Source organism: Puma concolor, chromosome C2, assembly GCF_028749965.1.
Source record: "Puma concolor isolate L17-30 chromosome C2, mPumCon1.1.hap2, whole genome shotgun sequence".
In the NCBI taxonomy this organism is placed as follows: Eukaryota; Metazoa; Chordata; class Mammalia; order Carnivora; family Felidae; genus Puma; species Puma concolor.
The window spans coordinates 136,299,011-136,371,099 of NC_141675.1; positions in this window are offsets into that span (position 1 = coordinate 136,299,011).

The following is a 72,089-nucleotide window of genomic DNA, read 5'->3' on the forward strand; positions in this document are numbered from 1 at the left end:
GATATAATGTAGTAGGAATACTGCTAAAGGGAACATAGGAATACTATAACATGGAATTGAAAATCAATAAATAACAATTCCTTAAAGTTAAATGACTGTTGGGGGAATGTCCCACTGGAAATAGAGCAAGGTAGCCAATCCTAGGTGTTTGGCATGCCTAAACCATTACAAATTGCACAGGTATATCTTTTTCTCAGAGGAAGGTTAGAACAAGTTAGAACTTGGTCCCAGGGTAGAGAGATGACAACATTAGCATCAACAAAAATAACAATGGTGTTAGCAATAAGAAGCTCATTTCCTGTGAGGGAACAAGCACACTCTTGAGTATTTTATCCTTCCTAACTAGAAAAGGTGGTAGGAATTTTTTTTTAACTTGGAGATCACATGAAGTATGTGTGTATGATTTGGGGGTCAAGTGCCCTTTGGTTTAATAGCTCAGTATTTAGGATAAAAAAATCCAATCGATAAGGGCTTTGTAAAAATACCTTTTTTGACAAATAATTTGAAATATACAATAGTAAATGTGGGATATATATCTAAGCCACAAAGCGTTATAGAGAATTGAACACTTACAGAACACAAAACCGAACCAACACTATTAATAACATTGAGGTAATCTCTGTATTTCTTCCATGTCCCTTGTTGTCACTATCCCTAAGACATCCCACACAGAAAACAACTGATACAAATTTTACCAGTTTCTTTCTCCCTAATAATTTTATTGATTTGAGGATCTAGTAAGTAATATATTATTTAGTTTTGCTTATATTTACTCATTATAAAAATGATTCATACTCTATGAAAATTCTAGGGCTGGCTTTTATTTTTCCAGTTAGAATATTCATGAAACCATAGTTCATTTTCTTTTAAATATATTACTCTCCCAGTGGACATATGCAAGAGTTTCCAGGGTATATAGCTATGAAAGTATTTTTTGGACCATGGGATCACTTTCATAATAAAATGATTGGTTTGGACATTTCTCCTCTAAAATTCTTTCTGAAGTTTCTGAAATGCAATACAAACATTTAAACATATTAAGTTATTTAAGAAAAATACTGAATAACATTTTAGGAAGTACGAAAATTCTGCCACAATCAACTAAAATATCTGACTCAAAGGTTCATCCTGATCTAAATAGCAAGAACATCTTGCCTGCCTACTTAGAAATCCATAGGAAGAGTCATTAATTGCTATGTTTTTTTCCTCAATTAATGTATTATTTTCAGAGCTAATTATTTAATGCTTTGATGGAACTCAGAACTATATGTAGTCAAAATAAATGGCAGTCTACCAGATTGATTTTTTTCCTGTTTATTTCATGAAGAAAGATTATTCTAAATTATTGAAATCTGTCTTAAAATCACATCTCTTTATACCTGAAAGGATACAAGAAAATAAAAGTTTATGTTTTTATTCACAGTTCTTTTATAAATGTCCTATTATGCTTAAGAGAAAAGATGTGCATGTGGATAACAATTTCTAAGAAATAGAATTTAGAAAAATCCCCTGTTCATTGGGAATCTAAGGAAACTTTAGCTTTGCTATGGGTATGTAGCCAATCGGCCAGTGTGACTCATACTTATTGATGAGAGCTGTTTTTAAGTACATAGCTATGATGGAAAGTACAACAGTCATCCATCTAGAAATACTTTATCAACAGAAAAGATAAATGGTGATGGTGATTTCTTTTTAGAACGATAGAGCAAGGATGCTTGATAAAACTAAACAAAATGAAGTTTTAAATCATCATAGAAATTCCATTTGCAACTCTATGGACTTCAGAGAACATGTGAATGTTGATTCGTTGCATTATGAATATTGAAAGTGAATTCAAGTAGTTGCTAAAAATCCTTAAAGTGCATTTTTTTAAAAACCCACAACATTTTCAGTAAAGTTGTACTTTCCTGCTAGTTGCTGACCAGACTTTTATGCGCTGTCTGAGGAACTTGAACTCTGATTGAACAGGTTCGAAAACGAGGCTGCCAGTGCTGTCACTGCCTACTCTTTATCTCTGTGAAGAAATCTCCCAGGGCTGCTGTTAATCCGCATTTCTATGTGTTCTGCATCTGCAGCCACTCATTTTTTTCTTTTCAGACCACCTTTTATTGCAGTGGAACATTGTACACAATTTCTGCCTTTTTTCTACGTGGCAAAAGACTCTATGTGCTCTGTGGTGAAGTCCCATTATCTGAGGTCAATAAATACACACAAAAGGCATGCTTTGGGATAGGGATATTTTGGCTGAAGAATTAAGGAGAATTTTCCACACGTCCTTCAAAAAAAAAACATGTCAAGAATCGTATGGGTAAGAAACAGAAAGGAGTTTCTGAAGAACTCTGGACTACTAAAAAATGTGATGGGGTTCAAAAAAATCTAGATCATAGCAGAATTCCTGGGTAGGTGTGACATGAACACAAGTCAAACATTAGCAACTGAAAAAGCTCATCCACATATAGGTAAGTGTATACTTAGAAAAGATAAGAACCACAGCTACAATACCTGTGGTAGCAAAACCACATGAAACCTAAAACAAAGTTGATATATTACCTTAGTACCAAATTATTTCAGTTCATTTCAAAGATAAATTCTTTTAAAAAATATTTTCTTCCCTCATGTATACCTATATCTTTATAATATGCAAGATATGGAATGCATGGAAAATGAGTTTTGAAGAGATGTGAGAGTTACTCTGTGTTTGAATTTTTTATTTTGCAATACTTTCTTATTTATAGAAACTTCCCCAAAATATAACAGAGTTTTCATATACCCTTGACCTAGTTTCTCTTAATAGTAACACATATCTATGGAGTGCGTGTCAGACTGAGAGATTAACACTAGCACCTTACTTTTAACTACACTGAGGTTTTATTTTGGCATCATCAGTTTTTTCACTATATGCATTTTCTGCTCTAGGATCCAATTAAGGTTACCACATTGCATTTAGCTATCTGTGTCTCCTTAGTCTCCCTGGACTATGACAGTCTGTCAGTCTTTCCTTGCCTTTCATGACCTTGACAGTTTTGAAGGGAAACAGTAAGGTTTTTGGATAAGTGCTCTTCAGCTGGGGTGTATCTCATGTCTTCTTCATATTTAGTCTGGGGTGATTGGATTTTAGGCAGAATGCCACAGAGGTGAAATGCCTTTCTCATCCAGTCACATGAAGGGATCCATCAGTGATAGATTGGGGCACATGATGTCAACATGACTCACCACTGCTGGTGTTTAACTTGATCACTTAATTGAGCAATGTTTGTCAGGTCTGTCCATTCTGAAATTTCTATTTTTTCCCTTTCTATACTAAGACTATTCCATACTCAAGATGGGTAGGAGGATTAAAATCCACCTCCTGAAGGGGGCAGTATCTACATATTATACTCTAAGGAAACTGTCTCTCTTCTTATATATTTGTTTGTTTTTAGTCATTTATATCAGTGTGTTCTTATTTTGTAGTTTTGGTTAAGTCCAATACTACATCACTTATTTTGATCAACTTGTTCTAAATCTACTCATCAGGAGCTTTTTCAGATTAGCTCCTGTGTCCCTTTGACATGTGTCCTTCCTTTTGGTTTTTGAACACTTCCTTATTCTCTGATACAAGGCTCATCTTGTACATTCCTGCCCCTGCACCATAATCAGTAATTTCCCCAAGAAGGCATGGTTCGATTTGTTGGAAAATAGTACTTAGAAATTAAGATCTCTTGGAATGTTACCACTTCTAGACCCAATCAGCAACCCCAGTTATAGGAAATGTGTGTTTGTAGCTTAGCCCATGTGTGTCCATGTAGCTATAATTATCTATTTATCCATCTGTCTTTCTGTCCTTTCCTCTGCCTTTCTACCAATCAAACAAGAGTTCAAACTGATGTTGCCAACTCTGGTCCAGTGGTTTATTCTAGCCTCTCTTTGCTTATTTGTAATCTTTTTCTCTGTCCATAAGAAATTTGGCTTCACTTACCTAACATTTATTTACCTTTTATGTTCAACTCTAAAAGCTCTTTCAGAATTTTTCTCTTGTGAGACTCCCAATTTACAGACTATAGTGCAGTTGTCTTATAGTTACCAGTCCAAACACTGTCATCCACAGTTACTTAGGTCATCCCTCTCTCTCTCTCTCTTTTTGCTCAACCCCTTTAATGAGGTTATATCATATATTTATAAGCCAAATTTTTTTAGCACAGTCTACATTCCATTCCAGCCCAAGATTCTCCAACATCCTGACTGGATCGTTGGTTGGTTTGTTTCTGCTTGTATTGAAGTTCGCTCTTTATGATGTACAGTGTTACGAATTTTGACAAGTACGTAAAGTATCTACTACACAGGTGCCATACGGAGCACCTTCTGCTTTTACTGACACAAACTTATAATTTACACATGTTGCTTCCATCTGGAATACTGTCTTTCAGTTCTTTTTGCCAGGTAAATATATGTTCTCCTTCCAAGATTTACCACAGACATTACCTTCTTGTAGAGGCTTCTCTGACTCAGGAAATTTTAGGATCTCCTGCCTCTAGGCTACGTTCAGTTGAATGGTTGTTTGTCTTTATGTTTTCACACTTTGCTTTTCATCTCCACACAACAATGTACAGAGCAGAACCTGGAGGAATTGTAGGTGGTGCCGTCATGCTACTGAAACAAGTTTCCTCCATAGGCAAAAAGCATGACCATGTTTTATTATTTTTCCTCTGGTTTGGCCTTTTTTTGGTTGTTTGGGGTTTCTTTGTTGTTGTTTGTTTGTTTTTTGCACTAGATCCTCTTGTATCCTTCCTTTTTTTTTTTTTTTTTTTTGACACTCGTCACTTGATGATCTTTAATGATACTGCTTAATTCTAGTTTTTCTCCCAGTTTTCAGAACACCCCTTCTCCCGCAGTGTTGACTACTGCTCCTCACACACTTATTGTGTTGATACCCACAGGTATTTTGTCCTTAGTTTTCAGAGAATGTAGTCTCCCAGGAGATTCTCAGTCTTACCTAAAATAACCCTGCCAAGAATAATTGCCAATAAAAATATGTCTCCATCCCAAACTTAACTAGTCACCTGTATATTTTCATTTACCTGTAAATATTCATTTACCTACTAGGAAACTCTCTTACACAAATAACTTAAACTCTTCATTATCCAAAGACAATTCCCTCCAGAGCTGCTCACCCTATGGTATTGATCATACTAATTAATGGCAAAGCCATTTTTTTTTTCAACGTTTATTTATTTTTGGGACAGAGAGAGACAGAGCATGAACAGGGGAGGGGCAGAGAGAGGGAGACACAGAATCGGAAACAGGCTCCAGGCTCCGAGCCATCAGCCCAGAGCCCGACGCGGGGCTCGAACTCCTGGACCGCCAGATCGTGACCTGGCTGAAGTCGGACGCTTAACCGACTGCGCCACCCAGGCGCCCCGGCAAAGCCATTTTTTAATTCTCCTAAGTCAGAAATCTGGGCACTCATTTTCAAGTGCAAATACATATTTTTAGTAATCCCTTTTCAATTACTGTATAGTCCACTTTTCACCAAGAATCATTTACCCCACTGAAATTGTTAATATATTGATTTTATCAACTCTATAGTTTCTTCTTCCCCATTTACCAACATCCACACTTACTGCCTTACCCTGAGAAATTTAATGAGTGAGGATTACCATTTGTCCCTCTCTTTCATCCTGACCCTCCCTTGTCATTTTTTGTGCATTAATTTACTCATTTGGAAGAAAAATAAGCAAACTGTCATTCAGTATAACACAGAATCACACTAACTCCTTAATTTCAGAACTCCTCCCTTAAGTGCTGCTGCTGCTTTTAAAATACCTTCTTCTATAAGCTTATTCTCCCATATGGGATTTATAACTTGTTTTCTGATGAGTACTCATCCAGTATTTCCTTAGAATCACAGATTATCATATTTGCTCATATTTTTCTTTTAAGCTCTTCTTAACTCGTCAAGAAATCATCTTTAATTACCCAAGTTGACTTAAGATGGTATCCTTCCTCTTAATAAATTTTTAAGCATTCATTTATGTGTGTGTGTTTGGTAACTAGGCTCTTTATTACTATGGAAACTTTTTGTATCTCATTTCCATTAGTGGTTTGTAAGACTTCTTTATCCAATTATTATTTGCAGAATTTTCATCTCTGGAGAGGATTGATGACTTATAATCATAGCATGATGTAGTATTTTTACAGATTAAAGATTGTGTCTCAGAAGAATTTTCTTGACAAATTAAGAGAAAAGGGAGACACTACACAATCAAGAAACAGAGATACAAATACTGGGACCTTCCAGTGGAATTAGTTAAGGACATGGCCAATTCCAGGTGGAGTTACATTGAAGCTCAAGGAGAAAGAGAAAATGTGTGCCCTGATATGCATGTTTTCATTAATATTTATTAAACTTCACTCTTAAAAACAGCCTTATATTTACAAAACTTGAGAAGATAGCACAAAATGTTTCCATTTCTACATAACCAGTTTCTACTATTATTAACATTTTACATTAATACGGTATATTTGTTATAATTAATGAGCCAAATTTAATACTTTATTTTTTACTGAAGTCCACAGTTCATTTTGATTTCCTTATTTTTTACCTACTGTCCTTTTTCTGTTCCCAAATCCCATCAAGATTACCATATTACATTTACTTGTTTTGTTTCCTTAGGCTGTTCTTGACTCTGGAAGTTTCTCATTCCTTGGTTTTGTTTTGCTTTGCTTTTTTTATGACTTTGATGTTTCCCTAATTAATTTTTTAAAAGCTATTTAAGTAAATACTTCAAAAAATAACTTATTGTGAAAAAATTCTTTTCATGATTCCTAGAATCTGCTAATATTAAACATGTTTCTAAAAAAATCAGTGCATTTACATGTCAACAGCTTCAGGAGGAAAATAAGACAAAAACTCTAACAATTATATGGTACTACAGAGCAGTGCAGTTTATATCTTCTTTACATGTCCTTAGGCAGTTTTGAAGCAATTTAAAAATCTATGCCCAGTGAGTTCTTCATTTATTGGGTGTACATTCCAGTTCCCTGTTTTTTGTTTTTTTTTAATTTTTTTTGTAAAGCGATGAGTATGTTGGCTCATTGAATATCTTCTCTTTCAAGATCTGCAAATATTTTTTTATTTCTTTCTCCTAAAATCAAACAAATATTTTGAAATAATAGAGACTGTGATACCTAAATTCTACCTGCCTTTTCTTCACACCATTTTCCCATAAGGGATAGTTTAAAATTCCTGATGTTTGGTTTTACAGAGCTACAGCAAATAAGGGCACCTGGGTGGCTCAGTTGATTAAGCTTCTGAGTTCGGCTTAGGTCATGATCTTGCTGTTCCTGAGTTTGACTCAGAATTATTTCTGAGATGCATAGGTCAAGCGTAGTATGTGCTTGCTGAGTAAATACATGAGGTGTAGAAGATGAATAGCCACGTCTCCCCTTCAGGGGATATTTCTGTCCCGTGATTCAGTCATGTGTGTTCCATCCATGCATACAAATCGAGTGCTTACTATATGCTGAAGACTGTGACAGGTTTTAAATATTTTAAGAGTTACTGCCCTCAGGAAGCTTGCGACTGGTAGGACAAAGATTATTTCAGTGTATGCTTTGTACAGAAATATACATTGGGGGCTATAGGAGTATAGTAGGGTAGAGTTAACCTGCTTAACAAGAAAAGTCTAATGGACATTCACACCTAATACTCTGATAGTACTAAAGAAAGACCTTTTCCCTTCAATTTAACACAAGTTAAATCCACCTGCCATTTATGATTTTGTGCCAGAATGTCTCTGAGAATAAAATCAAAGCTGTGTGTATGAATTTTGGCCAAGACGTGATTTTGTATTGCAGACGGCACACCTGTGTAGTAGCCTGGTGTCCCTCTCATTGCCGTCCTGAAAAACGAACACAGAAAGAGTAAATGGAATTTGATTAGCAAGTCTTCTTTTTTAAACAGATGTTGTGCCTGATATAAATTATTCTTTTAGAGTTCCTAACATATGCCAAAGTATTTATCACAGATTAACTGCATGAACTTGCATGCAATTACCAGGATTTCTGAATGTGAAAATGGGTGGATGCATTTTTCACAATTCTGATCAAAAGCTATGTGAGATTATGGAATTGTAATTCAGATAAAAAAACCTATTATTTAAAAACCTAATAAAATGTGGTATGCCAAGAAATGAAACATCTTCTAAATTGTTTTCTTCCCCTATGCAAATGAAGTTAATAATGAAAAATCCTGTTTAGAATTTTTGTACTTTGTGTTACAAATACATCTTAACATTAAACATTTCCTCAGAATTGCTCAAAATATTTATATCTACTCTTCTGTTACTTTTAATTATCCATCTCCTTCAAGAAAAGAGGACTTTAGTCCCAGAAATTACCCATTACATTTTATTTCATTAATCTGTATTATTGGTTTGTTGGAAATTGTCAAATACATACTTCCAATTCAAGCTTGAATTTACTAAGCATCAGCTATTTTGAAACATAGCACTGAAAACAGTGTTTTAAGAATTAACTTATTTGCGTTCAGTATTGTGTCTTTTTTAAGATGTAAGAGATTATATATGGGAAAAATGGGTAATTTCCTTATAGCATGGTTAATATTTTTTTCTGTATTACTAATGAAATTAACTTACATTAATTTACAGTTTCAAAATATAAGCAGTACAAGGTCTGTACCATTGGAGAGAGACGGGGTAGCCATTAACATTAGATACCACTCGTTTTGTTGGTGTGGCATGTGAGATAACCTCTAATTTTTTGGCTTAGGCCACAACAGGCTAATACAAAGAAGAGTTGTATCTTCTCATTAATTTGTTCTTTTGCAGTTTTCTTTATTTTTAAAGAAAATCAAACTGGAAAAAATCAATGTCAGAATTATATTGCTTCCATATAAACTCCAGATTGAGCCTAGTGAAGTTATAGTTGCTATGGTAACAGGAGTGTGCTCTTTAAACAGTTTCTATCCTAACTGTTCTGCTACTTATACTGAGTGATTTCTTCAAAAATAGGACTCGTGGGGGTGTAGTTATGAGAAATTGTCTTCTCTATAAGGATACATATCCATATAATTTGTTGGGAGTAACTCCAGCATATGGAGGTTAATTAGATATAAATGTTGCCAACATGAATTTTAAAACCACAGTGTTCCCCCAGTAAGTAGCCAAGTGTGGGGAAATGTAAAATGAAGTATCCAAAAAAGAGAACTCAGATGACACTGGAACTGATACAGACATCTTGTAGATTTATGAATCAATACAGAAATATCTTTCAGAAAGTGTGAAGACAATAGAGAAATTTGTTTTATATGTTCGATTTTTGCAGGTCATAATGGGTGCAGCATGTTTAGCAAAGTGCTTCAAAAAGACATCAAGCAGTGTTTTTCCTTTTACAGTGTTTCAACATATTGAAGTAAATAAGGTTCAAATCTGTATCATCTTCAAGGTGATCACTTTCACATCATTTCATTACCCTCCAAATTTTTAAGATATTGACAGATTAACTATATTGCAACTTTGCGTTTTGATATTTTTATTTTTCTCTAATGTCAAAGAAAAGTTTCTTTCAGGTGGGTTTTCTCTCACATATGAAAGTGCTATGGTTGGGCCACCTAGATATGACTATTTCCACTTTTGGCATTTTACTGTGCCAGTCGGTAGAATATAAAGCTTTTGAATATGAAAAGGAATGGATTTTGAATCATAAATCCATCACTTACTACCTAGGTGATTTGAGGCAGATCACTCAAACTTTCTGACACTTAATTTCCTTACCTCCAGTATTTATATAACAATAATAGTTAACCACTTTGCTTTATTATTATGCCAAACAAAAATAAATATGACAGTGGTATTAGCCTGGGCTGCTATAACAGGTTTTCATGATGAATGGCTTAAACAACAGAAATTTATGTTCTCTTAGTTCTGGACGCTACAAGTCCAAGATCAAGGTGCTGTCATGCTTTAGTGTCTGGTAAGACCTCTCAGTGTAGCTTGCAAACAGCCACCTTCTGGCTGTGTCCTCACATGTCCTTTCTTCTGTGTGTATATAGAGAGAGATCTCTAGATCTCTTCTGCTTCTTATAAGGATACCAATCTTAAGAGATTAAGACACCATCCCTATGACCTCATTCACCCTTTATTACCTTCTTTTAGGTCCTATTTCCAAATACAGTCATATTTGTGGTGAGGGCATCAGCATACGAATTTGGGAAGAGGCACGATTCAGTCCCTAGCAACAGTGCTTTGCAAACTGTAAATTACAGACTGAATATTGATGACCTATTTCTGTTTGTTTTCTCTTGTTATGGGAGTGTCTCCCTTAGGAAATGACTGACTAGCATTACAGCTTGAGCCAAACTAGTCCACCAACCTAACAAACTATATACAGTATTTGTTTTTACTGCATGTTTAATTAATTGAGCTGACTGGACCACTTTAAACAAACAAAATGGTGAGTCTCACACTAAAAAAGGAAAACATCTCTTTAAGAATAGTGGCTCTTTATCATTTTAGAGTAATGGTGTATTCCAGTTACTGTTTCTTCTCTTCATTATTAGCTCAGATCTATTCAGTGATTTTAACTAGTTGTAGCATCATTAACTCCTTTCCCTCTAGCTTAAGTGATACTCTTATGTTCCATGTTTACTTCACAATTTGCATGCATAACCATTGTTCTTTCTTTTGACCAAGCTTCTGGTACAAGGTGACTCATGAAAGAGAAAATAATTTGCTTTTTGGCATTGGTAGGGAAGATACATGTCAGAGGGAATAAGGAAGCCAAAAGAGATCACCATTAGGTCTGTACTTTGGGGCCAGCACCTCCGCAGTCTGCATCGCTGAAGTATAAAGAACTGTTTGCTGCCAGGGCACTCAAGGTCTGGATGGTTTCTACCACCATCCTGCCCCACGGACATGAACTTGTCATTTGGGGGCATATAAACGGGACTCGGAGTTCTACACTAGGCCAGACACTTTTAAGTATAAAGACTTTATTGTCTCCCCACCCAGCTCTATAAATACGTTTTAAAACAAGCCAGGTCATTTCTATGCATATAGATACATGCTGGGTAGAGTGGCAGTGTTTTAAATATCTGGAGGATAATGTGACCTTGAGAAAATGCATGTCTTGTCATTGAGAAGTCAATCTACGGAGGATACAGCAATTGCTGTGACACGACTAACCTGACACAGGATAGAAACTTGATGACGATAAATGACTATGGAAAAAATTAATTTGGGGGGTAATGAATCATTGTAAGTTTTACATTAGAAGGTGAAGACCATATCCTTATAACTCCCTTGTAAAGTTATGAGTACAAGCTAAACTACACCTGAACTTTTTTGATATTGAGTGGAGAAGCAGCATCAACTAATGAATAAAAAACATGCGACGTAGAGTTTATGCTATAGATTTAAGTCATATGATTAAAGTTTTTCTAGTGAATGTTTACTTAGAAGGAATATATCATCCTAAGGATAAGCCATATTGTTGTTTTTCTTTCTAACTTGATTCTGTTTCATGGTGGTATATTGAAGAATGACCTATTAAAGCGTGATAGAAAGGGGTGAGAAGATATGTATAATTTGTAAATCTGAAAACATTCTTTGAAACCAGACCTACAAGTGTAAGAGCAGGAAGTTCTTTGCCTTTTTGTAGATAGGAACACATCCTTTCTTTCCGTTTGCCTCCTCTTTAGTTGCCCGCAGCGTGCTCTGCTCTCTCCGTGTGCTGTTCCTAATGCTCTGGATGGTTAACCCGTTCTGCGTCTGTCCACAAACCCAGCTTTCTACTAAGACCATTGTTCTTTTATAGCCTTTGGACTATGCATTTTTAAATGTTTTTGGATGTTTCATTGTTTAGTCAGCAGGTTGATAGGAAAATAAAGATGAACCATATGTTCCATAAATTGAGAAAACATTTTGTAAGAGAGCAAAATAGGAAGAAAAAATGTGTATTTTAAATTGTCTCCAAGTTATGATATCTTTTGAAATGAACATTATAAAATCCTCAAAGTAACAAATGCTGTGTTCAAGGTATATTTATATATTAGACGTAGCTGTTAATCACACTTTTGAAAAAATTAATGATTTTTTTGGTACCAACTTTGGTCCCTATATAGTCTTTTACCTCATGGAATAAATATATCAATATATATGTTAAAACATATTTCTAACAATCATTTGTGTAGAAATAGAATATTTTTAAGATTGAAAAATGAGGGGCGCCTGGGTGGCGCAGTCGGTTAAGCGTCCGACTTCAGCCAGGTCACGATCTCGCGGTCCGTGAGTTCGAGCCCCGCGTCGGGCTCTGGGCTGATGGCTCGGAGCCTGGAGCCTGTTTCCGATTCTGTGTCTCCCTCTCTCTCTGCCCCTCGCCCGTTCATGCTCTGTCTCTCTCTGTCCCAAAAATAAATAAACGTTGAAAAAGAAAAAAAAAAAAAAAAAGATTGAAAAATGATTTACATGCAAAACCATTTCAACCCTGAAAAGATAGCATCCATTGACATATTTTGTCTAAAACTATGAAATAATACTAATAAATCACAGGGATTATTTTTGTGCTAAACTTAATATTTAGAATCTAAACTTGAGAAGTACATATAAATATTGCATCCATAATTTAGATTTTAAAAAACTATTTTAAAATATAAATCTAAATACATATGTTAAATTATGGCATGTAATCTACATTTTCTAATCTGGCACTTTAAAAGATATTTATATCTTTTAAAAAGATACTTATATCTTTTAAAAAGATACAAATCTTTTATGTCTTTTAAAAGATATAAGTATCTTTTCAGGCAATGAATGTTCTTTTCTTCCATCTTCAGTATAAGTTTATTATATTCAAATCCCAACATTGAATTTCTTTTGACTAAAATTTGGCAGGATATTAAGGATTTTATTTCCATTAGCCAAAGGATCCTAGAATCAGTTCTACTGTTCACAGTCAACTATAATATTTAGCTATGTCCAAGGCTGACTTTTATGTACTAACCTTATGACTTCACCTTAATACATCTCTGTGGATCCAATACAAAAAATTATATTATCCTAGGGACTTACAAATGAATAATCCAGTTCCCCACCGGGACTGGAAATAGTCCCAGAAATCTACCTCAACTGGGACCCTGACATCATTTTAGAACCTTCTCCCAGAACACACAATTCCCCTTAAAATCAAATTCCTAGGAGTACTGATGCATAGGGGCACTTGTACCCCAATGTTCATAGCAGCACTCTCAACAATAGCCAAATTATGGAAGGAGCCTAAATGTCCATCAACTGATGAATGGATAAAGAAATTGTGGTTTATATACACAATGGAATACTACGTGGCAATGAGAAAAAATGAAATATGGCCTTTTGTAGCAACGTGGATGGAACTGGAGAGTGTGATGCTAAGTGAAATAAGCCATACAGAGAAAGACAGATACCATATGGTTTCACTCTTATGTGGATCCTGAGAAACTTAAGAGAAACCCATGGGGGAGGGGAACAAAAAAAAAAAAAAAAAAAAGAGGTTAGAGTGGGAGAGAGCCAAAGCATAAGAGACTGTTGAGAACTGAGAACAAACTAAGGGTTGATGGGGGGTGGGAGGGAGGAGAGGGTGGGTGATGGGTATTGAGGAGGGCACGTTTTGGGATGAGCACTGGGTGTTGTATGGAAACCAATTTGACAATAAATTTCATATATAAATAAAAAAATAAATAAAATCAAATTCCTCTTAGTCACTGGTTAGGGAAATGCTGCAAATTGCTTGACCATCTTGAAGAGTCAGCCCTAGGGAGAGCACTCCTTACAGACACACCCCTTTATCCTAAGGATGTTGTAATGTAATTAATGTGGGTATCTATTAGTAGGTGGCAGTGTTACAGGTGCATATCCAGTTTTCATATTAGACACTGGAATATGGAAAAGCTAAGACAGCTTATTGAGGTATTCATTCATAAGTTAAAATATAATTAGGTGACTGTTCCCACATCAGACTCATTACCTTAGTGTTAATATCTCTAGTATCTTGGTTACTGGCTAAGATATAATAATAGTTCATTTGAATGATTACAGAAGGTAATAAACAAGATTAGAAAAATAAAATAATTCTTGAAGCAAAATGTGAAGAAACAGAAGTAATGTGGTGATTAATTTTATGTGTCAACTTGACTGGGCTACAAGATGCCCAGCCACTTGGTTGAATCTTATTTCTTTGGGTGTATGTGAGGATGTTTCCAGAAGGGGTTAGCATTAGAATTGGTGAACAGAAGTAAAGAAAGTGGCCCTCCCCAATGTGACTGAGTATCATCCAAACCACTGAGGGCCTGAAGAGAATAAAAAGGCAAAAGTGCAGAGATAGGTTGAATTCACTCTGAGTGAGTTGGACCATAGATGTTCTCCTGCCCCCACTACTCCTGGTTCTCTCAGGCCTTCAGACTCAGACTGGAATCTACCTGATAGGCTCAGTGGCTCTCAGGCTTTCTTAGTATATCACAAACTTTCTTGGGTCTTATGTTTGCAGAAGCCAGATAGTGGAACCTCTTAGCCTCCATAATTATGTGAGCCAATTCCTTACATATTTTTTCTTCATTCTGTTTCTCTGGAGAGACCTAATGCAAATAATTTTGGTATTATCAAAGTTTTCTTTTTTAGCCTTTGTTTTTTATCTCAGTATTCCACACTTCTGTATGATGCATATGGTTCCATTCACTGAAAGAAACCCCTAAAATTTGACTTGTCCAGAAAAAGAGATGTCATGTATTTCATTAGAAGTATTTATCACATGAAGTTATTGGATCAGATCCTCAATATTTTTCTGTATAATACCATATATCTTTAAATATCTTACACTTTGATCTGCTGATTTTCTCAGCTTCTAGTCTTATAAATTTCGTATCCCTAATTAGATCACTTGGATATCTACTGATCAAGATTACTTTAGCTTACCTTAGCTAAATACTCCTTGTTTCTCTGTGCTTTCATTACATTTTGTGTTAAAATAGAGAAAAATATTGGAATTACTGGAAATCTTATCAGTATTATATTAATTTAAAATATATATTAATGAATATATGTATTAATGAATATATATATGAATATAATGAATATATATATGAATATAATGAATATATATATATATATATATATATATATATATATATATATAAATAAATAAGTTCCTAGGAACCTTTTGGATGATCTTATTATTTCAACACATTTAAGAAATACTCGGAATATATTGCATAGGATACATTTTTATAAGTTATAAAGAAAAATGGTTGAGGAATGTAAACACAGATATATCCCGCCCTTATGGACTAGGTAAAATAAAAGCAAATTTTTTAAGTTAATTCATTTGGAGAGTGTGGGGAATCCACCATCAGCCTGTACTCCTCAGAGAACAGAAAACATAAAGTGAGATGCTATGCTCACCTGACGCTCTGACCCTCTGTCAGGGTAAAACAGAGTCTAAGCAGAGTTCAGTGTTCTCACTGAGTTGGGAAGTCCAAAATTACAGTTTGGGGCTGCTCACTGCTAGAATTCTTAGGTCTTGATGCTGACGAGGATTGAACTGACTCAGTTTGGGGGACGGCATTCTGTATTGGTTTCCCTGCTGGTCCTTGTGCACGTTTAGTGCAAGACTTCACCACACATAACAGAAAGCAGTTGCTGTGAGATTCAGAGATGATCAGTCAGGTATTTCAGAAAAATGCTGTAACTCTAGGCCATCCAGAATGGAGAGACCTCACAAAATATCTCAGAAATTTGGTTGAGCCTCTAGAAAGCCCATGCTTTAGGAGAAAGGATGATACATAAATAATTACACATTAGGAATGATGTTACAAAGGAAATAAATACTGCTTTAGAAATAAAATCAAGGCTTATAGGATACAAAAGTTCTGTAGTAATTTCACTGTCTGGCAGAACATATCTCAACACGCTTTAAAGGAAGACAGATATATACAATGTATAAATCACCATGTTCATATGCAAACAAGAAATGCAGAAAAAACAGATGTTGGGGGCACCTGGGTGGCTCAGTCAGTTATGCGTCTAATTTCGGCCCAGGTCATGATCTCTTGTTTTGTGAGTTAGAGCCCCGCGTCAGGCACTGTGCTGACAGTTTGGAGCCCAGAACCTGCTTCGAATTCTGTGTCTCCCTCTCTCTGCCCCTCCCCTGTTCAAGTTCTGTCTCCCTCTCTCTCAAAAATGGATAATAAAACATTTTTAAAAATATTAAAAAACAAAAACAGATGTTGATCACTAAATTTTGTAATTTTTATTTAGGTTCTAATGATTTTCCATATTAATAATTATGTAATTTGCCAATAGAACAGTTTTATCTCTCCATCTCTCTACTTTTTGTAACCCTTTTTCATGTTTTGTTGAATGGTCCAGACAAAGTTATATATTGTCTCTTTCTGTAAATTGAGATTTAAGAAACAAACATATAATTATTAAACTAACCATTAAAAGCAATCAAAAAACATATCAGTAAAAAGCCTATTTATTGAAATAAATAGAATAGTGTATCTATATCTATCTCTCTATCAATCTACCCTTTCAAATATCAGAAAGGAATTTCTAAAAAGTCAAGGGAGGAGAGGAAAGGAAGAAGATGAGGCAAATGGAAAACAAAGAGCAAAATCCAAATAGCTCAATAATTACCTTAAAATATAAACACTGCCTATATATGCTGTCTATAAGAAGTGCACTTTAAGTATGGAGACACAGAAAGACTGAAAGTAAAAAAGCGGGAAAAGATTACACCATGCAATCATTAAAAATGAATAAGTTTTGAGTTACTGTTAATATTGAACATATAGATGTCAAGTTAAATATTACTAATAAAGATTTAAAAAGTGGAATTTCATAATGGCAAATGAAAAACTTATAAAAGATACAAGAATCCTAACATAGGCTTTTCTAGTGATAAAACTTTAAAATATGTGAAGCAAAATCACATGATATTAAAGGAAGGAAAAAACCAAACCTGCAATCACAGATTTGCCACCAGTGTCCCAGTGATTAGTAGAATAAGTAAACGAGATAATCTCTAAGGATATAAAAGGATTTCAATGAAAATTATCTGTCAAATTTATTAATCAACATTTATTAAACACTATACCCAACACCTGTAGAAACGTCAACAAAATAGGTACTATCTTGGGCCATAGAAAATGTTTCAAGGAATTTTATTTTTTTATTTATTAATTTTTTTTATTTATATATGAAATTTATTGTCAAATTGGTTTCCATACAACACCCAGTGCTCATCCCAAAACGTGCCCTCCTCAATACCCATCACCCACCCTCTCCTCCCTCCCACCCCCCATCAACCCTTAGTTTGTTCTCAGTTCTCAACAGTCTCTTATGCTTTGGCTCTCTCCCACTCTAACCTCTTTTTTTTTTTTTTTTTTCCTTCCCCTCCCCCATGGGTTCCTGCTAAGTTTCTCAAGATCCACATAAGAGTGAAACCATATGGTATCTGTCTTTCTCTGTATGGCTTATTTCACTTAGCATCACACTCTCCAGTTCCATCCACGTTGCTACAAAAGGCCATATTTCATTCTTTCTCATTGCCACATAGTACTCCACTGTGTATATAAACCACAATTTCTTTATCCATTCATCAGCTGATGGACATTTAGGCTCTTTCCATAATTTGGCTATTGTTGAGAGTGCTGCTATGAACATTGGGGTACAAGTGCCCCTATGCATCAGTACTCCTGTGTCCCTTGGATAAATTCCTAGCAGTGCTATTGCTGGGTCATAGGGTAGGTCTATTTTTAATTTTCTGAGGAACCTCCACACTGCTTTCCAGAGCGGCTGCACCAATTTGCATTCCCACCAACTGTGCAAGAGGGTTCCCGTTTCTCCACATCCTCTCCAGCATCTATAGTCTCCTGATTTGTTCATTTTGGCCACTCTGACTGGCGTGAGGTGATACCTGAGTGTGGTTTTGATTTGTATTTCCCTGATAAGGAGCGACGCTGAACATCTTTTCATGTGCCTGTTGGCCATCCGGATGTCTTCTTTAGAGAAGTGTCTATTCATGTTTTCTGCCCATTTCTTCACTGGGTTATTTGCTTTTCGGGTGTGGAGTTTGGTGAACTCTTTATAGATTTTGGATACTAGCCCTTTGTCCGATATGTCATTTGCAAATATCTTTTCCCATTCCGTTGGTTGCCTTTTAGTTTTGTTGTTTGTTTCCTTTGCTGTGCAGAAGCTTTTTATCTTCATAAGGTCCCAGTAATTCACTTTTGCTTTTAATTCCCTTGCCTTTGGGGATGTGTCGAGTAAGAGACTGCTACGGCTGAGGTCAGAGAGGTCTTTTCCTGCTTTCTCCTCTAAGGTTTTGATGGTTTCCTGTCTCACATTCAGGTCCTTTATCCATTTTGAGTTTATTTTTGTGAATGGTGTGAGAAAGTGGTCTAGTTTCAACCTTCTGCATGTTGCTGTCCAGTTCTCCCAGCACCATTTGTTAAAGAGACTGTCTTTTTTCCATTGGATGTTCTTTCCTGCTTTGTCAAAGATGAGTTGGCCATACGTTTGTGGGTCTAGTTCTGGGGTTTCTATTCTATTCCATTGGTCTATGTTTCTGTTTTTGTGCCAATACCATGCTGTCTTGATGATGACAGCTTTGTAGTAGAGGCTAAAGTCTGGGATTGTGATGCCTCCTGCTTTGGTCTTCTTCTTCAAAATTACTTTGGCTATTCGGGGCCTTTTGTGGTTCCATATGAATTTTAGGATTGCTTGTTCTAGCTGCGAGAAGAATGCTGGTGCAATTTTGATTGGGATTGCATTGAATGTGTAGATAGCTTTGGGTAGTATTGACATTTTGACAATATTTATTCTTCCAATCCATGAGCAGGGAATGTCTTTCCATTTCTTTAAATCTTCTTCAATTACCTTCATAAGCTTTCTATACTTTTCAGCATACAGATCCTTTACATCTTTGGTTAGATTTATTCCTAGGTATTTTATGCTTCTTGGTGCAATTGTGAATGGGATCAGTTTCTTTATTTGTCTTTCTGTTGCTTCATTGTTAGTGTATAAGAATGCAACTGATTTCTGTACATTGATTTTGTATCCTGCAACTTTGCTGAATTCATGTATCAGTTCTAGCAGACTTTTGGTGGAGTCTGTCGGATTTTCCATGTATAATATCATGTCATCTGCAAAAAGCGAAAGCTTGACTTCATCTTTGCCAATTTTGACGCCTTTGATTTCCTTTTGTTGTCTGATTGCTGATGCTAGAACTTCCAGCACTATGTTAAACAACAGCGGTGAGAGTGGGCATCCCTGTCGTGTTCCTGATCTCAGGGAAAAAGCTCTCAGTTTTTCCCCGTTGAGGATGATGTTAGCTGTGGGTTTTTCATAAATGGCTTTTATGATCTTTAAGTATGTTCCTTCTATCCCGACTTTCTCAAGGGTTTTTATTAAGAAAGGGTGCTGGATTTTGTCAAAGGCCTTTTCTGCATCGATTGACAGGATCATATGGTTTTTCTCTTTTTTTTGTTAATGTGATGTTGATTGATTTGCGAATGTTGAACCAGCCCTGCATCCCAGGAATGAATCCCACTTGATCATGGTGAATAATTCTTTTTATATGCCGTTGAATTCGATTTGCTAGTATCTTATTGAGAATTTTTGCATCCATATTCATCAGGGATATTGGCCTGTAGTTCTCTTTTTTTTTACTGGGTCTGGTTTAGGAATCAAAGTAATACTGGCTTCATAGAATGAGTCTGGAAGCTTTCCTTCCCTTTCTATTTCTTGGAATAGCTTGAGAAGGATAGGGATTATCTCTGCTTTAAACGTCTGGTAGAACTCCCCTGGGAAGCCATCTGGTCCTGGACTCTTATTTGTTGGGAGATTTTTGATAACCGATTCAATTTCTTCGCTGGTGATGGGTCTGTTCAAGCTTTCTATTTCCTCCTGATTGAGTTTTGGAAGAGTGTGGGCGTTCAGGAATTTGTCCATTTCTTCCAGGTTGTCCAATTTGTTGGCATATAATTTTTCATAGTATTCCCTGATAATTGTTTGTATCTCTGAGGGATTGGTTGTAATAATTCCATTTTCATTCATGATTTTATCTATTTGGGTCATCTCCCTTTTCTTTTTGAGAAGCCTGGCTAGAGGTTTGTCAATTTTGTTTATTTTTTCAAAAAACCAACTCTTGGTTTCGTTGATCTGCTCTACAGTTTTTTTAGATTCTATATTGTTTATTTCTGCTTTGATCTTTATTATTTCTCTTCTTCTGCTGGGTTTAGGCTGCCTTTGCTGTTCTGCTTCTATTTCCTTTAGGTGTGCTGTTAGATTTTGTATTGGGGATTTTTCTTGTTTCTTGAGATAGGCCTGGATTGCAATGTATTTTCCTCTCAGGACTGCCTTCGCTGCGTCCCAAAGCGTTTGGATTGTTGTATTTTCATTTTCGTTTGTTTCCATATATTTTTTAATTTCTTCTCTAATTGCCTGGTTGACCCACTCATTTGTTAGTGGGGTGTTCTTTAACCTCCACGCTTTTGGAGGTTTTCCAGACTTTTTCCTGTGGTTGATTTCAAGCTTCATAGCATTGTGGTCTGAAAGTATGCATGGTATAATTTCAATTCTTGTAAACTTATGAAGGGCTGTTTTGTGACCCAGTTGATGATCTATCTTGGAGAATGTTCCATGTGCACTCGAGAAGAAAGTATATTCTGTTGCTTTGAGATGCAGAGTTCTAAATATATCTGTCAAGTCCATCTGATCCAATGTCTCATTCAGGGCCCTTGTTTCTTTATTGACCGTGTGTCTAGATGATCTATCCATTTCTGTAAGTGGGGTGTTAAAGTCCCCTGCAATTACCACATTCTTCTCAATAAGGTTGCTTATGTTTATGAGTAATTGTTTTATATATTTGGGCGCTCCGGTATTCGGCGCATAGACATTTATAATTGTTAGCTCTTCCTGATGGATAGACCCTGTCACTATTATATAATGCCCTTCTTCATCTCTTGTTACAGCCTTTAATTTAAAGTCTAGTTTGTCTGATATAAGGATGGCTACTCCAGCTTTCTTTTGGCTTCCAGTAGCATGATAAATAGTTCTCCATCCCCTCACTCTCAATCTAAAGGTGTCCTCAGATCTAAAATGAGTCTCTTGTAGACAGCAAATAGATGGGTCTTGTTTTTTTATCCATTCTGATACCCTATGTCTTTTGGTTGGCGCATTTAATCCATTTACATTCAGTGTTATTATAGAAAGATATGGGTTTAGAGTCATTGAGATGTCTGTATGTTTTATGCTTCTAGTGATGTCTCTGGTACTTTGTCTCACTGAATCCCCCTTAGGATGTCTTGTAGGGCTGGTTTAGTGGGGACATATTCCTTCAGGTTTTGTTTGTTTGGGAAGACCTTTATCTCTCCTTCTATTCTAAATGACAGACTTGCTGGATAAAGGATTCTCGGCTGCATATTTTTCCCGTTTAGCACACTGAAAATATCGTGCCAATCCTTTCTGGCCTGCCAAGTTTCAAAAGAGAGATCAGTCACGAGTCTTATAGGTCTCCCTTTATATGTGAGGGCACGTTTACCCCTTGCTGCTTTCAGAATTTTCTCTTTATCCTTGTATTTTGCCAGTTTGACTATGATATGTCGTGCAGAAGATCGATTCAAGTTCCGTCTGAAGGGAGTTCTCTGTGCCTCTTGGATTTCAATGCCTTTTTCCTTCCCCAGTTCAGGGAAGTTCTCAGCTATTATTTCTTCAAGTACCCCTTCAGCACCTTTCCCTCTCTCTTCCTCCTCTGGGATACCAATTATGCGTATATTATTTCTTTTTAGTGTATCACTTAGTCTCTAATTTTCCCCTCATACTCCTGGATTTTTTTATCTCTCTTTCTCTCAGCTTCCTCTTTTTCCATAACTTTATCTTCTAGTTCACCTATTCTCTCCTCTGCCTCTTCAATCCGAGCCGTGGTGGTTTCCATTTTGTTATGCATTTCGTTTAAAGTGTTTTCAGCTCCTTGTGACTGTTCCTTAGTCCCTTCATCTCTGTAGCAAGAGATTCTCTGCTGTCAGCTATACTGTTTTCAAGCCCAGCGATTAATTTTATGACTATTATTCTAAATTCACTTTCTGTTATATTATTTAAATCCTTTTTGATCAGCTCATTAGCTGTTGTTATTTCCTGGAGATTCTTCTGAGGGGAATTCTTCCGCTTGGTCATTTTGGATAGTCCCTGGCGTGGTGAGGACCTGCAGGGCACTTCCCCTGTGCTGTGGTGTATAACTGGAGTTGGTGGGCGGAGCCGCAGTCAGACCTGATGTCTGCCCCCAGCCCACCGCTGTGTCCACAGTCAGACTGGTGCGTGCCTTCTCTTCCCCTCTCCTAGGGGCGGGATTCACTGTGGGGTGGGGTGGCCTGTCTGGGCTACTTGCACACTGCCAGGCTTGTGATGCTGGGGATCTGGCGTCTTAGCTGGGGTGGGTAGGCAAGGTGCACAGGGGCAGGAGGGGCAGGCATAGCTTGCTTCTCCTAGGTGATCCACTTCAGGAGGGGCCCTGTGGCAGCAGGAGGGAGTCAGATCTGCTGCTGGAGGTTTGGCTCTGCAGAAGCGCAGCGTTGGGTGTTTGCGCGGAGGGAGCAAGTTCCCTGGCAGGAACTGGTTCTCTTTGGGATTTTGGCTGGGGGATGGGCGGGGGAGATGGCGCTGGCGAGCGCCTTTGTTCCCCACCAAACTGAGCTCTGTCGTCCGGGGGCTCAGCAGCTCTCCTTCCCTTTGTCCTCCAGCCTTCCCGCTTTCTGAGCAGAGCTGTTAACTTATGACCTCCCAGCCGCTAAGTCGCGCTTGCTGTCGGAACACAGTCTGTCAGGCCCCTCCGCTTTTTGCAAGCCAGACTCGGGGGCTCTGCTTGGCTTGTGAGCCGCCCCTCCGCCCCGGCTCCCTCCCGCCAGTCCGTGGATCGCGCACCGCCTCCCTGCCCTTCCTACCCTCTTCCGTGGGCCTCTAGTCTGTGCTTGGCTCCGGCGACTTCGTTCTGCTAATCCTCTGGTGGTTTTCTGGGTTATTTAGGCAGGTGTAGGTGGAATCTAAGTGATCAGCAGGACGCGCGGTGAGCCCAGCATCCTCCTACGCCGCCATCTTCCCTCTCCTCAAGGAATGTTAAATGAGTGGAATTTATAGATAGGTTAAAAAGGTCATAGGGTATAAGGTCAACATAGAAAAACCTGTTTTATTCCTGAATAGTTAGTTGCAGTCCCAAATTAGAAAATAAAAATTCAATTTGTGAAAAGATCAAATACTTAACAACAAGGATGAATGATATTTACAAATATTCCACTGAAAATTATAAAACGTTGGAGATAAAATTTAAAAATAAATCATTAAAGCAAAATGCCATCATTATTAATTGAATTTAAGATAGTTGTCCTTAAATTGATCTATAGGCATAATGCAATTCCCATCAAAATCCCAGCACACTATTTCATACCAATTAAAACATTGATTCTACAACTTACAGAGGAAATAAAACGAAGCAAAAACAATCATGAGGAAAAGTGCAAAGTTGGAGGGATCAAACCAGGATGGATTCGCGACAAAAGCTGCAAACCGTATTTCATATCATACACAAATTAATGCATAAGGATTTATGCCAAATATATAGTCTAAATTAGTTTAAGTAGTCTAAATGTGGGCAAAAGCTATAAGGTACTGGGAGAAAACATTAAATATGTTTATAATCTTGGATAGGGTCTGTATTCAACATATATTAAAAAAAAAAAACCTTGAAATCAATAACAAGATGCTTAAGGTAATAAAATGTTAACAAAAGACCTGAACAGGTACCTCACAAAGGAAGATATGCAAAGGTCTCAAAAGTGTATGAAGTGTATTCAGCGTAATGTTTCATCATCAGTCAGCAGGGGACACAACAGATTTAGCTCCACATTCACTAGAGTAGCTAAACTTTAAAAAGACTGGCAACATTGAATTTGGGTGACAGTGTGTAAGAACTAGTACTCTCATTCCTACACTGCTGGGAGCTAGGGCACATTAGTGCAAACATTTTATCTTTTTTCTTTTGTTTTTAAAGTTGAGTGTTTACCTACCTATGACCTGGCAATTTCACTTTTAGGTATTTTCCCAAGAGAAATTTCAGTAGGATATTTGTACAAGATTGTTTATAGAAGCTTTATTTAAACACATAAAAGGGTCATATTAAAGCACATGTCTAATACACTAAGGATCATAACAAAGGGACACGATTTCATATAATAAAAAGAAGAGCAAAGTTGTAGCGGAAAATACTGCCTGCATAGAACTGCAGAAACAGGAAGCAAACTTAGTTCCAAGGTTTCTAGTGGCCAGGGCAAAAAATGAATATCATGAGCTACATTATTATTATTGTTTATAAAAGGAAGGATGTTTAGAAAGCAGATGATGTAAATTATTTCCTGGAATCGAATTCTATGTATTGTATTAAGTAATATAAAGAATTATAACTTTAGTTATTTTTGCATCATGCCCAGAGTCCGTACTCTTAAAACTGCTTCTTAAATTTTCATCAGCCCGAGATGAAAACATGATATCAAGTCATAATTTGCCAGTATGATCCAATAAGGATTCAGAATTCTCTGGTTTAGGGTTTTACTGTGATTTTATTTAATAAAAAGAATAATATTGGATTTGCTGACATGCGTTCATTACCTCCTACTAACAGCTCTAAATCCCACTCTGATTGCAAGAAAATGGCGCACTTAAACATGGGCATCTCTGTGTACAGAGGTGCTTGCTTGTATATAAACCATTGCCATAGTAAGACTTGTGCTTATCCTCTAGACCTTCTCTTAGTCACAGAGGTATTTAACTTACCTCCAGCTCAATAGTTATCCCATGGAATTATCCTAGTCTCTGTGATTCTTCCATGTCTGTTTCATAGATTTCTAGATATTTCCTTTTAAACCTTACTGCTGTCCAGTGGTACATCCTTGGAGCATATCAATCTCCTTGCTGTTAGCCCATCACATGGAGCTCACCTGTGGTTCAGTTTGTACATGTGCTCAAACCTTACCTTTCCAACTAGTCTCAAACACAGAACTGCAAACCCAAAACACTACAAAATATATCTACAATCAAGTAATGCCTCAGAATTCAACATGTCCAATGTCAAGGTACCTCAGATACCCATATGAAAATATTAATACATGTTATATCAGAGAACTGCACACTCACAATTCCCAAAGTGAAAACCATCAAAACTTGTTTATCCTCCTTTATCCACTCCGCAGTAAATGATACTGTGTAATTTTTCAAACAAGAGCTATTAGGATTGCAGATTTTATTTTTTAAACAAATAGAAGTTATTTACTCACTTTATCACTTCTCCTCCTGTCCTAGATCATACTTTTGTTACAGGAATGACCTAAGGACATGGCATTAGGGCCAAGCATGAGAAACAGACAGAATCTGATAACATGTCACATTCTCTTGGACAAGAAGAATATAATTCAGAATAGAAAGAAACAATCCAACAGCTGAATTCAAAACAGTGATAAAGCAATCTGGATAAGGAGCTGGAGTCTCAGGGCAGAACTGAGCATTAGCAATATTTACACCTGAGCACAGGGCACTCAGCTTGTGAGCCTCCTACACTGCATAGGCTGGCAGCTGCTATTGGTTCTATAGAGGAAGCCTCCACTTGACTCTTAGAGTCATTAGAGATATTTCTTTGAATTTCTAGAGTTCCAAATTGTGTATCCTTATAAAATTGTCAGTACTACAAACAATTTCAGCCCACCAAGAAAGTTACCCAAATTCAAATTTGGGAGAGTTGTAAAATATTGTTTAGGATTGTAAAATAATTTTCTCAGTGCATTATTGTCTTTAACCTGAAGAATATAAAGTGAAATATAAATAATAGTAATTAAAATATTTTAATTAAATATTTCAGGCATTATCTGTATGTTTTAAATACTTAATGTCATAAGAGATTCAAACATAATAGAATATCAAATAAGTTACTCTTATAAATAAAATTTAAAATACTGAGTAACAGATTGAAAATTCAGATTTACAGTTTAAAGATAAGAGAACTAGAAAATTTTAAATACCATTGACATGTTGAGAAAGCATAAGTTTAACCAGACTTGCTTGCTTGCTTGCTTGCTTATTTATTTATTTATTTATTTATTTATTTATTTATTTATTTTTAAACGTTTATTTATTTTTGAGACAGAGAGAGACAGAACATGAACAGGGGAGGGGCAGAGAGAGAGGGAGACACAGCATCTGAAACAGGCTCCAGGCTCTGAGCTGTCAGCACAGAGCCTGACGCGGGGCTCGAACTCAACGGACCGTGAGATCATGACCTGAGCCGAAGTCAGACGCCTAACCGACCAAGCCACCCAGGCGCCCCCAGACTTGCTTATTTAATTTGTTAGATTTATATATGAGAAGGCTTTGTTTATTGGTGCTTAAAAATCTAATATACTACACCTATAAATGCTTTTCAAAATATTTAACTAATTTTATTTTATTTTATTTTATTTTATTTTATTTTATTTTATTTTATTTTATTTTATTTTATTTTATTTTATTTTATTTAATTAACTGTATAGACCCTTAAGCCTGCTTGCTACTCTTTACTAGAATTATGTATACTATAATAGGTATATACATGACAAACTGGCTAGGTTTTCAACTTATTTTTTTCAATTAAATGTTAACTTTTATAACTTTTTATGTCACAAATAATGTTTTAATGTGGAGTTAATAAGCTGAGATTGGCATGCTTGGGTGGCTTCTGACTTTGGCTGAGGTCATGATCTCATGGTTCATGAGTTTGAGCACCACATCAGGCTCTCTGCTTTAGGCACAGAGCCCGCTTTGGATCCTCTGTCCTCCTCTCTCTTTGTCCCCCTCACCCCGCTTGTGCTATCTCTGTCTCTCAAAATAAATAAATAAACTTAAAAAAAATCTGAGTTCAAGGTTACCACAAGGTTTGCATTAGTAGCTTTTTTTTTCCCATTTGAATTATTGCTGTTGTCCTCTTAATGTTTTCCATGTCCACGGTTTTGTAGCTGTTAAATTCTCAATTCAATAGACAGAAACACTCTTCTGCTTAAAACACTGATAATGCGTTGTGCCTTACTGATAACACAGTCAATTAACATATATTGTATATGTTGTATGTATTATGTACTGTAGTGTTACAATAAGGTAAGCTGGAGAAAATAGTAAGCAAATCATAAGGAAGAGAACATACATTTATAGTACTATACTGTAAAAGGTCTGCATATAAATAAACCCACATAGTTTACACTAGTGTTGTTCCAGAGTTAACTATTTTACATATACATAGTATATATATGCTTATATCTATAAATAGGTATATAGATATAACTAGTTAAATAGATACATCTATATGGTCAGTTAAATACACATACATACATATTCATACATGTGTGGTAAGTAAAAAGGTATAGATTTCTAGGAAGGAATACAAAAACTTCAATGAGATTCCCAAGAAAAAAGAACAAAAATGTAAAAATCACTGATCTTAATCATCAGAGTATGAGTCTTTAGTTTTCATAGAAGGACCTCTAGGAACTCATGCTCCCAAATACCATTAGCTTATCCTGGAACGCTTCTACAACTCTGTGACTGTGCTCGCATTTTTAAATTTTTTCACCATTTCTTAGGATTCGTTGTCTTGCTAATACTCTCTCAGTCATCTCCTAGACCAATTTCAGGGGCAATGTCCTTGAGAAAATTCTTTCTTGAATCTCAAGACGAATCAATTGGTCCTCAATATGCTTTCAAAGCACTTTGTGAGTACCTCAGTGTTAAGATTTTCTACATGTCATTACAATTACCTGTTTCTGTTTCTACATATCACTAGACTTTAAGCCCCTTGAGTGTTTTTAAGTGTTATTTAGCCTAATTACTGCCATAGAGCACATTGGAAGTCCTCCCTACAGTGTCTTTTATTTGAATGAATAGACTCTTGAATACTAGTCTCCTTATTTAGCTATGTTGATACAAACCAACAGGAGACTAATGAGAATTTATTTCAAATTGTTAAGGAAATTTCCTATTGCCAAGAAATTTGTTTCAAAACTATTGGTGAAGTTTATTGAATCCTTGGCTTTATCTACTCACTTTTCCCCTATACCAAGTAAGAACCAAACTTCAGAAAGAGCAATTCAAGTAACTAAATAGGTTTCTCTGAATGCTGGTACAGTTTAAGAATCCAGTAGAGCAATAGGAACAATAACCTAGTCCATTGGATAAGGGTGAAAGAATTGATTAGTACACTGAGCCTGACCGATTAGCAGATATGAAGGACACGCCAGTATTTCCAAGCAGTTCTCTCTTTTTCCTCAAGCATGCAGGTTTAAATTTACATCTGTCCATAAATCATATATTCTTTCTGTCAGGATCATAAACTCCTCCTAAACTATTTCCCTGCCTTCCCACAAGGGCATAACAAACAAACTTGGCCATGCTTCCACCTATGGTTGACTGTATTTGCCTAAGATTGTTCCAGTTACCATGAGAGGAATTCAAGGCACAGTGAATTTCTATTTCTATTAAAATAGCAGAGGAAAAGAGAAAAAAAAAAACTTACCATGTAAAGTGCTAACAACGATGTGGTAACTCATACATAGCCGGTGGAAATGCAAAAATTCTAGCCACCTTGGAAAATGGTCTGGAACTTTCTTAATACATTTAAAAATGTAATACCATATGTAATGTACCATATGATCCAAAGTCCCACATCTAAGTGTTTACCCAGGAGAAAGAAAAACATTTTTATCCAAAAGCTTGTATGCCAATGTTTATAGAGGCCAGTGTTCATTTGGTAATTCATAAATGCTGAAAACTGAAAACAAATTAAATGTCCATTAGTTAATAAATAGGTGAAATCTATGCTATCTCCACACCATAGACCTGGACTATTTAGGCATTAAAATAAATGGACTAATGACATGTGCAACAACATAGATGAATCTCACATGCATTATGCTACGTGCAAGAAGTTTGAAATAAAGGCTATAAGCTGTATCATTCCATTTATATGACATGTGGGAAAAGATGCTATTCATTCTGGGTTAGTTTTTCTCCTCTAAAAGTCTATGCTTCCATTGACTTCTGGTTCTTTGCAAATTTTGTTACTTTTGTTGGCATTTTTTTTTACTACTTCTGGCTTATCCAGTTCTCTTTATATAACTCAGTAAATGCCTTCACTTTTCAGATTTCCATGCATACATCATTTATTACTTCTTCTAAAAGACATTTTCTGGTCATTTCTCCCAACCTGTATTGACAATGTCACAGCATGTTTACAATTGTCTACTTACTTGTCTGCTATGCTGATTGTAAAAAAAAATTATAGATAATATATGTAACTAAGATTAATATGTCCCTTATAATTTATGTTTTAACAGCAAACTATATTTTTTAACGTGCAGTCAATTAATTGCAATGATTTTTTAAATGTTCCTTAAAATTCCTGTGAATAACACATGAAATGAGGTTGAGAAGCCTTTTGTCTGAGATATGTCATACTATTCTTGTTAAGAGGGACCAAGTATCAAATGAAATTACGTATCATAAAGATATCATCATTTACCACTGTAATTACTCTCAGCATAGCAACTGGGTGCACAAGAAAATAGATTTCAAGACATATGCAGAATAGATTTGGGGAACTTCGTGGCAAAGCTGTAGTCTTTCTGATAGATCATATTGGAACTATGAAATGGAAAGTTAAAGCAGTCTTTCATATGGGAGAATATTTGAACTGATGAGGTGATAAAATATCCAGGCTCTAATCTAAATACAATTTTATCCTTTAACTTCTATAAAATACTATTCTTTTTCTAAATGCTTATTTATTTTTGAGAGAGAGGAAGAGACAGTACAAGCAGGAGGGGAGGAGCAGAGAGAGAGGGAGACAGAGAATCTGAAGCAGGATCCAGGCTCTGAGGTCTCAGCGCAGAGCCCAATGCAGGGCTCAAACTCACAAACTGTGAGATCATGACCTGAGCGGAAGTTGGATGCTTAACCAACTGAGCCACACAGACTTTATATTTGTATAAAATACAAATACTGTTGTATTTTATAATACAGTGGCTTCTCCATTTGTTCTACTAATTTCTATAATGATAATTTCCCCCCCAAGTTTTCATCCTTAACCATTTTTGTGTACATATTGCAAGGAAATAAAGGTAATGTATCACCAGCTGAGCTTCTGTTTTCAGTAAAATAAAATCAAATACCTCAAACAATTGAAAAATGTAAATCTGAAGGGTATATGAATAATGGGCTACTTAAAACAATTCTTAGAGTTTCTTACTATCTGAATAAGAAAGCAAAGAATAGTTTGAGATTTGTGAGAAATGATGAATTCAGATCACAGAAACTATACCCTACAACCCTTACAATACATACCAACTATGTGCATGTGTGCAAGACAGATATCACATGTGACCTCTCAAGTATAATTAAAACATCTTAGATTTTATTAAGAGTGATGTACACTTCATATCTACAACACGTATTTCAAATTTAAAGAAAAGCTGTGCATGCACTTATGCTTCCTGATTATTTGTAATAATGCAGTTTTTATCGTCTTTCCCAGTTAAATGTTTTTTATTCATTTTCTTTGTAATTTGTCTTCGATGAATGGATTTTTTTAATTTCCAATTATTTGAGGTTGTCCTAGATAGCCTGTGTTACTTTGTTACTTTTTATTTTTATTCCCTTTTGGTCAGACAGTATACTCTACATTGTTTGAATCTTTTGGATTTATTGATTTGTTCTATGACTAAGTTAATGGTCAGTTTGGGTGAGAGTTACCTGTGCTTTTGAAAAAAAAAAATTGTGTTCTCAGTTGGTTGTGTTCTATAAATGTCAGTTTGGTCAAAGTAATTGCTACTGTACTCCAAATTATCTGTGGGTTTTCAGATTTTTTTTTTTTTTTTTTTTTTGTCTAATTGTATCAAGGGCTTATAGAATGCTATTAAAATCTTCAACTAGGATAATGACTTTGTTATTTTTAATTTGGTAAATTTTGATGTATTTATTATTAAGCTCTGCTGTTAGGCACATGTTTATGATTGTTATGTCTTCGTGATGTCTTGATCCTTTTAAAAATGTTTATCTTGATTTCTGATAGCATTGTTTGCCTACAAGTCTTCTGTATCCCAGAATAATGTAGCCATTTCATTGTTTTCATGTTTACCCACTGCATGATGTCATTCTCTCCTTTTATTTTCACACTATCTTTGTTTTATGTTTAAAATTTGTCCTTGCAGATAGCATGCATGTAGATCTTGCAATTTTATTCATTTTTTTCATTCTTTGTCTTTTAGTAAGAGTGTTTAGTCCAATACCATTTACAGTTATTCATTTGGCTGTATTATGTCTACCATTTTCTTTTTTTTGTCCTCTTTGCGTTTAGTTTCTTTTTTTCTTCTTGTCTTCATTTGAACAATCAAATATTTAATTAGAATTATTTTTATTGCCTCATAAGTCCTTGGTATTTTGTGCATTATATTTTCCCCAATCTTATCTTTTTTTAAACTTCAGATTGGATAATTATTTATTTATCTATTTTCACTCTGAATTTTCTGTCATCTCCAATCTTATGTTAGGCTCACTCAGTGATTTTTTTTTTTTTTTTTGTAATTTCCTAGATTATATTTTTCAGTTATTTAATTATTATTTCCCTTTTATAACAAACATATTTTGCTTTATGTCCTTGAGTGCAGATATAATAGTTTCTGGTGTATTAATCCCAACATCTAAATTACTTCTGGGTTGGTCTCCATTTATTGCCCTTTTATTTGGTTTGGGTAACATTTACTGTTTTCTTTATATGCCTGATGACTTTGGATTCTATCACAGATATTATGAATAGTACAGTTTGGAGATTTTGGATTCTGTTATGTTTCCCAAAGATAATTTTTTTTCCTGTTTTTAATCAGGCGGCGATTAGGCTGCCCTCAGACCCTAAACTAAACTCTTCAGTTCGGTTGTGTTAGCCTTACCCAGCTGCTTGGATTTTGTCTGTGCATGCATTCTTCAGAGGACAGCCAGAGATCTGGGCTGAGGCTATACAAAGAAGTGGGTTCCCTCCATATGTTTCTCCTTTTCAGGATTTGCCCTTTCTGTGGACCTCCCACACTCAGTCCTCTAGTTCTTTAAAGACTAGGGTATAGTGGGAGCCTGAGCAACAAATACCATGCAAATCAGTAACTTTCCTTCTGAAGAGACAACTTTCTTCAGTACCTGCCTGCTTTTGTTCATTCTCTAATGCTGTCAGTTACGATTTTTGTTTTCATAATTTATAGTTATTTAGAGGAGGAACTGGTTAATCTAATAGGGGCTTCTTATCCATTACAGTGGAAATGCATTTTTAATCGCATGGCAGGAGTGAAGTGTTTTTTTTTTTTTTAATATGCAAAAATAGTTGATTTTCTTGTATGTCTTCCATATTCTTAATTTGTTATTCTATACACACACTTGGAAAGCTGTCTTATTGCTCCCAATATCCTATTTGGGGTTGACAGTATTTATTGAATACCTTAGCAGTAATTGGCCAAAATATCCTGAACTTGCAGTGTTTTAATCTCATTTTATTTGAACCCTGTAGGCACAACACAATACAGATATGACTGCTTTTTTTTTTCATTTCTCCATTAACTTATGTTGTAAAATTCAACTGCTTCAAGGTGAAGCTGTTGCTATAATATTTATGAAAGTCATATTATTGCAGAGGCCATTACAAGAAGGTCTGCAGCTGGATCACAGGTTTTGAGCTATAACTTTCACTGCCTAGAGCTGTTACTTCAACTCCAGGACTGACTGACGTGATGCGAACACCACTTTTAAAACATACATACTATAGTTTCTATGAATATTTTCTATGAAACCAGACCCAAACATAAGAAGATAACTGCATTCATTCATGTACCCATATGATAGTTTGCTTTCTGGTATTATTTTATTTTTGTATAAAATAACAGTAGTCTTAGTAGTGTTCACTTTGTAATTTGGCAAGAAAGATTAAAAGTTCTGATGAGTGGTTGCTTTCCTGGATGGCTACCATCAACAATAGAGATCCTCTGAGGATATTATGAAAATCATTTAGCTCTCATGTGTAGTGCAAGATAGGATACTTTGCTGACTATATAGAAAGAATGTTGGAAAAGAAAAAAAAAAAAGAGTAGGCAAGCATAATTAAAAAAAATCTTGTTATAATTTTGGAACAAGACTTTTCTGTGGCTACCTTATCACTGCAGACTTTTTGGGTGATCTGATTGCTTTCATGACTAAACTCCCATGTTTTTACTTTCAGTCAAGTTTTTTTTTGCCTTGAATACAAGAAGCTATACTATAGGCATTACAATAGTAATGTAGTTAGTAGCATCATACCACCAGGCATATACTTGTTCATAATGTAAACAATCAAGATGTATATTACATATACATGTAATATATTATAATTATTGTATTAATCTTTGAAACCACACTGTGAGACTATGAGAATGGACCTTGGAAAGATTTGTGAGTATGAAGAGCTCCATGGACATACACTCTAGTGAAAGAAACCTTACCTAGTAAAAATTAAAAGAAAAAAATAATTTTAAAGTTTCTGGAAATGTTCTTGAGGGAATAAAACCAAGTAATAGACATTTTGAGTAAAAACATATGAAGTGTTGGTAAGAAGGGGGGAAGTTTGTGACACTTGAGCAGTAATGCATGACTCCCTCCCTTCCCCCATTCCTCAGGCTAGCATGATGGGTGCTTCATTCTGGGTGCTTGTAGTCATGAAAATGAGGCTCTCTCTTTCCACAGCTGCTAGTCAAGAGGAGCAGAAAGCCAACATTTCTCATCCCTTAGCTTTTCGTAAGGAAGCTGAATTCTAGGCAAGGACAACTGAGAAGTCTGGGGCTTCATTCCTCTACTCAGTCCCTGGATTAGGGTAGAGTCTCAACCTCAAGTATGGCAGACTGAATACTGGGGCCCAAATGCTCCCCACCCACCTCACTCATGAGGAGATGACTCCATACCAGGATGACAAGAGGCTATACCATTGCCAAACACCATGTTTATAAAGCTGAGGGGTCACACTGAGAGAAGCCAGCCATTTTTCCCACCTCCATCTCTGGAGAAGAGCTCAGAGATGTTGCTCAGGAGCAAAGACAGTCCATAAGAACAAAGAGCTCTAGAGCTGTCCCCAAATTAATTAATTTTTAACTAATTCGTTAGAATACAGTGTGAGAAAGTTTAAAGGAGTTCTTGGAACAGTGGAGATTTGGGTAGTAAACAATTATGAGGGACCTGTTAGCTCCGTGAAAGCAACCACCTTTTCAGGCCAATGACTTTTCTAGACAGAATTAGGAAAATAAGTAGCCATGAAGTTAAAACAAACCTTAAGGGGCGCCTGGGTGGCGCAGTCGGTTAAGCGTCCGACTTCAGCCAGGTCACGATCTCGCGGTCCGTGAGTTCGAGCCCCGCGTCAGGCTCTGGGCTGATGGCTCAGAGCCTGGAGCCTGTTTTCGATTCTGTGTCTCCCTCTCTCTCTGCCCCTCCCCCGTTCATGCTCTGTCTCTCTCTGTCCCCAAAATAAATAAACATTGAAAAAAAAAATTTTAAAAAATAAATAAATAAAACAAACCTTAAGTCTGGCCTCAAAATCTACACTAACAAAGGAACCAAGATTTATTTGTTTCAGAAGGTGGAGTCATTTATACATCAGGACATTTTGAAAACAGAGAAAATAGCCTGCAATTAATGGAGCCTAACAGCTAGGTATGACGCGGACAGTGTAACAGGAAGTCAGGGAAAGAGAAAGTCGAAGAAAGTACTGCTAAAACCATTGTCATCCAAGAATAAAAAGGGAACAATGAAGAGAATCAGAAATTTTAAATAAGAAGGTCAGTGTAACAAACTCAATAAATAAAAACTTGCTTTCCTTTCTTATTTCAGTTTTTAATAAAGTATTAAATTTTATACATTAATGATTATATTAATGCATTGTTGGATTTGTAACATATGTAGATGTTATATGCAGAGCAATGCTAGCACAAAAGGGAGGAGGAAAGAATAGAGCTACATATGAGTAATGTTTTAAATGTTGATTTTTCACTGGAATTAAGTTAGCAAAAATCTGAAGTATACTATTAAGATTTATATGGTAAACCCTAGACAAACAACTGAGAAAATAACTCAGAGAATATAATGAAAAAAAATCATTAAAGCCTTGTGATGTTACACTAGAAAATACCCACTAAGGAAAACAGTGAAGAGAAATATGGGGGAAAAGAAGCTATTGGACATATTGGGAATATTTAATCAGCAGATATAAAGCCAATTATATGAATAATGACATTAAGTGTACATCGAGAAGAAAATTAAATGCAAAGGCAGAGGTTGTCAGACCTCTGACAACTTCTAATAGGTCTTTTGAATAAAAATACTTAAACTAGGGAGGAAAGGAAGTTCATTAATCTAGTGAAGGGCGTTTACAAAATAGCAACCACTAACATAATATTTAATGGTAAAATATTGAAAGCTTTCCTCATAAGATCAAGAACAAAATGAGTATGTCTTCTCTCACCACTACTATTCGCTATTATATAGTAAGTACTAGTCAGGACAGTTGGGCAAGAGAATAAAATAAAAAGCATCCGGATTGAAATAGAAGGAATAAAAGTATCACTATTGGAAGGACACAGGGCTATATAGGAAATCTTAAGGCATACAAACATGTACAACCTCTCACTAGTAAACTAATAAACATATTTGTCAAGATTTTAGGACAAAATGTGCATATGCAAAAATAAATTATATTGTCAATGAGAGATTAAAAAAATGAAATTAAGAAAGTAATTCCCTTTACAATAACATCAAAAGGAGTCAAATACTTTGGAATAAATTTAACCAAGAGGGTGAAAGACTTGTACACTTGTAACTGTGAAGCACTGATGAAAGAATTCTAAAAATACCTAATTAAATGAAAGTTAATCTGTGTTCATGGATTGGGAAAGTTAATACTGTTAAGGTGATAGTACTATTCAAAGTGATTTACTGATTTAAGGAAATTCCTATAAATATTCTAATAGCTGCTTTTCAGAAATGTAAATGTACATCCTCAAATTTATATGAAATTTCAAAGGATTCCAATTGACAAGACAATATTAAAATAGATAAACAAAGTTGGAAGAGTCACACTTTCTATTTCCGTGCTACTACAAAGATAGCATATTGCACAAAAAGGTAGTATTAAATAAATAAGTAAATCAAACAGAAAAAAAAAAAAAGATATAGTAATCAACACTGTTTAGTACTGGAATAAGCTTAAATATGTGTATATATGTGTATGTATAATATATGTATACACATATATATGTATATGCATACATATATATAAAGGGAAAGGGAATAGGAGTGAGTGTTCATATATTAATTTTTACACTGACTTTCTAAATGTGGGAACTGAAAGTATAAAACTTAGAAAAATACATAAGAGAAATAACTCATGGCCTTGAATCAGGCAAAGTCTTTTTATGTATCATGCCAAGAGGACAAATGACAAGAGGGGGAATAAAAGAAAATTTAACTTCATCAAAATTGAAAACATTTGTTTTTCAAAAGATGCCATTAAGACAGTGCAAAAATAACACAGAATTTGAGAAAATGTTCACATATCATGTATTTTATAATGGACTTGCATCCTGAATAAATAACTACTTGCATCAGTAATAAAAAGGTATATAATGTAATTTAAAAATAGGTACATGATTGGAATATACCTTTTTTCCAAAGAATATATACAAATGACTAACCAGCACAAGGAAAAATGCTCAACATATTTGCTATTATGTAAATGCAAATCAAAACCACAGTTAGATATTACCTCATACTCATGCATGACCATAATATTAAAAAAAGATTTATAAAAGAGAGAAGACAGGTGTTAACAAGGACTGGAGAAGTTTTAATCCTCCTGTGCTGCTGGTGGCAAAGCAAAATGGTAAAGACACTTTGGAAAGCAAACTGGTAGTTTCTCAAAAGGCTAAACATAGACTTACTATACAGCAAGCAATTCCATTCCTAGAAGTATATCCGAGAGAAACTAAAACATGTGTCCACACAAAAACTTGCCCATGAATACCCATAGGAGAATTATTAGTGATAGTCCAAAGTGGAAATAATCCAAATAACCAGGAAAAGATGGACAAGTAAAAAATGTTATATATCCATACAGTGCAATATCATTCAGCAGTTGTAAGGAATAAAGTACTGATATATATATACTACAATATGATGAATCTTTTTTTTTTTAATGTTTATTCATTTTTGAAAGAGAGAGAGACAGAGTGCAAGCTGGGGAGGGGCAGAGAGAAAGGGAGACACAGAATCCGAACCAGGCTCTAGGCTCTGAGCTGTCAGCACAGAGCCCGATGTGGGGCTTGAACTCATGAACCATGTGATCATGACCCGAACTGAAGTCGGATGCTTAACGGACTGAGCCACCCAGGTGCCCCAGCAATATGGTGATTCTTGAAAACATGAGCTAAGTGAAAGAAGCCAGTTACCGAAGACCACATGTTGTATTATTAAATTTACATGAAACACGTAGAATAGGGAAACTTGCAGAAATACAAAGTAGATTTGCAGTTGTCTAGGGTGGGAATGGTTGAGGGAGAAATGGAGACTGACAGTTTGGCTACTCAGGGATATAGGGGAATGTTTGGGTTTTGTTTTTGTTTTTTGGAGTAATGAAAACATTCTAAACTGGTTGTGGTCATAGTTCCACAACTCTGTGAATATACGAAAAACATTAAATTGTGTACTTTAAATGGTTTAATTGTATACTTTTCTCTCTTCATTTACTTTCAATCTCTTTAATTCATTCTAAAAGCAAAAAAAAAAAAAATCTGATTGCTGTATATCAAACCACTTTAACACTCAGTTGCTTAAAACAACCACAGTTTGTTATTTCTCATGATTCTGCAGTTTAGTTACGTTCATCTAGTTGCTTCTTTTGCTGGGTCTCTCCTGTGGTCCCTTATGCTGTTGCATTCTGGGATTAGAGGTTTACTAAGGTGTTCATTCACATGTCAGTTGTTTTGGTACTAGCTTATGGCTGAGCATTTCCCTTTGTGATCTTTTATTATTTAGCACTCTAGCCCAGGCTGCTTTACATGGGGGTGGGAGCATTTCAAGAAGTAAAAGTAGAAGCTGCAAGGCTTTTTTAAATGCCTGGACTCTAGATCTCACGCAATATAATTTTTGCCACAAATCTATTTATCAGTAGAGCTAGCCCAGATTAAAATGGAAGGGAAATCTCGAATCCACCCTTTAATTGAAAAAAAAAAAAAAAAAAGCTGCCAGGGATTTGTGGCAATGCTTAATTAACCATAATAAATATGTTTAAAATACTTTTATTAATACCATTTAATGCTGACACAGAATATATATACAATGGTTATTTAAAAAAAAAGCTGATTTGCTAACTAGGATGTTAATTAAAAAATAAATTTGAAAAAAAGCTGATCAATAAACGAATTCAAGATAAGAATGCATTTTATCTGACAGTGTTAAACAATGCAGTTTAATAACTTGAGGTGTGGACTCATATCTCAAGTTGCTCCTTCTTCATTTTATTTGTAAAACATTTAAGTTACCTGCCTATAGCTGTAGAAAGAGGAATGTATAATCCTTAGTTCTACAAGTTAAAATCTAAATACCTAGTGGTGGCAAAGAAGTCCCGTTCATAATCTTATCATTGCCTGACACTTCCAGTAAATACTACCATGCCTTTTGGAATTTATTTTTTCATTACAAGCTAAAAAAATTTTTTTTGATTGATTATGCCATTTGTCCTTGTGACGATAATGCATAACTCTTAGAAAAAAGAAAGATGATGAATAACCAGTTTGTTGGAAACAGAACTGGAGCAGAGACAAGGATCTTGGTAGGAGAAATTTGTGCACCAGTTCTTCAGGATTCTGCCATTGATGGCTCAGCTAAGTCCCTGGGGTTTTTAAAAATTTCCTATTTCCTGGAGATAGTCTGATGGAATTAGAATGACTTGAAAATTATCTGTAAACCAGGGGAGTAAACGCTGTTGGGTCTGGCAAATACCAGCCCCATCACGGTCAAACTTGGCAAAAAATAAGATTGTTTTGGAGGAATGGGAGGAATGTTAAAAGTAAATAAAAATTTCTTGGAACTTCTAGGAAACGTGGTGGACTAGGATGATCCTAGGCTCAACTTGTCCCATGTATATACCTAGGCACACCCACGTAAATGACCCAAGGACTAGCCGAACAGACTTTTCAAAGATAAACTTAGAGAAGAGTCCACATTGAGCACAGTAGAAAGGGCAGAGACATGGTTGAGGACCAAGCTGATCCTCTGGACTGTCTTTAGGAGGGAGGGATGCCACAGGCCTGGGGATCATGGAAGAGTGGACCCAACACCAGGCACCATAGGTGTGGGGGAGCTGCATATGGAAAATGAATCCCAATAATAATTGGCTTTGAAAAAACAGAGGTGCTTACCTTCATGAGAACTTAGTCAGCAGTGCTTAACACCTGGAACTTTAAAAATCAGTGGGCTTGATTCTGGAAGAGCTGGAGGGCAATAGGAAACAGTCCACCTCTTCAAAGAGATACCATAAAAATAACTCTGCTCAGATACAGCATAGAAGCAGTAGTTTGGAAAGCACTTAGGGCATATGGGAATGAAATTGATTTGCTATGCACTGGAGGGGCAGGGATCTTTAAGAGATTTCTCCAGGAACAAAGGAGCTGGAAGGTGCCATTTCTCTACCCAGCCCCCTTGGAAACTATGCAGCCCAAACACCTTCTACCTAGCTTTCTAACAGTGTGCTCTGCCCTGTGTTCTCTTGTGGACTTGCCCCTCCAACTACCATGGGCAGGAGTTCTAAGTGGCTCATGTCTCTTCCCACAGAGGACTGGCACAACCTTGTTAGCACAGTATGCCACACACCACTACATTCTTCTGTGGACCAGCCCCCTCCAACACACCCTCTGTAGGAGTCGATCTAAAGTGGTGCCATAAACCTGACAGTGTGCAAGCATCCCTGATTGGGACCAGCATCACTCCAAAGTGACTCCTGCCCTGGGGAGAGGGGAAGATAAGCACACACAGCAGTTTGACTGTTGCCCATCAGCGGGCAGGGGGCAGACATCTGGTCTGATGGCAGACTCTGCCCACCGATGAAAGCTTCTCAGAGACAACACAAGGAGAATGGCCTATAGTTGGTATACACTATATACCAGGCCACAGAATGGTAGCAGCTCTGCCCAACACCTGGTTTGACCCAACTCAAACACAAGGTAGCCCCAAACTGGCCCATTAACAACACAGAGACCAAACCCTGCCCGTGACAGGCATAGAGAGCCATTGTAGACAACTGTATTAAAGGCAGACATGACTAAGTCATAATAATAGGGCACATGAAAACACCTCTGAAGGTGACACCTCTGAAACTTCAGGTTCCAACAAGGGACACTGCCCTGTAGGGTGCCACAGGACTTCTTCTTCATAAGACCACTACAATAAAGAGCAGGAGATGGAGCTGACTTTCCTAACACAGAAAACAGAATGTTAGACAATGAGGAGACAGAGGAATATATCCCAAATGAAAGAACAGGACAAAATCATTGCAAGAGAGCTAAATGAAATGGAGTTAAATAGTATGTCTGATAGAAAATTTAAAGTAATTGCCTTAAAGATACTCACTAGACTTGAGGAAAAAGTGGAGGACCACTTTGAGTGTCAGTGAGACCCTCAAAAAAGAGATTGAAAACATAGAAAAGAACCAATCAGATATGAAGAGCTCAATAACTGAAGTTAGTAATACACTAGATGGAATAAGTAGGTAGACTAGACAAAGCAGAAGAATGGAGGACAGAATAATGGAAAACAATCAAGCTGAACAAAAGAAAGAAAAAAAGAATAATTAAAAATGAGAATAGATTAAAGGAACTAAGTCAACCATCAAGCATAATAACATTTGCACTATAGGGATCCCAGAAGAAGAAGAGTGAGAAAAGGGGGGCAGAAAATTTATTTGAAGAAGTAATAACTGAAAACTCCTCAAATACAGGTAAGAAAACATAAATCCAGATTCAGGAGGCACAGAGAGCCCCTAACAAAATCAACCCAAGGAAGTCCATACCAAGACCCATAGTAATTAAAATGGCAAAAACTAGTAACAAAGAGAGAATTTTAAAAGCTGGAAGAGAAAAAAAAAAAGTTACGTACAAGGGAAACCCCATAAGGTTACCAGATTTTTCAGCAGAAATTTTGCAGACCAGAAGGGAGCAGCATGATATATTCACAAAGTGCTGAAAGAAAAGAAACCTGCAACCAAGAATACTCTGTCCAACAAGGCTATCATTTAGAAGCCTTGATAAAGAAGAAGAGATAGAGTTTCCCAGGCAAACAAGTTAAAGGAATTCATTACCACTAAACCAGCCTTACAAGAAATGCTAAAGGGGATTTTGTTTAGAAAGGAAAGGTCAAAAGCAGGAGTAAGAAAAGTAGGAAGCACTTTATATATAAATCAGTCAAGGGACACAGAAAAAGATGTGAAGTTTGGCAGCGTATATATAAAACATGGAAGGGAGAGGAGTAAACCATGAGTTGACACTTAACCTAATATCAGTATAGATGCTATATGCATAAGAGGTTTATATAAACCTGATGGTAACAAAAAGTCAAAACCCAGTAACAGATATGAAAATATAAAGAGAAATAATAATACATCGCTTAAGAAAGTCAGCAATCTGAGAAAAGAGAGCAAGACAATAAATGAACAGATGGCTACAAAAACAACCATAAAACAAGTAACAAAATGGCAATAAATACATACCTATCAATAATTACTTCAAATGTAAATGGGCTAAAAGCTTCAATCAAAAGATATAGAGTGATAGAATGGATAAAAAGAAAGACCCATCTATATGCTGCCTACAAGAGAGTCATTTCAGACCTGAAGACCATGCAGACTGAAAGGGAAGGAACAGAAAGGCATTTATCATGCAAATGGAAGTGGAAACAAAGCAAGGATAGCAATACTTATATGGGACAAAATACATCAATGTCATCCAAATAGAAAATCAGCAAGGAAACGGTGGCTTTGAATGACATTGTGGACCAGATCGATCTAACAGATATATGCAGAACACTCTATCCTACAAAAGTAGAATACACATTCTTTTCAAGTGCATGTGGAACATTCTCCAGAATAGATCACATATTATTAGGCCATGAAACAAGTCTCAACAAATTCAGAAAGATAATGTCATACCATGCATCTTTTCTGATAACCCTATGAAACTAGAAATCAACCACAAGAAAATATCTAGAAAGAACATAAGTACATGGAGGATAAATAACATACCACTAAACAATGAGTAAACCAAGAAATGAAAGGAGAAATTAAAAAAAAAAATACATGCAGATAAATGCAAATGAAAACACAGCAGTCCAAATACTCTGAAATGTATTCTAGAAGGAAGTTTATAGCAATACAGGTCTATTTCAAGAGACAAGAAAAACATCAAATAAACAACCTATCCTTACACCTAAAGGAACTAGAAAAAGAAAGACAAATAAAACCTATAAGCAGTGGAAAGAAAGAAATAGTAAAGATTAGAGCAGATGTAAATGAGATAGAAACTAAAAAAAAATAATAATAATAATGAAAGTAGAAACGATCAATGAAACCATGATCGGATTCTTTGTAAAAATCAACAGAATTGACAAACCTTTAGCCAGACTCATCAAAAGTGAAAAAGAAAAAAAAAAGGAATAAAGCAGAGCGAGAAGACTCAAAATCATAAATGAAAGAGGAAAAATAACAACCAACACCAGAGAGATACAAAGGACAATAAGAGAATATTATGAAAAATTATATGACAACAAATTGGTGAAACTAGAAGAAAAGGATAACTTCCTAGAAATATATAACCTTTCAAAACTGAATCAGAAAGAAATAGAAAATTTGAAGAGACCAATTACCAGCAATGGAATTGAATCAGTAATCAAAAAACTTCCAACAAACAAAAGTCCAGTACCAGATGGCTTCATGAGTGAATCCTATCAAGTATTGAAAGTAGAATAAATACCTATCTTTCTCAAACTATTCCAAAAAATAAAAATAGGAAGTAAAGCCTTCCATTCTATGAGGCCAGCATTTCTTTGATACCGAAACCAGATAAAGACATCACCAAAAAAAAAAAAAAAAAAAAAAATTATAGGCCGATATCTCTGCTAAACACAAATGTAAAAATCTTTAACAAAGTTCTAGGAAACTAAATCCAAAAATACATTAAAATACTTAAATCATTTGCCACAATCAAGTGGGATTTATTTCTGGGTTGCCAGGATAGTTCAATATTTACAAATCAATCAATGTGATACATAACATTAATAAAAGAAAGCATAAGAGCTATATGCTCATTTTAATAGATGCAGAGAAAACATTTGACAAAGTACAACATCGATTCTTGATAAAGACACTCTACAAAGTAGCTTTAGAGGGAACATACCTGAATGATGAAAAACTGAGAGCTTTTCTCCTAAGATCAGGAACAAGACAAGGATGCCCATTCTCACTACTTTTATTCAACATAGCAGCGGAAGTCCTAACCACATAATAAGGTAAGGCAGAATAGTAAAAAGCATCCAAATCAATAGGAAAGAAGTAGCACTTTCACTATTTGAAGATAGGATACTATAGATGGAAAACTCTGAAGACTCCACCAAAAACTACTAAAACAGATAATGGATTCAGTAAGGTCACAGGATACAAAATAAATATACAGAAAGCTGTTGCATTTGTATACACTAATAATGAAGCAGCAGAAAGAAAAATTAAGAAAATCCAATTAATCATAAAATTATTAAAACAAATATTATACATATTATAAATATTATCGTACTATAAAACAAAAATAATAAAATACCTAGGAATAAGTTTAACCAGGAATAAAAGACCTATGCTCTGAAAACTACAAAATATAGATGAAATAATTTGAAAATGACACAAGTAAGTGGAAAGATATTCCATACTCATGGGCTGGGAGAACAAATACTGTTAAAATGTCCATAGTACCCAAAGCAATCTATGGATTTAATGCAATCCTTATCAAAATGCCAACAGCATTTTTCACAGAACTAGAACAAATAATCCTATAAGTTGTGTGGAACTACAACAGACCTTGAACAGCCAAAGCAATCTTGTGAAAGAGAATAAAGCTGGAGGCCTCATACTTCTTGAGTCCTCATAATTCCTTTGTAACATACAAAGCTGTATTAATTAAAACAGTATGGCACTGGCATAAATTAGACTAATAGAGTAGTGAGCCCAGAAATAAACCCATGATTATATGGTCAATTAATCAATGACAAATGAGGCAAGAATATGTAATGTGAAAGGCCATCTCTTCAACAAATGGTGTTAGGAAAACTGGGCAGCTACATGCAGAAGAATGAAAACAGGCCACTTTCTTACACCATACACAAAAATTAAACTCAAAATGGATTATGATCTAAATGTGAAACCTGAAACCATAAAAATACTAGAAGAGAGCACAGGCAGTAATTTCTCTGACATCAGCTGTAGCAACATTTTTCTAGCTATGTCTCCTGAGGTGAGGGAAATAAAAGCAAAAATAAATATTGGGACTATAGCAAAATAAAAAGCTTCTGCAAGGCAAAGGAAACAACCAGCAAAACTAAAAGACAGCCTACTGAATGGAAGAAGATACGTGCAAATGACATATCTAATAAAGGGATAGTACCCAAAATATATAAAGAACTTATATAATTCAATACCAAAAGAAGCAAATAATCTAATTAAAAATGAGCAGAAGACATGAGCAGACATTTCTCCAAAGAAGACAATTGGATGGCCAACAGGTACCTGAAAGGATGCTCAATATCACACATCATCAGGGAAATGCAAATCAAAACCACAATGAGATATCACCTCACTCCTGTTAGAATGACTAAAATTAAAAGCACAAGAAACAACTATTGTTGGTGAGGATGTAGAGAAAAAGGAACTCTGAGGTAGTGTGGGTAGTAGTGCTAATTGGTACAGCCACTGTGGAAAACAAAACAGAGGATACGCAAAAAATTAAAAATGGAACGACCATATCCGGTAATTTCACCACTGTGTATTTACTCAAAGATATATACAACTGTATTTTTATTGCTGCTGTATTTATAATAACCAAAATATGGAAGCAGCCCAAATGTCCATCAATAGATGAATAGATAAAGAAGAGGTGGTGTGTGTGTGCATGTGTGTGCGTGATGGAAAAACAGCCATAAGAAAAGAACAAAATCCTGCCACTTGCAGCAGGATCTGCAAGTGGATCCTGAGGGTATGATGGTATATAAAATAAGTCGTAAGAGAAAGATAAATACAATATGATTTCATTTATATGTTGAAATTAAGAACCAAAATGAACGAAGAAAGGAAAATGGGAGGAAATAAAAAAAAAAAATACTCAACTATAGAGAACCAACTGGTCCTTACCAGAGGGGGGGGTCGGTGGGGGCATGTGTGAGATTGGTGGAGGAGATTAAGAGTACACTTATTGTGACAAGCACTGAGTAATGTATGGAATTGCTGAATTACTGTGTTGTAACCTTAACCTAATGTAACACTGTATGTTAATTATACTGAAATGTAAAAAAATAAAAAATGAAAATAAGTTAACAAAAACCTCTGCATTTGCCTGAATTATGTAAGTTTTTTTCAAAACATATGTCTCTGACATGGTTACCTCTGTTGTTTCCTCTGCCCAGACCCAACTTTCACTTTTATCTTCTACCACCTTCTTGGACTGGTTAAATCCTGCTTAACATAAATGCCACCCAGCTCAGAAAATGAGTTGGGTCATTTGCTGATGATTCCCGCAACCACTACAATACTATTTCCAACACATTATTTATCAAGTTAGATTTTTACCAACCTAGAGAGCTACCAAAAGCAGGAATAAGAAGGAAAGGGATCAATCTTGAAAAGTAAGTGCAATGGATGTAATTAAGAAGGTCAAAGAAGCTTGTCATGGAGATGTCCTTAAGCTGAAATAAAGAGAAGAGTGCAATCAACTAATGGTAGAGGGGTATGAGAGACGGAGTGTTTCGGATACAGAGTCCAAGATGTGTAAAGGTTTTCTGTCTGAGAAGAGTATATGACCCCAACAGAAAATAAGTGTAAAAGTTGGGTAAAAACAAATTATGAAAGCTATTGGAGACAGACTAAGGAAGTTTAGGGGCAATAAATGAAAAACCCTATGGACAAAGGATAAGAAACTGATCCTCAGATTTGCCTCTGTTGTATCCCTCAGCTTATTTGCTAGTTCACAGTGCAGGGAATAAAGGCTGAGGATAAACCTGAGGCTAGTGACTGGTAAAGGTCTTGCTGAGATGGGGGGAGAGGAGTTAGAGTTTTGGCTGTCTACAAGATTGAGAATTGAAGTTCATTAAGTAAGCCTAAAATTCTGTGTGCAATATTCATTCAAGTGAAATCCTAAACTCTCGATGCTCAGCTTGAGATGCCCAGACCCAAAGCAAGAGGTAAACAAACAAACTGGGTGGCTAATAAACTGACAGTCATTTCAGTAATACCTCTTTTAGGGAGAGACTAAGGTTTTAACTCAAAACTCAAAAGTTGAAGGAGCACTGGTAAAAATTCCAGACTCAAAAAGTCTCAAGAAGTTTAGCTTCTAGGGATGATTGTTAATTAGTTGATACCTGTGGTTATAGAACAATCTGGAATAACCTGGGTCAATAATTTTATCTATGATAATAATTATAAAATATTCATGAACCTAATTAACTGTATAATAAAATGATGTTTTTTAATAGGATTTTAGGAAAAGTGAACACTGTAAGGTTCACTTTATTATTCCCATACCTTAGCTATAATTCAAATTGCTTTTCAGAGGAAGTAATGGGAAACAACAAGAAAAGCAGAAAGTTGGCACCATTCAGAGAAAAGTTAATGTGCCTTTTTGCTTAAAAATTAAATATATATATATATATATATATATATACACACTTTGAAACATAGTTCAAACATTGTGTAAGTATTGCAGTATACTCTATTATAAACTCAATTTTTATATTACAATCATAGTGAAATGAAGTTTTAAATATAATTATGTTGACACAAGGAATAGAAAAATCATACCAAATATCTAATGCTGACATAAACATTATGTTCATAAATGTTTAGACAAGTAAAATCCGGAGTAACCCTTCAAAATAATAAATGACACAGAAAAGCTAGGAAAACCAGCTGAGAATATGAAATAGCATTTATTGTTAAATTTTATTTTCAGCTATTGATTATCTCTAAGCATGTGGAACTGGAAGTTCATCCAAAAAAATACTCCACCAGCCATGCCAACAATCATTTATCCAATAAAGATCTCCCCTAACAAATATTTTACAAGGACTACTTACATTTGCAAAATGGGCCATAATTATTCTCTTAGTCTTGTGGTATAGTTTGAAGTTACTTAATGAAATTGCCAGGACATAAAAAGCCACATTTAATAACTCAGAAGTGTGAAAGTAATTAAAGTATTGTAATATAAACAAGTAAAATAATTCATGTCATTATAGCTAAGTCACATTTTACCTAACCATGAACTATATAGGACATAGGAAACAATATCAACTCATTAGGAAGGATTCAGAAAGTTCGGTCATGAGCTTGTGTTCTAAAGCAAATTAAATGAAACTAACATGTATAACTATAGAAGAAATAAGGGTGTATAATTTTATTTTTTAATTTAAAAAAATAATTTAAAGTTTACGGTATACAGTATCTGTGATGAGATAATATAGTGTATGCTACTCAAAGTGTAGCCCATAGAGCAGCACTGTGTATCTGCAAAGTGTTAGTTAAAGTCAGCTGCAGGGTAAGTAAAAAATGAAGTCAGTATTTATTTAAAAAAAATTTTTTTTTCAACGTTTATTTATTTTTGGGACAGAGAGAGACAGAGCATGAACGGGGGAGGGGCAGAGAGAGAGGGAGACACAGAATCGGAAACAGGCTCCAGGCTCTGAGCCATCAGCCCAGAGCCTGACGCGGGGCTCGAACTCACGGACCACGAGATCGTGACCTGGCTGAAGTCGGGCGCTTAACCGACCGCACCACCCAGGCGCCCCTGAAAAGTCAGTATTTAAAAACAAGTAAGTTTGTTGCAGTGACACTTTTTTGTGTGTGTATATTGCAAAAGTATCAGATATATTTTTTAAAGGTCCTTTAGTTCAGAGAGTTTGAGAAGCGCTACAATACAACCCAAATGATGACTATGGTAGAAAAGAATAAAATTGTGGGATAGGATGAGGAGTGGTTTAAATCTTTCTAATAAAAATAGATTTACTACTGCATTTACAATATACAGGCATTGTGGTAAGAAATGTGTACAGATTGATACTTTTGTTATGGGTGAGAGAATCTGCGTTGTGTGTGAATGGAGGTCTTGGTCCTTGGATTCCCCAACAAAACATTTAGGAGGGGACCTGCTCTCAAAATAAAGACAGTGAGGAGGAAAGTAGCAGGCACACAGCAGTTCATTAAAGGGAATGTATTCTCAAGATGGGAGAGCAGGCAGGTTCTGCAAGGTGGAGCCAGCCCCTAGGTCGTTTTGAGGTTGGATGCTATTGGGTCTCTCTGGGCTGGGAGGAGCTGTTAACATCCAGTGGGGTGGTCTCAAATGGAGGCTGCTTCCAATCATTTGGGAAACTCCTCCCACAGGTTGGGAAGGTTTGTAGGAATAGTCACAGCAGCCTTTCTCCATTGGGCAAGGCAGTTCCACAATGCAAATACATTGTAATGAGTCTGGGGTTACCCAGGGGCAGGGATGGGGGAGGAAAGTGCTGGTTCCGCACCTGTGGCACTTTGGTCTGTCAGCCCCAAGGTCTTGGAAGCCACAACATCAGGATGTTGTACTCTCCAGGTTTTAATATGTAGCTTATTTGTCACTGTCCTCACCTCTAGCTTATGTCTCTATTTCCCTTGAAGGACTTGGGACTCTGCCTCAGGGCACTCCTTCCACTGCTCTTGTCTAGCTCCCAAGGGTTTTATTGTCAGAAGAGTGTTAGCAAGCATTACTATTATTATAATTTAGAGATGCAGAACCTGAGTTCTAAAATATTAAATAATCCATCTAGGATCTTAGAACTAATATATACAGACCCCAAAACTGAATCCAGATCCAACTCCAAATCCAATAGGTAATCACTTTTCCATATCACGTCTTTCCCAAGAGCAACAACACACATTTTAATAACATCTCAGATGACATTTAGTTTTTTACATTTATTTAAACGTGAGAGGGTGATTGCGCAAGCAGAGGAGGGGCAGAGAGAGAGAGAAAGCAAATCCTAAGCAGTCTTACACCACCATTGCAGAGCTGGACACAGGGCCCAATCCCACAAAAATCAACAGTTAGAGGCTTAACCGACTGAGTCACCCAGGTGCTCCTCAGATGATATTTCTAAGTACATTATTACCAACTACGAAGTTTATTCATCTGGAATAGAAAAGTCTCAACTATAACATGAAGAGAAAAGTAAGAGTCAAACCTGTTATTTCTTCAGTTCTCACTATGTGTTAGACAATGGGCCAGATGTGTATACAAATACTATTTAATTTAAGCAGTAGCTAACTGTAAGCCCAATATAAATGTTTAGGACAGCTTTACTGGCACAAATTAAATCTGCTTCTAAAGCATTCTGTGTTCAACAAATAGTTAACAGTTGACTTCTTCAGATTTGATGCAGGATCCCTTCTACAAAATCAATTAAAATCTGAAAGCATGGAGTTAGGAATTGGTTTATTAAAATCAGAATATAGTCATGGTAGACATAAAGAAAATACTAACATTTAACAGTCACCTTGATCTTGGACTTTCCAGCCTCCAGAACTGGGAAAAATTAGTTTCTATTGTTTAAGATACCCAGTCCGTGGGATTCAATGATAGCCACCGAAACTAAGACCATGACAGATTACATTTTCAAGCTGATCCAAAGTGTGCCAAATGTCTTATGGACAATAGATGGCATTTATTTTTTCTTTTAGCTTAACATTAGTGCTCTATTCATATGGAAACTGCATCTTTTGCTTTTAGTGATTATACAACACTTCTTCTATAATTTGATCCTAAGGCATCAGTATCCAAGGGAAGAATTGGATCAAACTCTGTGGCTTTAATGCAAAAAAAAATTCCTGTTTCCAACATGTGTTTTTAATCATCCCTTAGGTATAAGAGGCCATTATTTTATTTTATTTTTTTAATTTAATTTTTTTTTTTTTATTTTAGAGAGAGAGTGTGTGGGCAGGGGAGAAGGGTAGAGGGAGGGAGGGAGAGAAAAAGAGAGAGAGAGAGAGAAAGAGAATCTCAAGCAAGCTCCATGCTTAGTGTGGAGCCTGATGCATGGTTCCATCCCATGAGCCTCGGGTCCTGACTAGGGGATCATGACCTGAGCCAAAATCAAGAGTCAAAAGCTCAAGTGAGTGAGCCACCCACGTACCCCTAAAAGGCCATGGTTTTATCTTCATAATACTGGAGTTACTCAGGAAGGTAAGAATTAAAAAATCTAGTGTAAACATTGGTAAATATTCTTTTACAGTTATGAAAGGTTATCATTTGTTATATTTCTTCTTCAATGTTTTAAAAATCTAAAGATAATAGCTGTTTCACAGACCTTAATTCTTATTGGAGATAAAAAGAACCATACTTCATAATATCAAATATGTCATAGATATATTCTAAATGATTTTAATTTTGCTCTTGTCCTTTTTAAACATGAATGGTAGCACTCCTTAGAATTCAGTATTTTTAAGGTGTTTTTTTTTTAGTATTTATTTATTTTCGTGGGGGGAGGAGTGGGGGGGGGGGACAGAGGATCCAAAGTGGGCTCTGTGCTGACAGCAGACAGCTCCATGTGGGGCTTGAATCACAAACCACAAGATCATGGCCTGATTTGATGTTGAATGCTTAACCAACTGAGCCACATAGGCTCCCCAGTTTTTAAGAGTTTTAATATGGCAGATAGTTTTATTTTGACAGAATGGGTGGTGTAGTGTTTTTATTGTATCATAGATTTCCCAGGTTGAGGAATATATCCTTATACATTTAGAGGCCTGGAAATTTTGGCGAGCATAAAATTATAAATATGAGTTTACAGTATGCAGTACACGAAACACTGATGTAATTCATTCCATAAGTAAAATTTCACAAAAACTTTATTGTGATATTCTTAATTAATAATTCTTAAGAGTATATGTAACGTAAATATCAAGAAATAGGCCATATAATGTACTTAAAATATACCATTTTAATTGTTACAGTATGTTAATAATTCAGTAAAGGTTTTTTTTTTGCATTATATAGTTCTTTATATATATATATATATATATATATAGTACATTAATAGATATACAAACTGAAAAACAAGCAAAATTTACTTTTCCTTATTTTGACATATGACTAGGAAGATTAAAAAGAGAGAACAATATGTTTGTGTGGTTTTTTTAATCAAGTGTGGGAATAGCTTACACAGATCTGAATTAATTACAACCCCAGAGGTAATATCAAGCTAGGTAACAATAGCAAACCAATTCAGGTGGCTCATAGTCTTTGACAACTGTAATAAAGCATACCAAAAATAAGCTCTATAGAGAATTAGTTATGCCTAGGAAAATAGTTTCCGTTGTATCTTCAATAAAAGAATTGCACCACAGAGACTTTACTCATTGTGATTAAAATGTAATGTTTTATGTTAAGTATGTGTATGGACAGTTTAAAGGAGGACTTTAATTAAATGTCTGGAATTTGAGAGAAAGTACATACGCTTGTAAAGCAAAATGAAAACTATGAGAAACAAGGAGTGAAATGCTTTATAACATTTTTAATTAACTGATTATAAATCAAGTAATTATTTGGAAACCTATCTATTTGTTACAGATACAATCAGATCACTTTCAGACCTACTTTAGGTGTTGACAGACAAGTTTTCAGAATCATAGTCTTGAAGTCCATGATCGGGCCAAAGTAATTTAAAAGTCAGCAAAAGACCCTAACTGTCCCTGCAGTATAGGATACTTGGTGACATGTTTGTGATAATTTAAGTAAAATTCTGTGAATTTAAAATTTTTTTTTTCAACGTTTTTATTTATTTTTGGGACAGAGAGAGACAGAGCATGAACGGGGGAGGGGCAGAGAGAGAGGGAGACACAGAATCGGAAACAGGCTCCAGGCTCCGAGCCACCAGCCCAGAGCCTGACGCGGGGCTCGAACTCACGGACCGCGAGATCGTGACCTGGCTGAAGTCGGACGCTTAACCGACTGCGCCACCCAGGCGCCCCTAAAATTCTGTGAATTTAATGGCAAGTATAGAATGGAGATAGGGAACACTTGAATGCATATCAAAGAGGTAATTGTAGTAGGCTATCCCAGTCAGATAAACATGCAGATGAGAATTTTATGTTCAAAAAGTTAAAGTTCTCAGAGAGGTTACAGTTTCAAAAGTAAGATGGGTTGTTAGTCTTTACAGAAGTGCAAAGCTGCTGTGACTAGACAAATAATTACATCTTTTTTATTTCCCAGAATATTTTGAAAAATGTATAAGTAGCTTTGCCTGAAAAAGATTATATATTTTTTAATAAAAATATAAAAATATATACCATATATATTTATATGTAAGTATACATTATATGCATAAATATATATTAAATATGTATTTATATATAATATATATAAAATACAAATTTTATAGATTTAATGTCTCACCTCAGATTGAAAATATAAGAGCTTGATTTTTAAGTGAAATTTGATAATAAAATTATTCCAATATTTAGACTTTCAATATATTTAATATATAATGGGCATTTTATTTTATTTTGTTTTACATGTACATGACAGTTTATTTTAAATATCCACAGGCGTAACTTTTACGAAGATTGTTTTATTTTGCCAAGACAGAATATAGACTTAGTCTTATCAGAAGCAGATGCAAGGCTAGTTTTGGTTAGGAGAAATGAAATAATCCCACCACATAGGAAAAGATTATGAGTTGGTATCAGTCTTCAGAAATCCTTTTGACAGTATATCTCAAGATGCTTTAAAATGTTCATGTCCATAAATCCACCATTTCTACTTCTAGCAATCTAACTAAAGGAAGTAAGTCTACATATGCAAAGGTTTTTATAGAAAAATGTTCACTGCAGTGTTATCAATAATCATAAAAAAAAGAGAATGTGGTCTAGATTTAAAATATACCTGATTGTTTAAGTAATTATATTAAGTCCATTAATATGAACATCAGGCAGCAATTGAAACTGTATTTACAGTAACATTTAATCACTTGCAAAATTACTTATTTTCTTTTGCTAAGTTAAAAACAAAGATATACATTTGCATCTAATATAATGCTAACCCTAATTATGGGGGTGACCTAGATTAGAATAGAAATTGGCAAGTAATTAGCACCACCAGTGCTTTATGTAACAATTTTATCATATTCTAATACTTGTCATTTTAAGACTTGTAAGTTTTATTCTATCACTGTCTATGTTTGCACCTACCTAACAGTTAGAAAATCTGGAAATAATTTTATTTCTGGTAAGTTATTTGTATTACTTTTCTGGGGCTGCCATACCACAACAGAAATTCATTTTCTCACAGTTCTGGAGGCTAGGAGTTTGAATTCCAGGTGTAGGTAAGATTGGTTCCTTCTTAGGCCTCTCTCCTTGGCTTTGCAATGCCCACCTTCTTGTGTCCTTGCATGACATTTTCTCTGTGTGCACAAGTCTTTGCTCTCTCTCTTGTGTGTCCTAATTTCCTCTTGTTATGAGTACATCAGTCGGGTTGGAATAGGGTCCGTCCGCCCCATTGACCTCACTTAAACTCACTTCAAGTTAAAAGGTCCCATCTCCAAATACAGTTACATTGTGAGGTACTGGGGCTTAGAGTTTTAGCATAAGAATTTTCAGGGAATACATTTCACCTCCTAACACCATTGATAGTTTCTGTTCTGAAAATCAGGAAGAGATTTTTCAGGAATCAGGAAGTATGCTTTCTACTTTATTGTTTATCTTTTTTTTTTTAAGTTTATTTATTTTGGGAGAGAGAGAGAGTGTGTGTGTGTGTGTGCACATGCCAGCAGGGGAGGGGCAGAGAGAGAGGAAGAGAGAAGAGAGAATCACAAGCAGGCTCTGTGCTGTTAGTGGAGAACCCAACGTGGGTTTCAGATTCACCGACTATGAGATCATGACCTGAGCTGAAATAGAGTTGGACTCTTAACTGACTGAGCCACCCAGGCGCCCCTCTACTTTATTGTTTATCTTCTTAATGATTATGCATGAGACAATTTATTTTTAAATGTTTCAGCAATTTTTGATTTGCATAAAATGTTCAGTTTTTCATATGCATAAAATTTTTTTGTCTCTCAGTTCTTTAGAGCACTGTTCTTTCCAGTACTTTTATATTCTGCATGATAGAGGCAGAGCAGTAAATAGAAATGTGGTTTCTGGGATTAGACTGTGTAGGCTTGGGTACAGTTTTCTCACTTACTATCGACATAACTTTGGGAAAGTCCCTTCTTTTGACTCAGTTCCTTCATCTCTAAAGGGAATATAAGACCGACCTCATTGAGTTTTCAGAATTAAATGAAATAATACACATAGAGGACTTAGAACAGTTCCTAACTCAACATTAAACATTGAATTAAGGTTAGTGATTATTATTTTGAGGAATTCCAGTGGAAGGAAGTAAATGCAAAAGTGGGAATATTATATCTTTTTTAGAGATTTAATATTTCTGAAGAAAGCTCCAGCCACCAAGAAATGATTTGCTCTTTAGCATAAGACCAGTATATCTGTGAATATATATTATTTTTTGCATTTCCACAAACAACTACCAAACATAAGAATTGTGGTTTAATGTCACAGAATAGTATATTGCATCATTATGTCTTTTTTTTATGTTATATCTTTAATGATAATATAGAGCCAGAATGCAAATGGAAATTAAACATCTTAAAATGTTCCATCTCCCTACTAATCCATTTTGCAAAGAAAAACAATGAGATTAGTTTAAAAAAATCAATTTCAATGCCCTGTTAAATGATAAAATGTTAGGATTATACAAGCATTAAAGGGGACAAGTTGTCTGTCATACACTGTTCCTGACATAATGTTTTTGAGACTTCTAACTACTGTCTCTTTTGTGGCTTTTGACTTCTTAGTATACCCTGAATGTCCTCTACCAGCTCATGCTTTTCTTCACTAATTCCTCAGAGAGTTGGTCTGCTGGTCCTATGAACAATGTACAACCAATCACTTTTCTTTCCTTTCCTTTTGTTCTTGTGACTGCCGTCTCTAATGTGTGCCCACACACTTATCTTGCTAAGATCTTGCTAAGAAGGAGAGTCTTGTCTGATTTTTAATTTAAAAAATGACTAGCATTTAAGAATGGCTCCATTATATAGCTCCCCTATCGCTACATGAAAATCATACAAAGAAGATAGTGTTGCCATTTGAAATATGAATTATTAAAACAAAAGAAAGAGAAAATGTAATAGCTTTGAAATAATCCTATGCATTTCTGTAAGAAAGCAGAAAATGAGAGAAAATACATTGAGCTTTACAGTCAAAATTGACACTAAATATTTTAGCTGTGTAAACTTAGAAAAATTACCTCCCCTCTTTCAGGTCCATCTCTGGCTAGAGGAATGTTAATTGCTTCTCAAGACAGTTCTTGGCACAGATTTAAAAAACAAAACAACAAAAAATAGAACTAACCTTCTAGTCTCTATTTTTTTTTAGCATGACAGTGAATCCAAAATCATTCTCTAGAACTGTGAAGTTAAAATTTATTCAGTCTATTAACAGATTTGCTTTGCTGCCATGTGTTCCTGTCCAAGACTTGGTAAACTTCCAAAATGTATTCTGAGCTGCTGCAGTAGCCACTTCCTGTCCCTTTTTGCTCAGAAGCTGGACAGCATATATGCCCACCAATATCTTACTTCTCAGCTACTTTATTCACTGAGGCATGGTCAACCTATACTAATGGCACAGGACCATAAAAATCTGTCTTCTTCCTTACTGCAGCAGGATATCTCTTTTCACTCTTAACTAAATCTTCAAAGCAGTTTAAAGGGGAAAGATTAAGAAGAATATGTTCCCCACTCACTCTAAATAACCTCAAAAATTGCTCTTTGCAAAAAATCTAGTGATCAGAGATAACAATTTAAATGTGAAATTTGGGTCTACCCAGTTGTGTTGGAATTTGACAGCTAATGTCCCAATAGACTGATTTTTTTATGAAGGTTCCAGGATAAAATTTATATTTTGTCTGGAATAAAATTTATGTTTTATATTCAGCAGAATAGCAGCTGCCTATTGGGAAGACAATGGTGAACCACTCTTGTGCTTGAAGAATTTAAGGAAAGAATTGAATAGTATGGCAATGTCAGAAAGAAAAAAAAATTCATGTATTGATTGATAAAATGTCTATTTTTGAGAGAGAGAAAGGGAGCACGTGATGGGGGAGGGGCAGAGAGTGAGGGGGACAGAGGATCTGAAGCAGGCTCTGTGCTGACAGCAGAGAGCCTGACCTGGGGCTTGAACTCACAAACCATGAGATTGTGACCTGATCTGAAGTTGGATGCTCGACTCACTGAGCCACCTAGGTGCCCCAAGAAAAAGAATATTTAAAGAAGAGATAATATCCTACATCAAGTTTTACAGGGGTGCAAAGAGAATACAGATTGAGAACAGGTAACTGAACTTGGCTGTCAGAAATTTACAGTAGAACAGAAAAATTATAGAACTCTGTAGTTTGTGAGGGAATGGAGATATCAGAATGTTTGACATGGAAATAACATATTTAGTAAACTAATGAAATATTTTTATTTTTTATGATAAAAGTAAATGGTTTGTTTTAAATTTTGCGGAAACAGATGTTATGACCTAGGTGTGCTGAATATTTTGCATTTCCCACCTCCATGTAAACCTGCTGACCTCTAGGAGTTTATCTAGGAGGCTGACCTCTAGGAGTTGCATGCAGAATTTTTATACCTTTTGGACTCTAGGTGGCCTTGGCCAGTCAGTGATACTCAAGGATTAGAGGGTGTCATGGACTGAATTTGCATCCCCACAAAATTTATATGTTGAAGTCATCACATTCTGTGCCTCAGAATGTGACTGTATTTAAGAGATCCACGCTTTAAAGAAGTAATTAACTTAAAATGAGGCTCTTAGACTGGCCCCTAATCTAAAATGACTGGTATCCTTCTAAGAAAAAGAAATAAGAATATATAGGGAGAGACACCAGGAATGTACGTACACAGATAAAAAGGCCAGGGCAGGTTTCAGAGGAAAGCAATTCTGCCAACACCTTGATCTCAGACTTCTAGTCTCCGGAATTGTAAGAGAATAAATTCCTGTTGTTAAGCTATGCAGTCTGGGGTATTTCATTATGGAGGCTCTAGCAGACTGATACAAAGGGCAAAAAGGACTGTTTTGTTTGTTTGTTTCCTACTTCCCTTGATTCTTCCTCCATGTAGACTGTATTTTAGTAGTGGTTGAATACCAAAGGCAGAGCTAATTTTTGGCAGCCCTTCTCTCCCACAGACTCTGTCCTTATTGGACCAGTTCCCTTTAGGTTTACGAAAGTCAATGGAGTCCACTGTCTTCTGTTGGTTTCTCTTAGTTTTAGACCTTATTTAAATTGTTCCTTCTTTAAATTCTCTTCAGTTGACTTTATGGAAGTGTAGTCTATTTTCTACCCAAGTCCTGAGTTCACCAGCCAATAAAAATGCCCATTAATGAAAGAAGTAAATCTGTGTTTTAAATTATATAAGTAAATTATATAGGACATAGTTTTATGCTGAGATGGCATGACATGGATGTATTGTACATTGCATATTATATGCTATATATCATTTATGCATTATTTTATGTTTTATATACTATACTGTATATAGCATATATAATATATAGTTAATAATTGTATCACTCTCGTTGGCAAATGTATTTACATTTTTGTAATGTTAAGTCAGATGAGTAGAATCTTTAAAAAGGTATGCTTTTTTTTGTATGGAAGAGTCATGTTTTCATATACTGAGGGAGATAGATACTCAGTCGAATGAATAGATTTACATATTTAGTGACCTTTCTAACAAAGTATAGATATAAGATATGAATTCTCAAAAAATATCAGACATAATGGAACAGACTACAAAGAATGATAAGTCTCCGTAATCATCTCTAATATGTTCAAGAAGATATGAATTTGTATATAATCCAGATTTTTCTTCTTGTTAGAAGGAAGACAATTTTGCCTTCTAACTTTCTACCTCTAACTGTAAATGGGACTTTTATTGGTTTTCTTTTATTCCGTTTGAAACCCAACTTCTAGAACATATGGCCCATTTAGTATTTTTGAACATGTACCTACCCTTGGTCTTCCTTGGGAATCAATCTGATCTCCATATACTGCTTAATCCTTCTGAACAATTGGGGTGGGTAGAGAGAAAAGATTTCATGTTTCCCCAGAGTTAATATTATCATTATTTTCCACACTTTTAGGGAACACCTACCATATGCCATGTTCTGTGCTAAGTTCTGGGAAAAAATAGCAGAAAAACACAAGTCCTTGGGCTCATGGAGCAGACAACCATCAAACAAATGATCTCATGAATCATATAAAATGACACACTCAGGTGGATGTTGGTGGGAGAGGAGGCAAATATGTTCAGTTCAGGGTGCTAATGATCAACGCTAGAGGTTCAAAGAGCATTCTGTCATATGGGGAGAAGTTATCTCGGGTCATGTGTGCAGTCTTGTCAGACAGTATTTGAAATTTGGAGTTTGTCCTGGGAAGACACTGCAAAGTGCCATGCTAAGGTAGGGAGGTAGAATTCTAGCCATTGGGCAAGGAGAAGATCCTGGCAGGCTCTCACATTCACAAGAAACCAAAGCATGAGTTTAGTTACTGGTGCAGACACTCAAGGGGAGGTGAGAAAATAATAGTTGGGTCTGAGTTGGGGATTAAGGAATCCAACGGTGAGAATAGAAGTAGGGCTGGACCGAGGCTGTTGGGACAGAGTACTCAGCATCTGCGTTTCCACTGTTGTATCTCACCTCAGAGGTACTGGTTATCCTTGGTGGCTTGTGTCCTACGTCATGATAATAGAAGGCAAGATGCAGTAATGACCTGCCTGAGAAGGTGAAATATGGGCAGTTTGAGCCCTTACTGCTCTCGAATGGACTAGAAACAAGACAGGCCTGAGCTTGACAGACAAAGAAGCTAGTGCACACAGAGGGGGAGTCATGAAGACAGAGGCTAAAAAAGTGACACGAGGTACTGATACGTGATAAGATGTTGTGGAACACAAAATCATTCTCTGAAGGTCATTCTCATTCTCCAGCGATCAGCATCGAGCCAGGAACCCATCCCTTATTTGAGAGACTCACAAAATTTATGGCAAAAGCCTTCAGTCTCCTAGGAATGTAGAAATTTTGTAGCAGTATTTAAAAGAAAAAAGTGATGGGGCGCCTGGGTGGCGCAGTCGGTTAAGCGTCCGACTTCAGCCAGGTCACGATCTCGCGGTCCGTGAGTTCGAGCCCCGCGTCAGGCTCTGGGCTGATGGCTCAGAGCCTGGAGCCTGTTTCCGATTCTGAGTCTCCCTCTCTCTCTGCCCCTCTCCCGTTCATGCTCTGTCTCTCTCTGTCCCAAAAAAATAAATAAACGTTGAAAAAAAAAAAACTTTAAAAAAAAAAAGTGATTGAGTCTGAACAATTGTGTTTAGTAGTCAAAACAATGAAACAAAAAACATCTTGATTTCTGAGCGGCACCGTCTGGTATCCTGTTGATGGTATCTTTAATAATAGATTGTACTTGTTTTTAGATACAAATTTATGGACATAGTTTGAACATTGGTATTGTTTACTTTGACTTTACATTGCTTCAGGTTTACAAATCCTAGAAACAAATCATTTCAGGAAAATACAAGGAAACCACATTTTGTGTTATGTCACTGTTGGGCATGATACTGAATAAAGAATGACAGCAATGCGTTTGAGAGTTGCTTCCAGCATATCAAATCATCATCTTATCGACTGTCCAGGAACAGTTATTTGATGTTTTCCTCGGGGTGGCCTAATAATTACAAGTGGTTCATAAACCATATGAATTAGGTTTCAAAATAATTAAACATTTACTGTGCAAAGTTTGCCTTCCTCCCGTCAGGTTTCACATTCTGAATTATAACAAATCAAATAATGTCACAAAAATATGAATCTACCTATAAATAATCTATGAAAAAGGTAATAAATAATAAATGCCATCTTATAGTCTCTCAAGTTAATGCCAAGTTCAGTTTATTCTGCGAAATTTGTAATTTATGTTTCAGTAAAAATCACTCTTTCCCAGGTATTTTATAAAAAGTCGATCTGTCAAATCCTGTGTGTGTTAGAGCTCAGCCAGGCTCCATAAAATGAAAACAAAGTTAAACAACTTCACAAGAGACAGAAATGGCCTTTTAAGATTCACAGGAGTATGCCCCCCTGTCTAATCTGAGCAGCCATCATGGCGAGATTGATGTGCTTTGGCTGAGAAGTGTTTCAGGAGGTGGCTGTCTGCTCAGTGGTACCAGAAATGGAGCTATCTGTCTTCATTGTACTCCATTAACATGCCCCTCAGATCTATCAGGCAAATGTCTATATACCTACTTTATAAATTATTACCAGTGACAGTTAAATATTTCAGAACTTGTTTGGGACTATCACTCACCTTATAGTCCTTAATTTACACACACTCACATTTTTAAGCATTTCAAGTTCAAGGATTCCTTAGATCTACTTTATATTCCTGCTTTAGATGAGTTTCTTCTGTTGATAGCAGTCCATTAGGCTTGCAGTTTATTTAGGTAAATCAAAAACGGGAATGCAAATTATTCACTAACAAGGGCGCATTTCCTTTGAGAATTAAGTAGACAGGACTTCCTATCAATTTGACTAGAAGAAAGAAATCTTATTTGTGCCCTTTCAATGCAAAATAATTCTGAACTAAACAGAATGTATTCTAACTGTGCTTATTTGGAATTTATCTTTTGTGATTACTTTTATTTAGCTCATTTACATTTTATACACTGACATACAACAGTTATGTTTGGTAGTAATAATGCGTAAAGGTCCAGAGTGGTACTTTAATAAGTTTAGCATGTTAATTGGTAAGATCTCAAATTGCTAAGTGTTATTCATGTAACAGTTATTCCACTGTCTTCCTGAACTATAAAGCTAACTGTACATAAATTGATTTGAGTATGGAGATACAGAAAGGGAACAATTATTTTCAATATGATTAAAAGAAATCTGAACTGAATAAAGATAAATGAGTTTCACATTTAAAATGCATTGTACTTTATAACTTAAATTTCCATCCTAGAGCTTAACATTTCCTTGGGGGAGTAGAGGAGGCTTTTCATTAATCTTTTTTTGTTGGATGATGGTATATAACTGAAATATGCAATTAGACAGAGATTTTTCTTGGATTACAGAACAGAACAGTGTTTGGAAAGGAAGCAAGTCATGAAAGTATCCCCAACAAATAATTAAATTTGCTTGTCATCACTGGAATAAAACTTACTCAGGATACTGTTGAGTGGGAGGCTCTATGTAAATTATTTTGTTATGGCTTCTTAACAGTTCTTTCTGGTGGGTATGTTTTCACATATTAGTTGGAATAGCAGATTCTATTTATGTAAAGTTGGAAAAGCAGATTCAGGGAGATTAAACCAATTTCAAAAGTATAAAATTAATGAGAGGAATAAATGCGAATCACATCCAGTTCTCCCTGATGCCAGGAACACTGATGTCCATGTTACATGTTTATTGAGTCAAGGGAGGTGTAAAAGAGACTAAGAGAGATGCTGAAGAAAGATCTGAATTTTCTTTATTTTCACATTGCCTCTTCCCATTCTTCCATTTGAGAATTGTGTTGAAATATACTTGACATAGAGTAGGCTATAAATATTTAAAATCTGATACACAAATTGATACATTTTGATACATGTATATCCAGTATAACTAACAAAGATAATGAAAAGGTTGTATATCTGGCAACCAAAAAAAATTACTCGTGACTACCTCTTGCCTCTTTTTACCACCCCACTCTCCAACCCCAGGCAACCAGTGATCTGCTTTCTGTCATTATGGTTATAATGTTTATATTTTCTAAGTATCATGTAAGGATTCTTTTTTCTGACTTCTTTCTTTCACTCAGCCTAATTATTTTGACTTCCACACATGTATTTGTATGTATCAATAGCTTGTTGCTTTGCATTGTTGAATACTATTCCATTGTATGGATGTACCACAACCTGTTTATCTAGTCACTCAATGGACATTTGAGTTTTCTTCTAGCTATTCCCAATAAAGCTGCTGTGAGTATACTTGTCCATTTTTCATGCAAACATATGCTTTTACTCCTGTGAATACAACAACTATCATAGGATAGGTGAATATTTACTTTTTTTTTTTTTTTTTAAAGAAATGGCCAAACTCTTTCCGAATTGATTGTACCATTTTACACTCACACCATGAGAGTTCCATTCTCATCACATTACCTATACTTAGTATGCTCAGTTTTTCTTTTTTGGTGGGGGTGTGTGTCAAAACTCAGTTGTCTTAATATGTGTGGGTATACTTCCGGACTTTTTCTCTCTGTCCTGTTGATCTTTTTGACTGTCTCTCCACCACTACTGTGCTGTCTTTACTACTGCATTTTTATACCAAATATTGGAATCCAATGTTGTGAGCCCCCCAACTTGGTTCATCTTCTAGGGCTGCTTTTTTTTGCATGATGTATTTTGCATTTCCATGCAAATTTTAAAAATATTCTGCTGCTAGGGGTGGCTGGGTGGCTTAGTTGGTTGAGTGTCTGACTCTTGATTTTGGCTTAGGTCATGTCTTAGTTCACGGGTTCGAGCTCCACATTAGGCTCTGTGATGATGGTGCAGAGCCTGCTTGGGATTCTCTTGCTCTCACTCTCCCTCTGCCCCTCCCCTGCTCGCTCTCTCTCTAGATAAATAAATAAACTTAAAAAAAATAAAAGAAATAGTCTGGTTCTAAAAAAATGTTATTTGGGTTGAGATTGCATTGAATCTGTAGATGAATTTGAGGAGAACTGACATCTTAACAATATTAAAACATCCAATCTATGAATACAGTGCATTACTTCATTTATGTAGGTTTCTTAACTACTTTCAGAAATAGTTTGCCATGTACAGATATTGTACATTTTATCTCAGATATATCCCTAATTCAAATTTATGCTCTTTTGAATACTGATTTTTAAAATTTCAATTCCCGATTGTTTGTAGATAACATATAGAAATACAACCAATTTTTGCATATTGACCTTAGATCCTCAAACTTGCTAACTCATTTTATGGACTTTTAGTCTAGTAGCCTTTGATATATACTGTAGAATTTTCTACTCAAACAATTTTACTGCCTGCATCTAAGACCATCTTCTTTCTTTCCATGTAGGATGTTTTTGTCCCCTTTATCTTTTCTTATTTTCACTGACTATAACTTGATCTTAGGAGCAGAATGTTTAGTTTTTCACCATTAGGTATGTTAGCTGTAGACTTTTTTTGTTTGTTTCTTTCATAGATACATTCAATCAAGTTGTATAATTTCCCTATGACTTTTAATAAGTGTTTTTAATCAGAGTTGAGTGTTTGATATTGTCAAATGAATTTTTTTCATCTACTAAAGTGATAATATGGTTTTTGACTTTTAATTTGTGAGTATTATGAATTGTATCATTTATTTATTTTATTTTTATTTTTTAATTAAAATATTTTTAATGTTTATTTTTGAGAGAGAGAGAGAACAGAGCACAAGCAGGGGAGGGGCAGAGAGAGAGTGAGACACAGAAGCTGAAGCAGGCTCCAGGCCCTGAGCTGTTAGTACAGAGCCTGATGTGGGGCTCTAACCCATGAACTGCGAAATCACAATCTGAGCCAAAGTTGTATGCTTAACTGACTGAGCCACCCATGTGCACCTCATTTTTTATATTTGAATGTTAAACAAACCTTGTATTCCTGGTGTAAAACTCACTGGGTTATAAAATATTATCCTGCTTTAATATAATCTTATAGTTAATTTTTGCATGTATATTTAATTTTATTTTTTTAGTATCTTTGTCTGGTTTTGATATCAGAATCAGTTGATCTTGTCTCTTAAATTTTCTGGAAGAATTTAAACATAATTGGTATCATTTTTTTCTTAGAAGTTTAAAAAGACTTCAGTAAGTAAAGCCAGAGTTTTCTTTGTTGTAAGGTTCATAACTACCGATCAATTTTTTTAATAGAAAGAAAGCTATCCTGTGAAATTCTTCTTGAAAGAACTTGGGAAGATTGTATCTTTCAAGGCATTTGTGCATTTCCCCAAACTGTAAAATTCATTAGCACATTATTATTCATATTTCATTATCATCCTTTTAATTTCTGTAGGATCTGGAATTATGTCATCTCTCTCATTCCTAATACTAGTAATTTGGGTCTTTCGGTTTTCTTGATCAGTCTGGCTAAATGTTTATCTATTCATCCTCTGAACTAGCTTTGATTTTATTGATTTTTAGCTATATTTTTCTATTTTTATTTCATTAACTTTGCCTTGATAGTATTTCCTATCTTCTCTGATTTGGGGTTTAATTTGCTCTTCTTTTTCTAACTTATTTGGGAGTAAACTGGTATAAGTGATTTGCACCTTTTTGTTCTTTTTTCATATTAATCTTCATTGTTATTAATTTACCTCAAAACACTTCTTCATTGCATCCCAGTAGGTAGATAAATTGATAGATGATGGACAGAGTGATTCTCTTTATTGAGATTTTTTTTTTATGATTTACAATGCTGTCTATTGGTATATGTTCAGTAAGCTTTTTTGAATATAATGTATTATCTTGCTGTTGTTTTGGTTGATAATGTGCATTCCTATCACCTTGCTAATTCTTGTTTTCTATTTGTGTCATCTGGTTCTTATTCTCCCTCCCCGAGCCCCCCCTTTTTTTTCTGGGAAATAAAAATGTCAGTTTAAAATTTTTTACCCGGAAAAAGTCTTTCAAATTTAAAGTTATGTAAAGACTTTTTAAAGCCTTAATGCCTTGAGTATTAAACCTAAGACTTAAATATTTAAGTGTTTTCAAAGATTATCACATATATAATGGTGTAAATGAATTCATCACCTGAAGAGCAACAGTACAAGAAATGCTAATGGAAAAGCTTCAGGCAGGAAAACAATACTAAATGAAAACCCAAAAACCATGTAAGTATATATGAACTATTTTATCTTACTTTTATACCTTTAAAAGATCATCGAATATTTAAAGCAAAAATAATGACAATGCATTATTGAGAAACCCCCAAAAATTGCCTTATGAGAGAAAGATTCATCTTTGACCATCCACCAGCCCCAGAAAACAAAATATCATGTCTTTATCTGTCAAATAAGACCTTTCCTGCTTTTCATCTGTCCCCACTTCTGAAACTTCTGGACTACTCTCCTTCTTCATGAATGTCAAAAATTTATTAAATTTATCTGAAATTTAGTTGAGCGACAAGGAAGAAACGAAATGCATAAGAACAGTGACTGATGGGAGATTTTAAGTTGTTTTAGATATATCCTATCCAATACAATTAGTACAATAAAACTATTATATAGATAATTATTGGAAAGTTTGATAAGGCTATGTAATAGAGTATTAAAAATATTACTGGGACAAGGTAAGGCATTAGTTTTCTATTTAACTGTACATATTTGGGTATTTGCTTATTTTTAAGAAAGTTATCACTGTTATACTAATAAGAGATATTTCAATATTGAAAAAATTCTAATGATTTTAGCTTGTTCTGATATACATTGATGATGATATAAAGCTATAGGGGAGAGGTCTTTTTAATCACCTATTGATTGACTAAAGCAGTGTTTCTAAAAATTTCCTGTGCATTAGCAAAGATTGCTGTATCACACCCCCCAAGTTTCTGATGGAACCTAAATATTTGCAATTCTAAGAATCCATCCAATAATGTTGCTGCAGATTGAACTGAACCAGTAGGTTAGAGTATGTGGTAAACGTTTCCTTTGTCAAGAAAAATTCGAGAGTAGTAACTGAGTGGTGTATATCTAAGCATGTCTGAATGTTGTCATCATACAAATACCATAACTTGGGTGAACATCCCAGTTTTGAATTACATTTCCTGTCTATTCTTACTACATGATTTATTTAGACTTCCATTGTTTTAACTGCTCAGCATCCTTTCACTATTCCTCTGGCATAGGCCCCTGGGTTTTCCTTGAGCAAATGTTCCTTGCTGATTCTCTTTCAGTTGCTATGGATAGATTTAGTTCCACTCTCAGATTCCAGTAATTAACTATGTGCCCTAGGCCAACTCAATCTAATAGTAGTGTGCCATCACACCAAGTGTTTTTGGTTCATGGATTGAAAAATGTTCCAGGCCAGGTCCCTGCAAGTTGTAAGAAAAAGGCCCAGGACTTCCCAAGCTTTCTCTTACAGATACTGAAAATGCAAGATGAAATGCAAATGAAATTACTGAGAATGGAACCACCACAAAAGAAAGAAAAGTAGGAAAATTAAGTCGTGTGTGGGCGGGGAGCATGTGCGTATCTGCCTCTGTGAACGTAGTTCGGATCCAGCAACAATTTAAAATGCCTTACCTTTTCCCAGGAATTTTTGATTATAAGACCATAAGGAGTCTCTTTCTCTTTCATTTGTTTATTTATTTTATAAAGGTTATTCTTTTATTTTGAGATAGAGAGCGCACACAAGTGGGCGAGGGGCAGAGTGAGAGGGAAAGAGAGAGAATCCCAAGCAGGCCCCCCACTGTCAGTGAGGAGCCCAGTGTGGGACTTGAACTCAGGAACCGCAAGATCATGACTTGAGCGAAGTCAGACTGAGTCACCCAGGCACCCCTCTCTTTTTCATTTAAATAAAGCTTATATCTAAATAAATAAATAAATAAATAAATAAATAAATAAATAAATCTTATATCTTTTTCAGAGAAAGAATCCTAACTAATACAAATTGATTCTTGTTTGTATTCTTTGAATACAAGCTAGAACTTTATTGAATTCTAGCTTTGTATTGTATTTTTCTTTGTTAAATCTTCCCAAAACATGTTTTAGGAAGAATTTAAAGAATATTCCATTAAAACCATTGTTTGCATGAGAAATATTTTCATACTTATTGTGTATAGTAATTAGATGACTTTTCTTTGTTACTCCTTTTATTATTCTTTGTTTCATTTTTCTTAAGGAATTTCTATGGCAATTATATAGAATAAATTTTTCTTATTTTCATGTATTTCACATTCTCATTATTTTACATATAATCACTTTGTTTATTTTGAGAAGTTTCTCGTGTTTATTTCTTCTAACTATTTTGGTTTCCACATTAACATTTGTTTCAAACGTGATTTTAATTCTGATATTTTATTTAGTCTTTACTGTAAAAGAAATTTATCATTTTCTAAAATATTTTGATTCATAAGGAAAATGTTTGACAAATATATTCATGCATCAGATACTTTATGTGTTGTAGAATAATTTTCTCCTGTGTTCATCTTTAAAAATACATGAATACATGGAAATTCATTAAGGCAAAATGTCAACATTCTGAGGAACTTAGCTTCTATCAGTAATCTATACCTCTATGGGTGCACCTTTCAAATTTGAGATGGAGCTTGGTAGATGGACATTCATCATTTTACTACTATATGTAATATATATACTATATTTAATATCATGTCTGTATCTCACTTATTTCAATTCATTGTATACCTGAAATAGGGATAAGAAACATTAGTATCTGTCTCTTTGTTGCGTGTAAGTGGATTATAAATTAAATTAAATACCATATTTTCTTGTGTAAGTTAAGAACATCTTTTATTTTTTCTCTTCCATTCTTAGAATAAACAAACGGTAACATGATAGAAACATCTATATATATATTATCTATCACTTATATTTGTATCTGCTTTAATATTGAAATAGTATGAACGACTCATAATTTTATATGTGTCATTAATGACTATACTTTAGAATGCTAATGTCAATGTGTTTCCTTGTTCATGGACTCTCTCTGATAGTTTTTCTCAGGAAGGTTTGAATTAGAGAATGAATCCCTTGCATGTTTATAATAGTACTTATGTATATTCTATTGAATAAGACATCTTACTATAATATTTATAGAAATATGTGTTATGATATTGTTTTGAGGGATGTGGTTTGATATTTTACTCTAAATATATTTACGTGTAGCAATTTTATTATTCAAATCCATTAGGAAAGACAAAATAGTAGCAATAATTTCTTTTATAAAGATCCTTTCTTCAATAAAATAATTTATAAATGCTTTCTATTTTAAAGTAATTTATAATGGGGGTGCCTGGGTGGCTCAGTCGGTTAAGTATCCAATTTCAGCTCAGGTCATGATCTCTCATTCATGGGTTCGAGCCCCGCAACAGGCTCTGTGCTGACAGCTCAGAGCCTGGAGCCTGCTTCGAATTCTGTGTCTCCCTCTCTCTCTCTTCCCCTCCCCTGCTCTTGCTCTGTATCTCAAAAATAAACAAACATTAAAAGAAATTAATTTATAATATTTTGGGTACCTATGAAAAAAAAAAAGAAAACCATGAGTGTTCATTAGTTTCACTGTCCTACAAAAACACAATGGAAATGGATCTGATATGATTAGAGAATTGGGCAAATGAGAATTTAATAAAGATACTGGTCTTTTCTAACACATCCGTTGTCCTGGAAGGGTTATTATCAGAAACAATTCAACATGGCACATCAACACTAGTATTTCAAAAGCAAAATAAAGTAAATGCTGCATTAAAATATGTAATTCTGACATTATTTTAATGTTAAATTGAATAAACATACATGAAAGACAAGGTTTTATAGATAATTCTCTCAGCAGTGTAATTGTATATTTTATAATATTTATCCTACATATTAAAGTCTAATGAACATATGAAAGTGATTATAGCACTAATGTTTTTATTCAGGGACCACTTTCAAGGAGGTATATACAGAGAGATGTGGTCTTTTCATATCAAAAATGTGAATTAGCAATAAACTTTTAAAAATACTGCAATAGATTTTGAAGGTGGAACTCTGTAACATTTTCTGGGGAGAAAAAAAAAAACTTGGAATATTTTATAAGCTGAGCACATAATTAGCAGTAGTAGTGGTAGTATTTCTTTTTGGTTGAGTAATTGATTTCCAAATGATTTATGTTTAGTGTAGCATTCCCTCCTCTCCATATATATTAGAATAGAATGTTTTAAATATTTTAATCTAGTCAGGAAAGGAATTATACTTATGTAAAGCCCGGAATTCAGTTTTGAGAGTAGAAAAAATTCTTGAAAATAACTGAAATATATTATAGGAAGAAATATGCTATATTTATTTACTCATTTTTTTTGCAGATGTTGACAACATTGCCATCACATTCCTACATGGTAACTGCAAATTGGTTCCTTACACATCACATCCTTTTAATAAAAATTGTTTAGATTGTAATGGGAAAACTGAGAACAAACATACTTTCATGAATTTAGAAATTTGAAATCATGAGGTGCCGTGATGATTATCATCAGCCATTTTTAGTTTGCCTTTTGCCCGTTTACCTGAAATGTTACCACCAGATTAATACTTTTATAGCAGGCTCTCCATGTGTTTAAGTTATAGTTTATTTATAAGTTTATTTATTTATTTTGAGAGAAACAGCCAGTGCGTGCAGGGGAGTGCAAGTGGGGGAGGGGCAGATAGAAAGGACAGGCGCCCCTCCATGTATTTTAATTATCTGAATAGTATTTTTCAAAGAGCAGAGTTGCTTAATTTTAATGAAGTGCAGCTTAAAATCTTTTTTCTGTATTTTTTATTGTATATATTCTAGACATTATGTAGTTTTAAGTTGTACATTTAGGTCTATGATCACTTTCCACGAGGCATGAGGAGTTTGTCATTTTTTTATGTAAAGAAAAAATGTTAATTTAATTTATAGGAAAAGAGACAATGCTACCGTTTCCATTAATGCTTTACGTATCTTGGAGTAAATTATATTTGAAATATTTTTTTTAATATTTTAATTACAAATATTTAAATTTTTTATTTTGGTAGTATATAAAATATTTAAAGTACTGAAAATGAAGCAAATGTAAAATATTCATAATGGAAATCAATTAAATGCATTTCTTAAAATATATCTTTATCATGTGATTTTGTACTTTAACATAAGTCAAGAAAAAAAAAATGGTTAGTGACAAAACCAAACCGATAAATAATTAAGAATTACAATGCCATGAATTTGTTTTAGTGTAAACCTGCTATTTTAATATGATTTATTTAAAAACCTTCAGGGGTGCCTGAGTGGCTTAGTCGTTTAAGTGTCCAACTTCGGCTCAGGTCATGGTCTAACAGTTTGTGGGTTTGAGCCCCACGCCAGGCTCTGTGCTGATAGCTCAGACCCTAGAGCCCACTTCAGATGCTGTGTTTTCCCTCTCTCTCTTTCTGCCCCTTTTCTGCTGTGCTCTCTTTCTCTCTCAAAAATAAACATTTAAACATAAATAAATAAATAAAAATAAAAACCTCCAGACTATATCTGATGTTTATTTAAATCCTCATGCTATATAGCAATGCAAAAAAACCAAATGAAAATAGAAGGACGCTAAAAATAAATAACTTTTCCTTACTTGACCAATAAAGGAGTATTTTATCTTGCTGTATGACCTTGGATTCTCATCTACTAAGCCATCCTATGACATGAGAACATCATTGAGATATTTATCTTTCTGGAAAAAAATTAATTAATAGAAACAAAATATTTATCTTTATTTAACATCCTTGTTTACAAAAGGTATTTTTTCATTTTAGATCCGATGGCAGATTGACAGCATAATAAAACATTCTCTACAATAATACAAACCTAAAAGTATTATGAATTTTCCTAATTTTATTATAGGAATGATAAGTATATTCAATTAATTTTTTTCATAGGATAAATATTTTAGTCCTAAAAAAATAGGTAAAAATGAGGTAATGTGCCAACTCCTAATGGAATAACTGATTTACACTTCTCTTTAACTTGACAGTGTTGCTTAATTTTTAAAAATAATCTAGAGGTACACGTTTATGCTAGATACATCAGCCACTTGATCATCATTGAGTTTTGAAGGTAATTTGACCAGAAATGCCACCTTTTGGGGCGCCTGGGTGGCGCCTTTGATTAATCGTCCTACGTAGGCTCAGGTCAGGATCTTGGGGTTCGTGAATTCCAGCCCGGTGTCAGGCTCTGTGCTGACAGTGTGGAGCCTGGAGCCTGCTTCAGATTCTGTGTCTACCTCTCTCTCGCTGCCCCTCCCCTGCTCATGCTCTGTCTCTCTCTCAAGAATAACATTAAAAATAATAATGATTAAAAAAAAAAAAATGCCACCTTTTATTCACAGGTTGAGATTTAAACATACAAATCATGCAGAAGATCAAATGTCAGAATTATTATAGTTTTAGCCCATTGTAGTAATCACGTATGTATTTTATTGCCCCAAAGTTTCTCCAACACTTCTCTCCAAATTACCACAACTTGTTCTCTTATTCAACCAGTGGCAACAGACAAGTGCAGGCCTCCAACAAAGGGGCAAAGCCCAGATCTGATTAAAGCTTCTTTATGGAAAGCCAGGTCTTTCCTGGCTGAGACCCACTTCCTTCATCAAATAGTTGAGTCACTCCTCCTTCCCTGGCTGATTGTGAGTAAAGTTAGGGGTGAGAGAATTTAAGTACTGTGATATTGAATAAATGCTTCCATCAGTAAGTAGTCCAGTCCAGTAAAACAAGAGTTAAGGGAAACAGAGTTCAGAAATCTTAAGCTTATCTCACCATGGGTAACAACTTAGAAAAATGAGACTTGGGACAATTTTTACTCT